Raw genomic sequence first — 72,089 nt, forward strand, 5'->3', positions numbered from 1 at the left:
CACCAGGATTTGTTCCTACTGCTTTTACTGGCTTTTTTGAACCTATTTTCGTTGGATGGATACCTTGCTCAACCCAGCTATAGTAGGGAAGGTTTTGGACCTTCCCCAAAGCATTGTGGCTTGCACTTTCTGAGGAGTTGATGTGGGAGGTGGAGGGAATGGGAGGAGGGGAGGGAATGGGAACTGGAATTGGTGTGTAAAATGAAAAAAAGATAGTTTGTTTTCTTTTTTTTAAATAAAAAAGAAAATCTTTTTTATAACTATTTCTTATTATTCTTTTAAAACACTGACTGTAATAAAACTGAAACACTTCCTACAGAAAGATATTTTTGAGTGATTCATTCAACATCACAAAGATAACCTTTTGCTTTCTACTTCTTTAGGAGAAATTATGGGATAATGCAGACATTGTGCTAGTAATAAGAATTGCAAACGATGATGCCATTTCAACTTCAACGCATTGTCATCACCAAGGGAAGCAGTTCCCTCCTTGATTTCCTTTTTAAAAATTTATTTATTTTTGTTTTATGTGCATTGATGTTTTGCCCACATGTATGTCTGTGTGAGGTGTAAGACCTTGGAGTTACAGACATTTGTGAGCTGCCATGTGGGTGCTGGAAATTGAACCTGTGTCCTTTAGAGGAGCAGCCAGTGCTCTTAATCACTGAGCATTCTCTCTAGCCCTGCAGTTTCTTTCTTTCTTTCCTCTTTTTCTTCTTTTCTGGAGGGTGAGAATAGATAGAGAGGAAGCAAGAACGTAGGGAAGTAAGGGATAGGTTTCTGGCGTTCTTTCTTCTTTGCTTCTTTGACTTTTCTTTCTATTCTACCAATCATACCCTCCCTCCCTCCCTCCCTCCCTCCCTCCCTCTCTCCCCTTCCTTCCTTTTTTCCTTTCTTTCTTTCTTTTTTTCCAGAGAGGGTTTCTCTGTAGCTTTGGAATCTGTCCTGGAACTAACTCTTGTAGACCAGGTTGACCTCAAACTCACAGAGATCTGCCTGTTTCTGCCTTCCAAGTGCTGAGATTAAAGGCACCACCACCACCGCCTGGCACTTCCCCTTTTCTAAGAAGAAGTCATATTCTGGACTGGCAAGAAGGCTCAGCATGTAGAAGCATTTATTCAGCAACTGTGATAATATAATGCTTCCATGGTCTACAGCTGAAGGAGATAATTGATGCTCAAAAATTTTCTTTTGACGTGTGCCATAGTATCTACATATCCATAAACATACACACACATATCATTCACACAATAATAAGTATTTTTTAAGATGTTTTATTAGTATAACAAGTTCTTTGTTGTGATTACAGTTAGCTTTTAAGTTGTTATGATGATTCAGGCTTTGTTGTTTTGTTTTGTTTAGTTTGGCAAGGAGTGGAAAGATCTTCACAATAATTTGAAAGTCAAGGAATTTTGTGGTTCTAATGAAATATAGAAGATGGTCAGAAGGTGTGACACACACATTCAATTTATGGAAACAAGGTAGATGCTCATTTGGGATGTCTCTAGTTTGTAAAGCCCTGTAAAGAAGGAAATAACGTTCTTGGAGAAGCACTTCAGAGAGTCTGTTGTTTGCAGTTGAACAGCTAGGCTGAGAACATATCTTAAGAAAGTATCTGGTTTCTATTTATCAAAAAGGGCACTTGAGCTTTGTGAAGTGTAGGAACCTTCTGGATTCATGCATGATTAATAAATACACAGAGAGGTGGGGCTGCTACTTGGGACTGTGTTGAATTTGTTTGACATTGTCTAAGGGTTTCAAATGCTGCAATGAAACACCATGACCAAAAAGTAAGTTTGGGAGAAAAGGGTTTATTTGGCTTACACTTCTGCATTGTACTTCACCATTGAAGGAAGCCAGAACAAGAATTCAAGAGGAATCTTGAACCAGGAGCTGATGCAGAGGTCATGTAGAAGTGCTACTTACTGGCTTGCCTGCCATGGTTCACTCAGCCTGCTTTCTCATAGAACTCAGGACCGCCAACCCAGGGAGGGTATTTCCTACCATGGGCCCTCCCCCATCAACCATTAATTAAGAAAATGCTCTACAACCAGATTTTATGGAGGCATTTTCACAATTGTTTTTTTTTTCTTTTCAAGTAACTCTAGCTTGTATCAAGTTGACACAAATCTATCCAGTACAGGCACAATATTATGTTACTCCCTTCAGCCTTTAATGAATCTTATACTGATGTGAGAAGAAATTTTCTTTGTATGGATTTATTGTTAAACTATTACTACATTGTTCTTACAGTTTTATAGGGTGGAAATTGATTGACTTAAGAAAGATTAAGGAGTTAGTTAAACTCTCAAAATACTAGCTGTACTTGTAATTTAAAGAAACAAGCAGGCTTGTTGAGGACCCTTTCTCTAGCATAGTTCACCGGAATCCCAGGCAGCTCTCTTTAAGAAAGCAGGTGGAGGCTGCTCCATCAGGCTGTGCGTGGTGTTTTTCTTCTCGGTAAACTCAGGAGATTGGCATTACTCCGCAGTAGTGACACAGCCCGCAGTCATTTAATGCCTCTTCTTGTGAGGCCAGGATTCCACGCCCAAGTGCATTTAGTAGGTCAGTACAGTAATTTTAAATGTCTTTCTTTCAATCTTTTGCCATCTTCAATTATACCTTTCCACCCTACTATTTGTGTAATTTTCTTCTGTCTGAAGTCTCTTTACTGTTGTTCTCTATTGCACAGCATGACAAATTACCCATCAAGCCATATCTTTTCAGCCCAGAAATGCGCAGTAACACGGAGTCATGGCATTATCGCATGTTGTGCACTTTATTTCCTCACAGTTCATTCAAGTGTGTCACTTTATTTTCCTGGCTTCCTTTTGTCATCATGGAGATTAACCATTTTATCCTTCCTAAACTTTCGAAACAATTAGAATTTCATTAGAGTGGGAGCCGGGAGTGAATGCTTGCTCAGTCATAGACGGAGTATACTTTCACATTATCAGTGGCAAAATTAAAGCCATGAATCCTGCACCCCTTTTGAAGGAGAGATTTTAGAGGTTATTATACAGCTGAGTAACCCTGGCTCTGGACATAAGAATTATTTGAGATTGTGGCCACCAAACACATTAAGTATAAGAAACCATTTAATCTGACATTGAGTACCTGATTCCTATGTTCTCCTGGGAAAAAGGAAACTCTCAGGCACTCATGTGTTCTGTACACAAAGTCTCTTTTTGCTCTTAGCTTTGGCTAAATACCAATAGTGTACAGTGAGCAATGAGATACAATAGAGATCGCAAGTGCGAGTTAGAAAATCAATTGGTATTGATGTTCTAATCAGCTGCTCTGCAGCTGGGATGTAGACACACCATTGGAAATGGTGATTAAGATTGTATTCAAAAGCATTTTAAAAACCCCATGACATTTTAGATTCTTTTCAAATAGATTGCTGTTTTGCGAAGATAGTGATTTGGGTAGCCAGTGATACATCTAGATTCTGTTAGATTAATCTGCGAGATACTTTATGGCAATATATTTTGCATGCATTTTATCTTTTCTTTTAAATTATGTCAGTATTCATTATATGTAAAGTATAAATTGTGTGTCAGGTATATAGAAGAGTTGTTTTGCCACAATCACTGACAGCCATACAGTGACTACAAGGAGAATATGGGAGAAAAGGCAGGCAGATGGAAGGAGTAGACAGATCAGCTTAGGTTGAAAGCTTCTTTGGTTAAGAGGTGGAGGGGGCAAGAGCAAGGACGAGATGGAAAGAAAAGGGGCGGCTAAGAATAATCAAAAAGAAAATAAGGCAGTAAAAATCATTGTATGGAAAAGAGGATTTCCAGTTTGAAGAAACACGGTTGTAGAGTTAGAATTTCCTACCCATTAGTAAGTAATTTGCTGAAAGTATTGGCAAAAAAATCATTTTAGGAAAAATTGGGAATGAAAAGAAGCTTAGGCAGTTGTGTTCACAAGATTATTTTCCAGTTGAGATCCACCTACCCACCATGAGCACATTTAAAATTGTGCTGGAAATATACCTTCTGAACGTTAGACCATATACATGTGTTACCAGCTTTGGCTATTTTTTTTTTTTTTTTTTTTTTTTTTTTTTTTTTTGGTTTTTCGAGACAGGGTTTCTCTGCAGCTTTTTTAGAGCCTGTCCTGGACCTAGCTCTTGTAGACCAGGCTGGCCTCGAACTCACAGAGATCCGCCTGCCTCTGCCTCCCGAGTGCTGGGATTAAAGGCGTGCGCCACCACCGCCCGGCAGCTTTGGCTATTTTTATAAATAAGTCAAATGTTTAAATCAGGGTACAGAGAGCTCGCTTTTTCATTTCTATGTATCCTTTAAACACAAGTATACATTAGTCTTGTGATAGTCAACTACAGGAACTGAGTTTCTTCAGAAACAGACTAGCAAAGAAAAGGCAAGCTGTTGATATCCTGTGTAGAATTTATGAAGGTAAATTGCCACGCAGAAAAAGAAAAGACTGTAAGCACTCCACAGCTTTTTAAAAGGGTTTCTATGTGCATCCCTGGCTTAGCCCGAACTCACTGTTTGAGCAGGCCAGTCTCGAACTCAGAGATCCATCTGCCTGTGCCTCAGGAGTACTGGGATTAAAGATGGGCATCAACCACCTGACTTTACAGTAGTTTTTTAAGTCATTAAATACATCATGCTTTGCTACACATAGTTCTAACAAACTTTGAAGACTTTAATCTTTTAAGACACGTGGAAAGTATAGGAATTTTGGAGAAGGGGAACTAGGAACAAAAGTTTAAACTTCAGAGAATATCCTGCTTCAAACAAATTCTAAATGTGTTTTTCCATATGATACAAGCTGCAGTTCCAATGGGACAGAAACGGTTTAAATACTTGTATTAGGGAAAACAAGTCTTCCATGTAGACAAAGTGTCTTGGAGTTATGATTCCTTGTACTCTAATGTTCAGTCTCTCAGAAACTGGTCACACGGGGCTATTGAGTGCTGGAAATGCTCCTAGTCATATTTGAGATGTGCTGCAAGTGTGAAAACGACACCAGTTTTCAAAGATAAAATGTACACAAAAAGGGATGCAAAATATGTCATTACTAAATTTTAATACTAATTACATTATGGATATGTTGGGTTAAATAAAATACTTTGCAGAAATTAATTTCATCTGCTTGCATTTGCTTTTTAACATGGTTAACAGGAAAATTAAAATGACTTTCGTGTTTTGCATTTAGAGTTTGCATTTTATTTCTGTAGCTACACTGAGCATGTCAGTCATTATTCCCCAGAAAACAAATACATAAAAAAGAACAAAGGGATATCTGGGTACTACAAGGTTTGAAGCAAAGTGTTTGAACTTCCGTTGTAAGGGTCTATATCAATTTTATCTCTCACGCCCAATTCCATTAATAAAACATCAAATCCCCACCAAATACTAATAATAGTATTTACGAAGGTGGTTCTATGGGTTATATGGAACTGAGGATTGAAGTCCATAGCCAGAGAATTCTCTCACTAGTTGTGCATGGGGAGAAGCATGAAGACATAAGTCTTCTCAATTGACTTTGGCAAATCTGCCTGAGGAACCACAGTTAGTGTGGATGAGAACCTGAGATTTTCTTGGTTGAGGTCGTGTCTAGTGTCAAGCATTCAAAGACCTTTTGTCATAAGTACAGAGGGGGAGTATTTGTGGTCCGCAATACAAACATGTCCAGGATTACTCCACCCATAAAGGGAAGACCTCGGCTGAGGGCATAGGAACACAGCACATTAAAGAACAGTTGTGTGAGAGAAGTACCCTGTAGCTGGAAGTAGGACACAACGAAAAAGCCATGGTCAAGAATATCTGTGTTTCTCTTTGAAAGAAAAATTGCTCAATAACATTGCTCATGTGCAGTAGCTTAGATATAGCATACTAAAGCCAACTTTCATGAGCTTTATGGAAATGCAGGCTGATTCTTGAGGAAATGATTGAACCCGCTACTGCCACCAAGAACCCCACTCATTACTACTATATATTCATCTCAGGAAATATTAATATTTCTACAATAACGCTTTTGAAATTTAAAAAGCAACAAAGGAAAATCGAAAGATTATTTTAATTTTTCAAGCTCTGAGCCAAAAGATGGGGGCACACACTTGTGTGGTGTATGAAATGAATTTTCGCTTGAAAAAAATTCTAGTTCTAGTTGAAATGTGTCAGTTTGAAATTAATAACTGTTTCCCTTCAGTGCAGGCTGTGAAAGGAAGCCACTCTACTTCTGCACAGACTCCCTTCCTTCCCAGATACATGGAAATTCACTACTGTTGCTGACAAACAAAATGCCACAAGATTTGTCATACAAATCACATCATAAGAGGTTCCAAAATCTTGACAACGTTGACAGTTGTTTTCAGCAAATGGCTGCTTTCCTCTGTACTGTCAATGTTGATGTCCTTCTGCACATGTAAAAGAGCAATGTGATTAAGGCAAGCTTGTCCACGCTCTATCTGAGCCAAGTTTCCCGTCTCCGCACGGCACTGAGAGATTGCTCAGCTGTTGTAGATAAGGCAGGAATAGCTAGCAGATTTCTGCCATTTAAAAAAAAAAAAAAAACACATTCTCTGGGCATGCATTTCTGTAGGAATTCACCAACATCTGCTGCTGACCTAAAGTTTCCTATAGAAGCAGCATATTTAATTTGTGTAAGTAATTCACAATGCTATTAGTCAAAACTCACTTCCTTGTGAAAAGGACGAAATCTGCTCACCAAGAGGAGATAGGTTGAAGCTGAACAACTATATTTTTGAAGTTGTCGTCGGAGCTCTGGATCTCAAACTTTTTGGCCCACCCTAAATTTATTTCCTGCTCACTCTCTAAATTATATTTCACAAGAGAAACTTTTTAGAAAGAAGAATAAAGAGCTAAGAGATCTTGGTGATTCCACAGAAGGCCCACACTTCACACTTATCTTTTTTTATAGGCTCCATGAAAATGTTTGATTTTTGGAAGCTAATTTATTCTGGAAGAATTTTATAGTTGAATTTCAGTGTGATTTAAAATTGTCATATGTGCTATCCTCAAAAGAACATGCAGGGTTTAGGTATTTCTTGTTGTCAAGGTAACTTTGATAATCTCTAATTTCTTTGAATTTGGACAGTGGTGTGTCTACCATTTTATTTGCCACTGCTTATTTAGAAAATTTATTCTCTGTCTCTATTCTACTATGTTTCTTTTGAAATATGAGCACTGTTCAGATAAAAATAAAGAAGTCAAGTTACTCCCAAGAAGCTGAACCTGCCTCATGGTAAAGCATTTGTAATTTGATGCATCTCTTCTCACTCTTGGTCACCTTCTAGTACAGCTGCATGCATTAACTGTCTGGCTTGTCTTTGAAAAATCTTAAGCCACATTCTTGAGAACAGTTGCTTCATGTTGGTTGAAATTCTCGTGGCACTTTTTTCCATTCACGGGAGCCAACAGCCTCCAAAGCAGACACATAGTTTCCAAGAACTCAGGCATAGTTCATGATTCCTGAATTTCAAATATTTCTCATAGGAATTGGAATACCATGTACAATGTCTGAAGCCTTTGTTACTGTGAATTATAATAAAAAGTGCACATTTCTACTGTCAAGTCAGCAGACCTAATTTTAAATATTTTCACTCCAATACCTAGCAGAGGGACACAGTTTGAAAACCCACTCATGAAAAATTAATCCAATGGCTGTGAGCAAGCAATTATTTAAAGACATTAGCCTTGGAATCTTCAGAATGAAAGGAGTTGTGAATGGAATTATTTCGTGCTCTCACAGAACAGCTCTGTGTTGTCTAATCCATATTCGCAATTTCCTGTGCACACCTTACGCTTGTACTAAAAATATAGCAATTGAAAGCTCAGATTTTAGGTCCCAAATTACTGCCTTTCAGATCCATTGAGACATCTAAAAATGGGTCAAGGTAACAATGCATAATTGGTAAGATAACAAAAAGAAGCTAATGAAAATGAAGTGAGAGTCAACATAATTGTGACCACCTTTAGCACCTGTCTGTTCCCACTGTCAACCATCCCTTTAAGAAGCAAAAATCCTTGTGGAATATTCGCAACAGCTAGCATTTTTATTTTTCTATATTAGTCAAGAAGAAAGGAGAGATTTCACATGCAGTGTTCAGGTCTTCTGATTAAGCAACTGGTTTTGAAAAATGCATAGCTTCTAAAAAAGAAGACTTCAAATAAACTTGAAAAGCAAAATATACATTGGTAGAACAATCCACGGGCAGAAAAAACACAGTTGAACTCTTTTTTTTTTGCTACTAATTTTATTTCAGTAAGTTCTTTAAATTTTCATTTTGTGACATGTCATCAAGGCCATGTAGACAAGCCTTTTGTACTGGAAAATATTGAACATAAGAAGATTATTGATAGTACACAAAATTTATGAACTTTGGCCTTAATATTTTTCTTGATATTGGCTTTGTTTTCAATTCCTGAGTTGCAAAGTCAGCCTGGGACTCAGATCCTCTGTCAGGATCTCCAGTCCTTGTTTCATAATTTATGTCATTGATATCCAAAAGTATAAGAAAAACAAACCATTATTCATATATTTAATTTTAGAGAAATTCCTGTCTCTCAGTGTATGCTCACAACAACTAAATTGTTCAATAAACATTTTGAATTTATTTCCTAACACAGTTACTGTTTAGAAATAAGAATACTTCAGGTGTCCTTCATGGAGTTTTTTTTTTTTTTGAATAACAGAAATATTATCTTGGAAATAGTTCAAAAATAGTGTTTCTCATTGTGTCATATTTTTCATCTCCAGAATACTCCACTTTATTAGTGAATAGATTTACTAGAGGGTATAAAGTCTTCTCATTTGCTTTTGGAGTTTCTCACAATGCTGAGACTTTCATGAGACAAAGGGGATGTTATCAGCACAATGTAAATTCTTACATGAAAGCGTTCTTTTTTATGAGATGAGGAAAATGAAATTCTTTTTAGCTAATTTTTTTAGAGAATCAAGAACTATTTCACTAGTTGTCTGGTTTTTATGTCGTTTGTGTGTTCTGCAAAATGGTGGTCAGGTTTGGGAATAAAACTGAATATGTTCCCATTTGAATACATGAGCATAGCTATCTACAGAACCCAATCCCCCTTTGATTTCAGGTTTATTGCCACTCTGACCATGTTTCTGGAGATGTTACTATATAAGCACTTGGAAGAGAAGTGAGGATAATAAATAGCTTAGAACTCCTAAAATTTGTATATTTTAATATTTCTACCAGGTTGCCATGAATAATTCACAATAGTATGATGTCCGTAAAAGATGTGGTCTAGTTGCTTTATGTGACACAAATTTTACACACTATCACTTTGCTTCACATTGTGCTTTACACACTATATATTTCATACTCTTTGACACAGCTACTTTCAGAATCCAGCAATGATGAGTTATCAGATATTAGCCATACTTTGCTCATAGCTGGAATGTCCTATGACAGGAAAGCATTTCAGGGTTATGTCCCCCAGTAACAAGTACTTACTCTTTACCCATAGACATCCGGCTGGCATCTTCTAAGATAACCCCCAAAAGTCTAATGAAGTTGCTCTGATCCTGTATGTTTATGTACATGCTATCACATGATATAGTACTTGAGAATAAGTTTGCTTCCCAACCAGGCTCAAGAGACCATATAGAGATTCTATCTTAGTCATTTCGGATTCCTTCGACTTTGTATGTGTCTGGCTTCTGGTAGATACTACATAAATATTTGCTGAAGGAGATGAGTCTATTTGTAATAACTCTGACCTAGGTTTGGCTTGTTAGCAAGAGTCTAATTTTTAGCTGACTCTCGTGCTAGGTATGCTAAGGAATACGTCTGTAATCAAAATACTTTCCATTTATATCATTGACATTCAAGAGTCCTTACAAGCTTCATTTTACAAGCTTTACATAGTGTGTTTGCTTTCATGTGAAGTTCAGTTTGGGAGACACCATCATTGCTTAGTGTATCACACTTCATAACGGAGGGCTAATTCAAGTGTATCACAACTCACAAAGAAGTAAAATGCCACATGTCACCGTTTTCTTTAAAAACTGAAGATGGAAGGGGAAATGAAGAATACGTTAGGAAATACTGAACCCGCACATGGCAAATAGCCACTGTCTCAAACTTTGAGACCATATGAGGAAACCAAGAAAGAACCCAAACTACCATGAAATGTAGACGATGAAGGTGCATAGTGTCAATAATGGTAAACAGACCTTTCTTCCTTGGGTGCAGGCTCAACTCTGTTTTTGTTTTACATATAGTTACAGCAAAAAATTAATTATTTACTTATTATCGGAAGATTAAAAATTGCTTAAAATTGTAGTTACAGGACTTGTAGAAAATTAAATAAAAATAAGAAAATAGTTTACGATTCTAGCATTCTAGAAAAAAACATTATTTATGTGAGGATTACTTGTTTGTGTTATTTTTAAGTTTTGTCCTAGCTGATTTAACTGTACCTTTGATGTAAGTACCCGTCCAACCAGGTCTATGGAATCTCCAGAATATCACTAGCTTTAGAAGTTCTTAAGAGTATCCAAAACTGCCACAGAAATTACACAATTTTTATAGCAAATTTGTCTTCTGTGGACTACATAGACAAATTTTCCCCATCTGACAAATGACTTTCCCTTTAAGAAATGCTGTGCTGTGACTTCCAGGATTTGTCTCAGACTGTCATAATCTTCCACAAGCAGAAGTCTTCAGTGTGAAATGCATTCTGCCACCCCAGTGAGAATGATCCCTGAGGCTTTAGCTGGTGTGGCATAGTTTTGATGACTACGGATTTTAAAGCGCTATCATTACTACTCCCATATAGTGACACTTTACTATTCTAATCCATGGTTTTACCTTAGATCAAGCTCTTACAGTATGGTTTAGGCACTTTTATGTCCTTCCTTCCTGCTTAGATAAAATTACAGCACACTGCTTAATTAGTAAGATGCGTACGTTTATTGGGGAAGGCACAGTTCCCACCTTTTCTTCCCCCTTTTCCCAGAAAGTTACATTGTGAATGTTGCTTTGGAAAGTAATGGCGCCTTTCTCCAAGTATTATTTATTATCATTTAACAACTCCACAATGTATGCAATTAAAGACTGATCCATCCTAATGGAACTTGGTTGTTTTCAGTTCCAAGGGCCATCTTGAAGATCTAGTCTTTTCTGCTGACGGGGCTAGAGCTCCACAACTGAAACTCTATGGAAACTAAATATTACTCTCATTATTTGTGAACTATCTGACATTCTTATAGCTGTTGTTTAGGGTTTTAGGTGCTTTACGTTTTCAACGATGCTGTATGACTTTCTTGAGGAGGTGTGAACACACATCTATTCACTCTGGTTGGGTCCTGGTTACAGGCCTAAATTTGTTTGTAAGAGCCAGGTGACTCTAAGGCAGTTCTGTCACTGGGAAATTTGCCTCAACATGGTGATGACCAACAGAACCTCAGTCCTGAGGATCTCTGTACAAGTTGCAGGAAGCTTAGCTAGTGAGGGAATATCTTTCTTGCCAGTGGATGTTCATTGTGTTCATAGGCTTAGAGAAGGATGTAGCAAATCTTGCAATTTTCTGAACCTTAAAGGTGTCGTGAGTTCCCTGAGCCTTGAGGTTTCTAGTATTTCCTGAGTCTTATGAGTCTCCCTCCAGGAAGAAGTGCTTTAATTTGAGGGGAATAATTGCACAACATCCCACCTTTTCCTCCTACTCTTATATTCTTCCGGTATCCTGAAAATTTCCTGGAGCCGTGAAAGGGGTGGTACAGAAGTTTAATTATTTTCTTCCTTCTGTGACTGAGTGTCTAAGCATTGAACCCCGGTGCCTCAGCTATAGCCACTTTTTATCGCAAATGTGGCCATTGTATGAATCTCTGTGGTAATACTGCCCTTTGAAAAAAGAATTATGCTTTTAAGACTGGCCAAGACTAACAACAAAGAAATGCATGGTCATAAAAATGTTTAGAAGATAATGTGATGTTCATACCATACAAACCTATTTGACAAAATACCATAGGTGGCCTGACCACTGGGGTGTATGACCATTCAAGTCACTGGCTTTTGTCCTGGCTCATAGTATTAGATATGAGTTAACTCCTGTGTAGTTTGCTCTAAAGTCAGCTAAAAAATAGTTGGATGCACCTATAGCACCCATGGTGCGATTGTGAACACATTTTGCCCATCGTGTTTGCAGCATAATACACTCAGTTCCATATATGAGCGGAACCGATGGAGAAAATATCCTTCAGCAGCCTTCATGGTAACGTCTGGCATCACAAAAGAAGGGAGGGAGCTTCCAACTCAGGCCCAGTTTGATTTCTCCATGTTCTGTAACCAAAGAACATTGTTTCTCCAGCAAAAGGGACTTTACTGTCTATTCCAGGCATGCTACCAATGACAATGACAATAGCCTGATTGTTGGACGACCTCAGTGTTCTCACTGGGAGAACTCACCTCTGCTATTGGAATTTTCAACCAACCATCTTATGGCTCCTAGGTGTGCCCTTTCATCTGCAGAGTGCCTTCCTTGAAACATCTTCCATATGCTCTAAAACACTCAACAGCCAGCACTGTATAAAGAAACCTTTTAACAGAGACTGGCGGGATCTTAGAAGTTCACTACTGGCCTCTGCCAGCAAGTGTCTGTTGGTCTTGGATGGCCAAAGGGCTACTGCAAGAGGAAATAACAAGATCCAAGACAACATGAAAAGATCCTATAATTTGTTTGAACTGTCTCATCAAGAGTAATGCTGGCCATGTCAACATGGATGGGAGATGTTGTAATATGTAGTCCTTCATAATCCGTGTTGATTTTTTGGTGGGAATCATCCAGCCTTAGCCTGGGTTGCTGCTGCTCTCAGGTTGATGGAGCTTGTGTTGCTTGGCCTGGATTGGGCTCGGGGGAGGAAGACCCTGTTATAGAATATTGTAACCATTGATAGTTCTGACAGTCTCTGGTCAACACTATAGCTCTTGTCTTTCTGGAAGTCCTTTTTGATTACTTAATGGCCTGTAGTCAATGTGTACAACCTCTACCTCAAATATAGTTTCTTGCAGGAGAGAAATGAAGAGCACATCCTTGAGGGAATGACTGTGCTCTCAGATGAAGCTTAAGCTTCTTCACCCGTACTGTTTTATCATTCATGTTTTCCATGACCATTGTTCAGACACTTCTAGAGTCTTCTAGAAACTTACTAGCATAGCATATGGCTTTCCCTAGAACCGTTAGTTCAACACAAGTCTTGCCAAATTGCTTTGCAGTGACTCAGGCAGATCTGTTCTGTCATCTTCTTGTCCTCTCTGGATGGGTTTTTGCCCTTTATGAACATACATTGTATGTCATTCAAAGTTATTCAGGTGTGACAGAGTCTCTCCTATTTCACATAGATCATGCTCACCAGGGGTTAATTAAAGTCACTAAGACATAACACCCGTCTCACAGTTCCTGTTCAATCAACCTCTTAGTCTCTTGTGAAGATAGTTTTTTTTATTACTTTATAAATAATAGGAATCAAAATTTCCACTTGTCCCCTTCCCCCACTTCCCTCATGTTCCCCCCTTTACCTCCTCCTTCTTCCTCCCCCTCCAGTCCTAAGAGAGAGCAAGGTACCTTGCCCTGTAGGAAGTCCAAGGCCCTCTCCCCTCCATCCAGGCTTAGGAAGGTGCGCATCCAAATAGAATAGGATATCTACTCCAGCAAACTGGGGATTGCATACCACCTCTCATGCTCAGTCACTCCAGTAAAGCTTCTCCTCTGTTGTCTTCTAGTCCCTGATACTCATGGGAAACTCAGCTGGTAAGGATTATGCATGCTTAGTGGCTCATGTGAGCCAGTACATCAGAGATTGGTTTCCCTTGTATTATAGATTTTATCTCAAGAAAGGACGAACAGTTCTGTGATTAGTCTCTCTTCTTTCACAGAACCCAAACTGATCTCAAAGACTCCCAGGTCCCAGACCACATCACAAGCTAGTCTATGAGATGTCTTTTCATTACCTGCTTAAAACATGTCCTCAATTCAAGCACTTTGGATACAGATTATCTACTCGCTGTTATCAGTTTTGTATTCTTAGCCATTACTAAGGCTCCTATCTACATGACGAATGACAGAATCTCCTTTATTCTGCACTGAGGCTGGACCTGCCTATCATGTCTATCTCTTTCTTTCCCCTTTCTCATGGGTTCCAGATTTTTGTATCCTAGGAAGGACCTACTAGTGTAGCTGTAATTTGCACTCTTTCCTTACATCCTGTCAACAGTAAGAAAGCAAGACCCCAACTCCATCTCGTCCTCCTCCTTCCTGGCGGGTCCTGTGAAATCTGGGGCTAAGACAGTAGGCAGTGCCGTCATGCTTTCTTCTTGTCTTGTCATTCTTCCATAAATGGGTCCGTTATTTCTGGACAAATGGTCAAGCCTCAGTTGCATCTCTCATTGACCTTAACAAAGGTATGCAGCTGATGCCAAGCCTTGTTCACAGTCCTGATGCAATTTCTTCAGAGACTGCCACAAATTCTCTAGTTCTTCTGTGGTTTTGGAGACATTTCTGTATGTTATGATGGGTCGTATTTGCCTAGGAGGTATGTCACCCCATGCAAAGTATAAGACAGTGGATAACTTGGATTCCACTGAAGACAAACTACTCTCAGAAGACTTGGTAATGGTGGTATGACATCTTATTCATTATAAGGAACATTCATCCACACTGCATCAAGCAGACATAGGGAAAGGTCACCACACAAATATTGCCATTTCATTCTGATTAGCCTTTGTTCCTCGTCTTAGCATCCATTGCCTGGGTCTTACAACCACTCCTCCACAACTCACCATTAGCTCTGTCTGTGCTTTTTCAGGTAGCAATTGTGCTCTGTGACTTCATGGGAAGGTGCAAGCAAATGTCTACTCACTTCAGGTAGGGATATTGATGACTAAGGAAATTATGCCACCAAGTCTAATGTAATGATCCACTGAGTTTACTAGTGTTACTTACAAGAGCAAAGGTGAGGGGTTACTGACAGGAGCATAGATGACTCAAAGGTAGTTAAGCCATGTAAAGCTCAGCCTAGAACAAGGGATGGTTTATAAGTTGAGCATCCCCAGATGGTCCCTGAACAAGCTGAAGGCAGCTCAGCTACTCAGAAAGACTCCTTTCCTTGATCGTCATTTACTACTTTTGCAACCTTGGTGGGGGTGTCCTATAATCGATTAACTTGCTCCACGAGACTTGTAGCATTATTTATGTTTTGATTCATATGAGCTTCTTTACTTCCCCCATGCAGAAATTGTTCACACTGGAGGAAATAGCTGCACAACACACAGAAGCACCTGCTTCAGAGATAGCATGCTACACTGTTACCGTGAGAGCCTTAAATAGGGCCAAGCAGGCTTGATAAAACAAGATGTGAAGTCATTGGTTAGAAATGGCAGCAACATGTAGAAAACATAATTAAAAAAAGGCCATCACTTGATGCTTTACAGTTCATTATCAAAATTACAAGAATATCTAAAACCCAATTTTATGGTTAATTTGATTTTGAGTAGAGAGAATTTTAATTTTAAAGTGATGGGAAGATCAACAATGCGTTTGTTTATAATCAGAAAAAATATCATTCCCATCAAGACAGAATTCAGAGCATGTGGATTGATTGCAGTGTTACACTCGATGTTGAAGGTGTAACTGATACCAATTCTTAAACCGTTTGAAAAACTTGAAACCTTCATCTCTAAAAAACTTTGACAGCAACAACACCAAAAGCTACCTCAGAAAAATCAAATGCACAAAAGCAGTGGATTTCAAGACATGGAACATTATACACGAAGGAATGACAGTCATTCAGGAGGGGTGAGAACATAGATTGTGAATCCTGTGGCCACACAGCACACAGCAACAATGACAAACTGAAGGGAGGCAAAGGCCTTAAGCTGAGGGGATAGAAAATAAAAGGCATGGAAGAAGGTAGTGGTCACATTTTGCTGAACACCCAAGAAGACAAGGCAATGCACAGAAAATGGTCCCTGAGATCTACAGATCACTCAGAAATTTAGCAGCACTAACTTGGGCAAATGTTTGAGGAAAACACAAGGTTGGGAAAGGAGCATTTGAAGGGATTATGGAGAGATGGTACCTGGGACTGTTGTAGGCTTAGAGATAGCTCTCTACTTGTCAAACAGAATGGATTTTTGTTCTAACTTATATGTAGTGTAGCTGAAAATAATTCAGTCTAGATTCCATGTTACTCTGATAATTCCTAACATTATTGCTCATTTGTTTTCTTGTAGAGCTTTTGTTATTTTTTGAGATAGGGTCTCACAGTAAAGATGATGCTTACTCAGAAATTGCGATGCAGGATGAAGGGTGAAATCATCACTCTCCTTCCTTGTGATATCATGTCCATATTCTTCTAACTAGGATTTTAATCCCTATAATCCAGATTAAAAAGAGACAAAGGTATCTAATGCATTCTATGATATTTACAAAATATAAAGCAAAGGTGTAGCAGAAAAGGGAATCATTGTCAATATCACTGATGAACATAGAAGCAAAAGCCTTCAATAAAATGTTAGCAAACTAAATGTAACATTTGAGAAGTGCAAGGTGAAAGTTGTCTATATAAGAGATATTATACACAGATGAAAGAAATTTAAAAAAAAAAAACTTAAAACGTAGAATGAGAGCTAAAAAACGTGACTCAGTGGTTAAAGGACTGTTGTTCTTTTGGGAGACCTAAGTTTGGTTCCCAGGATCTGTGCTGGATGGTCCACAACCAGTGGATTGGACATCTTCTTTTGACCTCCATGGGAACTTGTATGCATGTTCACCCCACACACTTATAATTTTAAAAGTCTTTAAAATAAAATTTGCAATTGTCTCTGTGTTCTTGAATTGCAAGAATCAATATTATTAGAATTTTTTAAACTACTCAGATTAATCTACAGATTCAGTGCAGTCTCTGTTAAAATACCAGTGACATTATTCAGAGACATAAAAAACTTAAAATTTGTATAGATCAAAGAAAAAAATCCCTAACAGCCAAAGTAATCTTGAACAACAACAACAATGAACATGCAAGAGGCATTATACTTGATTTCACTTAACACTACAAAACTGTAATCAAGAAACATGAAACCTGACATAAAAAACAGAGAAAGCCTAAAACTGAACCCATATAGACCACTGACTGATTTCTTACAAAGATGCTAAGAACACAGTAGAGAAAGGATAGCTTTCATTAATTTTTTCTGGGAAAACTGAAAAGAAAGTTGCAGAAGAATGAAATCAGCAATTAAACACACACATAGTGAAATACTGTTCTGTCACATACCGAATGACAGAAGTATAGATAGAAGCTATAAGTGATGAGAAAGGCTCAGGAATACAAATAGGGCATGATCTCACTCACCCATCGAATTTAAAATATTGTTTGTATGGAAGTCACAGCGGTACCAGAGAATGTGGTAGAGGAGAGAGATAGATGAGAATAGGGTGAGGTTGTTCAAAGGGTTCTAGACTATTCTTAGAGGGATTAAGAATTTCTAATGTTGCCATACAGTAGGATGACCACAGATTCCAATGCACTGCACACTCACTCCAAAGAACTAGGAGAAAGAGTGTTGTGTGTTTTCAGGGTAAGAGATGAACAATGTTTAACAAAATAAATGCATCTAACCTGAATGAAGCATTACATAAATAAAGCATATATGTATGAAATACACAGGGCTACCAATAAATAGGATACATTTATTTTACTTTGTATCAGTTAAAATAGTTACTTAAAAATTTTAAAGATACACTGATACTTGCAAGATGATTCTATGGATAAAGGTCTTAGTCCCCAAGTCTGACAAGCTGAGCTTTCTCTCTGGACCTGCAGGATGAAGAGTAAGGTCCCTCAAGTTCTCCTCCGACTTCCACTTGCTTGCCATGTCACACCTCACCCCCGCCAAATAAATAAATATACTAAATTTGATACCATAGGTTTCTAATTCCTTTATTCCTCAGAAGTAGGTGACTTCATCACCAGCGTTTTTCTCATGCTGCTTTCGGCCCTAAATCTTTCAGCTGCTATCTGCATTTCTTTCTTAGAAACTGTCTTGGGACGGCTGCTGTGTCTCATTAGAATGGTGGTACTGAAGTGACAGCTTATCTTTGAGGCTGGTGGTGTGGTCGCCTCAATCAGAGGTGCCGATCCCACCCAGATAACCCTGTAGCACTCTGCTTTCTCATTGCAGCAGGAGTATAAGATTTAAATATATTTGTCTAAGCATGTGGCATCATCTGTAAGTTCTCTTGCCTTTGCCTCTATTGTATTTCTAAGATTTTAAAGATGATTATATTCATTTCTTAAATTCTGTGTCCAAAAATATACTTCCTAGAACTAAGTAGACCAGAGTCTTGATTTTAAATAGCAGTATATGTACCTCTATGTTCTTTCTTTGCTTTCATGGAAGAGTCACTTTCTGTTTCTAATAACTGTGAAATCACTAAAAACATTGAGAACATTAGAATTTCAATAAAGAAAAGTGTAAAATTTATAACCAAATAAGTTAATTTTATAATTATGGTAAATTTCACTGATATAAAGTATATATTTAAAAGTGGATATTTTTGCTATGTTTTTATACTAGAAAAGATTCAGTTTAAGAAATTAACTATTGAACTTGAGTACTTTGCTTGTAGAGATCATAGAATCCTAAACCTTGTAGCTCTCAACAATTTAGTATCTGCAATAGAATGTAGAAACTAAAGTGCTAAGTGGGTATATTATGTATAAATCAGCTAAAAAGACAGATTCTAATCAATAACATTTTTATTTATGAAAATTCATTATGAAATAAATCTCTAACAAAGAATAATTGCTAAGCAGTTAAAGAATTGGCTCAGTCAGTTTGACTACTTAATTTTAAAGGCCACTGTAAGCCACATAGAATTCAAACACTATATTTTTGGAATATATGCTTTGAATAAGTCATAGGAATCAGATTTTCTATTTTGCACAAATGAAATAAAAAACAAACAACCAAAAGCGAAAAGCTCATGGAACTCATAACTGAGATTACAAATGTTTTGAACAATTTTTCTTCCGATGGGTCTATCAATAGGTCTAACTTCACACACAACTGAATTACATCCAAGCATTTACACTAAACAGAACTTCTTTGGATCTTGTCTTGTGCACGACATGAAGTCTGGCTCTGTGCTCTCCATCAGATGTCAGTGAGGTGGTTCCCTCGATGGAAGACATTATGTTTTCAAAGAAGGTAGCCTTTGCTGCAGTGGCTTGCATGACTCATTCATGTTGCAGGGCATCATTTCCCTGCAAGCATTGAGAGTTTTGTTATTTTCCTTTCGGGAGAAAGAGGGGTTTATTTTAGGTCCTAGGCAAAGGGATCATTAGTGGGAATTTGGCAAGAAAACTACCCAAGATGTGACCTGGACAGGAATCATTCATATTCTTTAGATGCTACTTCAAAATATAATTACCCTTGAAATCTCAGAGCTCCTTTACTCTTCTCTTTTCTCTTTTTCTTTGCGGGTGAAGGAAACACTTAAAATAATGACTAGGGACAGTAGTATTTATAGGCTGGATTGTCTGGCGGTCCTTCTTTTCATCTTAAAATAAACAGATGACCATATGTAAAGTCACCATTGAGATGCTCAGAACAATTTAGATCTTTTATGTTTAGAATGCTTCTACCGTCATCCAAAAACCCAGTGCTACCCCTTGCAAGCTCCTGCATGAGTCCGTGAAAGGTACCCGAAAAACCTAGGTTGCATCATGTATTCCTTCCTGTTTTCCAGGCAAAAAAACTTACCTTTGAGTGTGTACACAGGGAGCTGCAGGCTGTTTGGTGCCAAGATTGCACATAAACTGCTTGAGATCATTTGGACCTTAACAGACATCTCCGAACATTCCTAGGTTTACAGCCCCCTGAATAGCTCTGACCTGTTGTTGAGAGTCAGGCTCCATATCAAAAAGGAGTCTCGCTTTTACAGGTCTGTTATGTCTCCTTTCCTACAACCACGTTTCAGTCTGGGCTTTGCCCTCTCACACCGATGCACTTGCAGCTGGCTAGGACACTGCTTTATTGCCCGTTGTGGAATGCATGCCGAATACAAACCATCATGATTTGAAATAGGCAATCCTGTATGTGTATTAGGCTACTCAGATGTTGAAACACGCATAACCAGGCATCAATATAGGAAATTCTCCTTTAAGCTGTTAGCCTATTACAGTTTGTGACTTTTCAACTCAGAGAACGATCCTTATTTCTCTCTCTGTCCCATTCAGACCGACTTCTCCTTTATTGCATTTAGAATGGTGTTACTGAAAGGCAATAAGGAAAGGCAATATCATAGAGTGGTTCACATTACACTGTGTTTTATTGTAGTCTGACATTGGGAGTGAACCTTCGGAATCTTTGAAAGCAGCATAAAGGCAGAGCCTGCTTTTTAACGGACTGGAGAAAAATATTCGGACATAGTGATAAAAAGTGAGGCGACTTCGAGAAATCATGACTTGGAAACACTTTCTGAACGAGTGCTATTTCTGTTGTCCCAGTTCACAGAGTGATATTAAAACACCCTGCCATGGGCCAGAGCTCCTAAATCCCACCTCCTAAGGACAGGGATTCATTTTACAAGAAATGCTGTGATCTGTAACTTCACCGAATTCCAGAGGAAAACACTTCCATTTCCCTCCAGTTCTCCCAGTTATCTCCAAGCTATTACCAACTCAGTGCTGCTACAATCCTCGCTTTCATCTGTTCAATTCCCGACTGTAAAATGAACACACAAATGGCTTTATAATCTGTGATTTATCTTTATTTTCACAAACAACGTATCTCCTTAAGTTATGCATAATTTTCTGTCTCAGATATGCTTATAGAGTTCTATGTTTTTAAAAAAATATTTTTAAAAGCATGGATGTACATGCATTTTTAAGCTCCTATGAGAATTTCAGGTTGAATAATGTCCCTCAGATTATGATGGGTTAAATTAGAAAGGAACATATTTAAAATGAATGAGCACTCTTGTTAAATTAGTACAAAACAAAGTGTTCTCCCCTCTTTTCTGTCTTCTTGGCTTCTTCTGTGGCCTCTTCTACTTGTTTCCCCAGCTAACCTCTTCTGTTGTCCTGCCTGGCACACAGTAGGTCCAAGTCAATATTTGTGTAGTGAACGAATGAACAAAAGACTCTCAGGCTATAAGGGCTTCTCAGTTCACCTAAGTCCCCTGGCTCCTAGCAGCTTTCAGTGTATAAACTGGATGTGTTGTTGACAACTTTCTTCCCTCTTTGTATGCATAAGCTAAGAATAAACAGCACTGAGGGGAAGGAGTGCTTCACTTGCTGGGTGAGTTACACCACGATAGTCACCAGAGTCTACCACACAGAGCCAGTGATCACAGAAGGCCGGCAGCCCAGGCCCTGTCATTAAATATAGAAGCCTGTCTTCACTGTTTTTGACCAAACAGACTCTATGTATTTTGGAAATTTCCACCACACTTCCTTCTGAGTTGCTCCTTTACTTAGGATACTAGGACGAGTGTTTCATAAGAGAGAACATGCTCAGGAAGCCAGCAAAGTGATGCCTGTACATTTCTTCACCTGAGGACTACATAGGGCTAATGTTTCTCTGTCACATCTATATGTCCCTCCTTAACCTTTGTGTTTTTTGTTTGAAACCTTTAGGGTGTTAATGTTATGAAAGGCTGTCTATCCTGGGTGAAAGTACCAAGGGCAAGAGCCTGCTCATCAGGTTGTCATAACAGCTGGGACAAAATTGCAACTCTCCTTTTCTTTTCTTTTCTTTCTTTTTTTTTTTTTTTCTAGAATTGAGGTCAACAGCAACTAGAGATTCATAATGTGGATTATATGAAATGTTTCACCCTCAAATTCCTGTTACTTTTATTGGTGGATCACCCTATATGCATGTGAGTGAGAATTTCTTTTAGATTATTTAATGTATGAGACAACGTATATAGTCCTGAAAATTTTTATTATTTTTATATCTTAGCATTCAGTAAGTAGATGTTGAAGCCATAACAAAGGCAGAAACATTCTGAGTTGCAATAGGAAAAGCTGTTTGTCATAATTTAGTAGTCCAAACAATCTCTCAATCTTTGAGTAATATTTAATGTTTAAGGAGTTTGTTGTAAGGCTGATGTTATTTCTGATTCCCCTATAATAGTGTATAATAACTTATACTGGAAGAAATAAACTTTTGTTCATTGTTACCTGAAGGAGCTAAGTGTATTTTGGTTATAAAGGAAAAATGAAAAATAGCAGGTCTATGTGGAAGTTATTTGACCTTTGTAAAATAAAATTTAATGATGCACAGATCCACAGCAAAGCACTGGGCTGAGCTCCCAATGTCCAGTTGACAGGAGGGAGGAGAAATAATATGAGCAAAGGGGTCAAGACCATGATGGGGATACTCACTGAAACAGCTGACCTGAGCTAGTGGGGGCTTACTAACTCTGAACTGACAGTGGGAGAATCAGTATAGGACCAAACTAGGCCCTCTGAATGTGGATGACAGTATGGCTGGGGCATTCTGTGGGGCCATCGCCAGTGGGACCAGGATTTTTTTTTTCTCATTTTTTTTTATTAAAGATTTCCATCTCCTCCCCTCCTCCTCCCCCTTCCCTCCCCTCCCTTCCACCCATACCCCCACTCCACCCCTTTCCAAGACAAAGAGCCATCAGGGTTCCCTTCACTATGTTAAGTCCAAGGTCCTCCCAGCTCCCCCTAAGTCCAGGAAGATGAGCAACCAAACTGACAAGGCTCATAGTGAGCCCGTCCATGCTGTAGATTTCATGTTCATTGCCATTGTCCTTGGTTTCTCAGTCCTCCTCCACCGTCAGCCACATTCAGAGAGTCCAGTTTGGTCCCCTGTTCCATCAGTCCCATTCCAACTGGACTTGGTGGTCTCCTGTTAGCTCTGTCCCACCATCTCAATGGGTAAACACACTCCTCATGGTCCTGACTTCCTTGCTCATGATCTCCCTCCTTTTGCTCCTCATCAGGACCTTGGGAGCTCAGTCCGGTGCTCCTATGTGGGGCTCTGTCATTTTCTCCATCCAACGCCAGGTGAAGGTTCTATGGTGATATGCAAGATATTCATGAGTATGGCAATAGGATCTGGACATTTCTGGCACCCTCTCCTCAGCTGCCCAAGGACCTAGCTGGGGGTGTCTTCCTGGACACCTGGGAACCCCTCTAGAGTCAAGTCTCTGCCAACCCTAGAATGGCTTCCTTAACTAAGATATATAATTCCTTGTTCCCATATCCACCCTTCCTATATCCCAACCATCCTATTCCCCCAAGCTCTTCCCATCCTCCACTTCACACTTTTCTTGCCCCCTCCCCCCTCCCCCATCCCACCCCACCCCTATGTTCCCATTTTTTGTCCGGCAATCTTGTCTACTTCCAGTATCCAGGAGGATAACTATATGTTTTTCTTTGGGTTCACCTTCTTATATAGCTTCTCTAGGATTTTTACGAATTACAGGCTCGATGTCCTTTATTTATGGCTAGAACCCAATTATGAGTGAGTACATCCCATGTTCATCTTTTTGGGCCTGGGTTACCTCACTCAGGATGGTGTTTTCTATTTCCATCCATTTGCATGCAAAATTCAAGATGTCATTGTTTTTTACCGCCGAGTAGTACTCTAATATGTATATATTCCACACTTTCTTCATCCATTCTTCTACTGAAGGGCATCTAGGTTGTTTCCAGGTTCTGGCTATTACAAATAATGCTGCTATAAACATAGTTGAACAAATGCTTTTGTAATATGATTGGGCATCTCTTGGGTAAATTCCCAAGAGTGGGATTGCTGGGTCCTGGGGTAGGTTGATCCCAAATTTCCTGAGAAACCTCCACACTGCTTTCCAAAGCGGTTGCACAAGTTTGCATTCCCACCAGCAATGGATGAGTGTACCCCTTACTCCACATCCTCTCCAGCAAAGGCTATCATTGGTGTTTTTGATTTTAGCCATTCTGACAGGTGTAAGATGGTATCTCAACGTTGTTTTGATTTGCATTTCCCTGATTGCTAAGGAGGTTGAGCATGCCCTTAAGTGTTTTTTGGCCATTTGAACTTCTTCTGTTGAGAATTCTCTGTTCAGTTCAGTGCCCCATTTTTTAATTGGGTCCATTAGCATTTTAAAGTCTAGTCTCTTGAGTTCCTTATATATTTTGGAGATCAGACCTTTGTCTGTTGCGGGGTTGGTGAAGATCTTTCCCCAGTCAGTAGGCTGCCTTTTTTGTCTTAGTGGCAGTGTCCTTTGCTTTACAGAAGCTGCTCAGCTTCAGGAGGTCCCATTTATTCAATGTTGCCCTTAAAGTCTGTGCTGCTGGGGCTATACGTAGGAAGCGGTCTCCTGTGCCCAAATGTTGTAGAGTACTTCCCACTTTCTCCTCTAACAGGTTCAGTGTGTTCAGATTGACATTGAGGTCTTTAATCCATTTGGACTTGAGTTTTGTGCATGGTGATAGACACGGGTTTATCCCTAGTGCTTGAACTGACTTTTTGGACCACATTCTCTTTGGAGGGATACCTTGCTCAGCCTAGATAAAGTGGGTAGGGCTTTAGTCCTGCTGGTCTTGCTTCAAAGTGATGTGACAGACTTTGTTGACTCCCCAAAGGAATGGAGGGAGAGTGGGGTAGGGAGAAGGTAGGAGTAGGAGGAAGAAGGAGAGGATGTAGTGGGAACTGGGATTGGTATGCAAAATGAGAAAAGACTGATTTTTTTAAAAAAATAAATAAATTAAAAAAGATTAAATTTTAGTTGTTGAAGATAAAAACTTGTGTCTAAATTGAAATGCTTTCAAGGGAAATTTATTTGGTGGTCAGCTTGAATTTCTGTTTCAATACATATTCTTTGAGTTTTTTAAACAGTGTAGAGGTGGTGAGGCCTTGTACTTTGTACTAACCCCCTTACTTGCCTGAACACTAAAGTTCTGAATTGAAATTCTCTGGCAGAAAATGTACTGGGGGACATAAATAGCTGTTTCCAGCCAGAATCGTATCGATCGCTGTTAGCATAAACTCTTTACAGACTTAGATCTCCTTTTCTATATCAGATTGAAGGAAAAAATGTGAAATACCAGTAGACACGGGCACAGCAATAGCAAATCTCAGCTGAGAACCCAGCATAGAAAGAGAATGTAGGTAAGCGAGGTGCAGACATGTGACATGGCAGTGGATATGCACAGTAAGGTCACGGTATACACACATGTGACATGGCAGTGGATATGCACAGTAATGTCATGGCATACAGACATGAGAGAGCAGTGGATATCCACAGAAATGTCATGGTAGAAAAGGTTGGTTTACCTTCTAAAATTTATTTTTGTAGAGATAGGGACAGAAACATCTTAGGAACTAGCAGAATTGCTTAAACTAAATCTCTTTATTAGTTTATGTATCCAATAAATACTGCCAGGGTCCGAAGCCCCAACATAAAAACTACTTTTCCCTAACTGGACCAATATGGAGACACAGGAAATAATGAGACACAGTTCACACAGAAATATAGGAAGGGCATCTCAGGCTTCATTCATTCCTGAAGATCACCCGCATTTATTATCCAAACACCTTTATTCCCCCAGGTAAATCAAGGTGAAAACTCATTAATATTCTCTTTCCTGGGGATGTGGAAGTACCTTCACACCTGCAGCTCAGTAGCCAGCTTGGAATCCACACCTCTTCCCAGGCAATCTACATAATAACAAAGAGAAGGAGCAGTCCAACCTGAGCCCTTTGTTAGGTAGCCACAGGTGGTCTGGCAGGTTAGCAGCTACCCTTGAAAACTAAACGTGGCCGGAGAACCTGGCTGCAAATATCTCCTACGAAATATGGGCCTACAAAATACTTAATTTGAAAATTCATGTCTGAGTATAGATCACTAAAACAGTGGTTCTGTGTTTAGAATTGAAGGCTGTGTTTAGCCATTCTTTTAAAAGATGACCTTTATTTCTTTATGCCATAGGGTCTATGGCCTTTCTAGATTTAATCCTAAGAGGTTTTTAATATATAAACAAAAATCATTTTTGGTAGTTTGCAATATATTAAAACACCAACTGCACAAGGATTTACATATGGAACAATACATAAAAAGTAGACAATAAGCACAAGATTAAACACACATTGCTATTATAGTCACTATGATAATGATAACATAATATAGGTAAAATTCTATTAAAATAATTAAACATGAAAGCATAGCTTCTAAAGAGAGAGTTTAGAGGCTTTTTAGATAGAGTTAAAATCAGGATTTTGATGTTTCATTGATAGAAGTTACTAAATAAATAATGTTATAATATATGGTTCATTTTATTCTTTTCACACGACAACTGTCCTCTATTAAAAGAATTACAGACCAATCTCACTCTTGAACATTGATGCAAAAATAATAAGAATACTGACAAACTGAATTCAAGAACACATCAGAAAAATTATCCATCATGATCAAGTTGGCTTCATCCCAGAGATGCAGAGATGGCTCAACATACAAAAGTCTGTCAATGAAATCCACCATATAAACAAACTGGAAAACAAAAAGCTACATGATCATCTCATTAGATGCTGAAAAATCTTTTGACAAAACACAACATTCCTTCATGTTAAAGGTCTTGGAGAGAGGAGGGATACAAGGAACATACCTAAACATAATAAAGGCAATATACAGCAAGCTAACAGCCTACATCAAACTAAATGAAGAGAAACTTGAGCAACCCCACTGAAATCAGGAAAAAGACAAGGTTGTCCAATCTCTCCATATCTATTCAATGTAGTTCTTGAGGTTCTAGCTAGAGCAATAAGACACCAAAGGAGATCAATGGTATACAAATCAGAAAAAAAGAAGTCAAACTCTCTTTATTTGCTGATAACATAATAGCTTACGTAAGTGACCCCCAAAATTCTACCAAGGAACTTCTACAACTTATAAACACCTTCAGTAATGTAGCAGGATACAAGAGTAATCAAAAAAAAATCAGTATCCCTTCTTTATACAGATGATAAATGGGCTGAGAAAGAAATCAGATAAATATAACCTTTTACAATAGCCATAAATAACATAATATATCTTGGAGTAAATAAGTGGAAGACCTGTATGAAAAGAACTTTAAGTCTTTGAAGAAAAAAATTGAAAAAAAAAAAAAAAACAGAAAATGGGAAGCTCTTTCATGCTTTTGGGTAGTTAGAACTAAAATAGTAAAATGACAATCTTACCAAAAGCAGTCTACAGATTCAATGCAAAGTCCATCAAAATCCCAGCAAAATTCTTCACAGACTTCAAAAGAACAATACTCAATTTCATATGGAAAAGCAGAAAATCCAGGATAGCCAAAAACAATCTTGTACAATAAAGGAACATCTAGAGGCAACACAATTCCTGACATCAAACTCTTATTACAGAGCTACAGGACTGAAACTGCCTGTTATTGGCATAAAAACAGACAGAAGGTCACTGTTTAAAACGTTATAAAGGATAAAACAATAGATTTGAGCTATTTTATTTCTGCTTCTTGACAGAGAATTTGTTTAATATGAATAGTAAAATGACTTGTATATAGAAAAATTTGGGTAACCTATAAATAGTATCATGAGAAAAAGTACCAATGATTCTAAAAATATTCATCTTTGCACATGAGTCATCAATTTGGTCATCTTTATAGGTGTTTCACAGTGTCAAAACACTAATCTGATGGACTGTACAGAAATTGCCCATTAAGATGTTTTCCTAGAGCAAAGCTACGATGTCATTCTATATTATCCAGTTTGTGCTTGAATTCAATGTTGAAGATCATGTCATCTTAAAAGACAACTGAGTACTAAGCTACCCTCCCAGTGTGACCCCATCTATAGGTTTTTATTGCCTGAACTGGCACCAAAGAAACTTCTTGAAAATAACATACTCCTTGTCCATTCAGTGGTTAATGATGCTTAAAAAAAATCACAGTTTGTGACTGTGACCTAAATTATGCCAGAAGCTATAAAGTCATGGTTTTCTTTAAATTCAAGTATGACCCACATGGTTTACAGTACTACACTGACCCTGTAATATTGTTGATGAGTACAAGTGCACACACACGCACACACACACACACACACACACACACTCACACACACACACACACACTCACTCATTCACTCACTCACTCATGAGGGACATTAAATGACTTGATAAAAAGAAATGGTATTTTTCAGACTTCCACATTAAAGAAAAGGCTCATGAAAGCCATGTAAGTGAACTTTAAGCCAAGCATTTGTTTGGCTTTGCTGCAGGAATGTAAACTTTTTTTTTCAATGACTTCAGCTCCTAATTTGAAAGCTAGGATTTTTAGGAGTGAGCAAGAGACTATATTTGGCCAAAAAATTCTGCTGGCTTCACTTAGCCAATCTGCACATTCAAAACAATACTTCTTTATCAAAAAAACAATAGTCTGTTTTATTCACAGCACATGTAGAAGTTGGAACATCGACCAAATTCCACTTTCTTCTCTTGCAGTGTGTCTGTAACCAGCTAATGAGCTGCAACAGAGCCTGGCCTTCATTTTCAGCAAATTAAGTTCATCCCCACAGGAATTGTGGTCTGGCTGTGGCACCAGTCCTAGGTATGGGTGGGATTTGTTTCTTCTACCAGTTGTGGGTTAGCCACATGGGTACGTGCTGTCGCACCACGCAACACAATTTTCTCTATAATAACCAGTCTAAGTAGCCCTCTACCCCACAAAAGCAGATCCCTTTTAATTTACTTTGTGTTTATAGCACTCCCTCTCAAACCGCATCATTGGCACAGCCTGATATTTATACAACTTTTTATTTTAAACTATTTATTTAGAGTCAAGGCCTCAGTAGCAATCCCTGTCAGATCCACTGAGCATGCTCAACTTCAGAATTCTGAATGCAAGTTGGGAAGAGTGATGTGTGTCTTTGGGATTTTCTTCTCAGGTGCACATAGACTGACTACATAATGGTTAAAAGGGCAAAGGAAGCTCTCACATGTGCAGTAGAACTTGCAAGGCAAACTGCTGCGAGGAAATCTAACACTCATGAATGGCAAACACTGTCTGCTTGTTGGGACTCCACATGCTTTGACAAAAAGATTTTAAAATCATTTTTGAAACGTTGAAACTTAAATTCTGAGCTGGAAGAAGTGTTGCTGGGGGACCTTTCACACACAATGATCACTCAGTTGTTGTAATGGAAGTTTGTACTCAAATAGGCGCTTGCTAACGTATACTAGAAGAGTACGTTTTATTTTGTACCTGACTTTTGTTTTGGGACTATGTTTTCCTTAATCATTCAGTGTCCTTAACTTTAAGCATGAGAGAAATAATATGGAATTTAAATAGGTTTTCAGCTTATACTTTATGGCTGTTAGCTTGGTGTTTTTGTGGGACTCCTAACAGTAGGAGCTGGTGTATCTCTTGACTCATTTTACCTGCTCTGAGATACTTCTCCTCCTATTGAGTTGCCTTGTCCACCCTCAATATGAGGACTTTTGTCTTGTCCCTTTGTATATATCTTCTTTCTGCTTGGCCGTTCTCTCTTGGGGGGTCTTCTTATTTTCTGAAGAAGAAACAGAGGAGGAATGGATCTGATTGAGTTGGGAGGTGGGAGGAGAGCTGGGAGGGATGGGGGAGAGGAAATTATGATCAGGATTTATTGCATGAGAGGGGAATCTACTTTCAATAAAAAGTCTTATATCTATATAAATAGAACATCATTTAGTTTGTCTACCTGTGGGCACATCATTACATAAATGGCATTGAACCTTCACATTCTGTGACTTTCTATGAAAGGCTGCTATGTTAATGTTTTATAGCAAAGCCTCTCTCAAATCTTTGAACCCCCTTTATTGTCTTATTTTGATGAACATCTACATGTTTTCAAGATTGGGTTCATATGATACCTTTTTAAGGATATTTTCTTCCATTTCCAAAGATGAACCCAGCTTACACAGTGACGTGGTCTCCGGAGACATGAACTGACATTTTTGTGCCTCTGTTTCCCATAACCACCGCTCTTTCTCTGTATTCAGGAAGCTGGCCCAATTCAAGGCATGGCAACAAAGAAGACAATGACAGTAAAGAGATGACTGCTTGTTGATAACTCAAGACCTGAAGTTTTGAAAAAATAAAGTGGTGTTTCCATCTTACCCTTCTCAATCTAGGTTTGATAAAATGTCATTAGTCCAGCAAATGCCAGATGGCCAGGAAAGAAGATAATGCAGATGCTTGCAGCTGTTTGACCATGAGTCCAAGTGATGCCGGGAATGGTGAGACAGAGGAGAAGAGTCTGAAATGCTGAAACCATATGTGGGAGTACAGGACTCGGAGAAACCCACTTCACAACCAAGAAGGACCCATGGGGATGAGTAAACAAGGGGTGCAGGGTGCTGGCAGGATATTGATGAAGAGGCCAGAATTCCTTCTCCGCTCATCTAGTCCAGACCCCTAGTACTTTAAGTCCTTGGAAGTTATAGGCAACCTATTGGAAAGTAGGTAAAAGGAGGACTTATTTCTGCTATTATGTGAATGGGGACTTCAAATAAACACACTGTGATGTAGAAAAAAAAGTATAATTACCTATATATTGGACATCTGTGTCTGATGGCATTTTTTTTTTTTTGTGCATCAAAGACAGAATTGTACCTTCTTTTTTGGATTCCAGTGTCAGACTATGAAACATAGTAGGTATGCACCAAAGAGCTGTTCACAGAAGAAATCAATATTGTAGAACAGGCGTTTCATGCTAACTCCTCCAGATCTTTGATCTGGTTTTTCTGTTGGGTCACATTAAAAACGTCCTGCCTTTCTGTTGCCTGCTGCATGCCAGCGTGGTCTGTTTACCCCTGTGGTTTCCCACATTCCCAAACAGTGCGGCATTGCTTGAAATCATGCTTCAGCATTTTCTGGGGTGTTTCTTCTGCCCACCCTTCTTGCAGTGACTCCAGTTCAGTTCCCTGTATGCCAGCTGCTGCAATAGTTTGCTGTCACTAAGCCTCGACATGCGTCCACCCCAGAGGAGTTAAGTGAGACCACATCAATGCTGGGGAACTGGCTGTCTTCCAGAACTGCACTGTGGGCCTTTCTATCTTGTGCTTTGGTGAAGTCTATTTTTCCCATTGCCTTTCAGTGGAGAAGGGGGGCTAAGATGGGGTACAGGATACAAAACAGAAACAGAAAGTCCAATGTATGGGTAGAAAACTCCCCCTTTCCTCTTGAGCACAGGAGACCTGTTCAGAGCATGTTCCACTTACAGATTCCCCTCTGGATTGATTTCTTCTCCCAGTTTTTTGGTGCTGACACCTGTAAACCAGATGGGCTAGCCACTGTCACACTAAGATGTATAGGACAAGAGGGTGGGTGATTGTTTCTCCTCCAACCATTGAAAAGACATCTGCTATTGTGTGCGACTGAGACCTCAGAATCTACTCCTTGCAGGTTGTATTTGGTATTTCTGAGATCCAAAAGGTCTCGTGTATTTTTAACCTTAACCAATTGAAATACCAACACCATTTCAATGACTTTGCACTACGACTGAAACATGCAAGTGTAAACAGCTCCTGCTCTTGCTTTTGTGTGCTCCCATATATCAGTTCATATATTTTGCTTGCAAATAAGAAAAATTATAACTCAAGCTGGCTTAGCTTATGTGGCAATGCCTCTTGAGTGGCAGATGGTAAGAGTACAGGTAGCTTACGTCAGAAATGGATGCTTGATTCATGTTCTCTCCCTCCTCCACCTTTCAGAGCTTCCATCAAAGTCACAAAAGGTGGTGAACAACCTACACCTGTTTGCTATGGATCTTGTCCATGTTTTGCAGATACATGGTAGCCACTAAGGATCTTTATACCCAGAAGTCCCGAGCAATCTGCTCAAACTTTTCTCTTAGAAAAAAAATCTTAACTCAGAAATACGTAATTCATGTGTACTATGTAACCCCTTTCTCCCTTTATCACTTCCTCTGTCTATTTGCTTATAGTAGATAATGAGGACAATATAATATATCAAAATGGGTCTCATGATACTGCAGGGAAGAACATACTTTGGTGACACAGGCTGCAGCTGCTTGTAATTAATTACTTTCAGTTAGTCAATCAATTGAATCTAATTAGAGCCGTGATGAGAGACTGGAGAAACTGCGTTCAAGCTCTGGCTTTGCTGTTTGTTAGATATGTAATCCATGACTATTTAGTTAACCCCACAGAAACTTAGTTTTCTTCTTAGAGCTCAGAATGCCAGGCAATCAGACTGTTGTCTTACATAAGATGAGATCAGTCTTCCTTATTGGAGTCACTTTCAGGTCTACAGTTAGAGGTTTTGCCCTATGCCAGGGTCTTTCTTTAATTAAAAATACTGTTTGCGACATTCTTAGGACTGGGGTGTGACTTGATGATATAGTACTTGCTTGCTATAAACAGAGTCCTGGGGTCCATCCACAGCAGCACCACACACACACACACACACACACACACACACACACACACACACACACACACACAAAACCATCCTAAGAAAGAGTAGAAAAGGCAATGGAAAAGATGAACATGAGAAAAGTACAGTAATATATATGTATAAAATGTCATTAGGAAATTCATTATTTGTGTGCTAATAACAGCATGACGTTATACTTCTACTTTATACGTGTATGGAAAAGCAAAAAAGAAAGTTAACCATTTGGCCTGTTAGTTAGCATAGTCATCACATACAGAGAATATGAATCACAAAAGCTCCTCCTATTTATAACCGAATGCCATGCAGTGGTCTTGTAGGTGAGTAAGATATACTTGGGGGGTGGGCATCTTCACTGCAGAAACTTTATTCATTGTGTTGGTTACAGAACATTGATTTCATGAACACAACAACTTGGATGTTCCTGGAAAACAGTTCGATTATTTTGTCTATAACTATTCTGGTTCTTTTATAAATTTAGAGTTCTGTGCATTTTAAAATTCTTTCCAATCCAATAATTAAAGCCATCCTTTTAGGTAATGCTGTCTGTTTAGGAAAACATGCTTAGTCTCCCAGATTTTTCAGCCTTCTGTCCACTTCTGGGCTCTCCTTCAAGTTAGTGTCTGGTGCTTTTACAGCCTTAAGAGTGGTAAGGAAGAGCTGGCATTATTGGGTGCTGGGTTTTACTGATCCTCTTGGTTCCATGATGAGGTCCCTTGTCTCTTGGGCTTGCAGGTACTACAGATGATGTGGGGACCGCTTATTTTGGCTTGGTCTGCTCGCCAGCAAATTGGCTTGACTTGGGTTTACAAGAGCTCGTTCTCTGTTTTATTTCACTGCAACTCCTTGGAGCAAGCCCAGATTGGGTCTCTCCTACAGAGGTCCTTCCTTTGCCAAGTTTCAACACTGCTGCCTCCTCGGCTATCCTTGGGTTTGAGAGTGGGGTGCTATGGGAACTCCTTGTTTATACCTATTCACATTGAAACCAAGAGGAGTTTAGGGGAGCCACTGTTACTAGATGAGTACACTTGAGCTTGCTGTATAGCTAGCTCTGGCCAATTGCCTTCTGGATTCAGGTGTCAAAGTTGAATTTGCCTGTTTTTGAGCCTTTCTTCACTCAACAACCAAGGAGAGAGAAAACTGAAAGGGAAACTGAGATGCAGTCTCACAGTGGCAAGGCTCCCCTGTCTCTGTACATAGCCCTCCCATCATGTTAGAACAATCACATGGTCTAGGGAACTCATAGGTAGAAGGAACTCTACTTTCATAATGAGGGATGTATAATGAAGTTTCCAGGTTAAATTTCTATAATATCATGCAGGTTCTAGAAGCATTTAGTAAATTTGTGTGTATACTCCCATTTGAGTCAAATGCTTATCTTTTCCTGATCTGGGGCAGTAATATTTCTGGGTCACCCTTAAAAGAAATGTGATTTAGGGGGTGTTTTGAGATACATTGGCTTAGTATCCACAAAATACATTACCGGTATAGGTCAAAGCCTTCAAATGTGTTGCTGAAGGAACTCTATATCCTGGCGAAGTTAATATTAGAATCACTTCTAATACATTTTGTCTAGCGAGTAGCCAAAGTGGAGGTAGGGTTTGCTTGGAACTAAAAATGAATAGAAACTAGTAGAATATATTTAGTATAAAGACTGTAAAAAGGGAAAAATAATTACAGACAAAAATCGTAAAACACTTCTTTTGTCAATACATGATGAACAAGGGCGAAGTCTACAGCTCAGTGTTCCTCCACAGTTTAATCTGTCATTTTTTAAAAACAATGTCACCTAAGTGTGTTGTCAAAGAAAAAAAAAGAATTAGTAAATCTTATTTTATGAATGCTATGGTGTTCCTGTTTTATGTATTAGCAAAATGAAATTTCCTCCTTTATATTTCTTTTCCAATTAGATTTCAGAATCTGTAGCAGGCCTTTTCAAATAGAAATGAAATCAAGCTATCATAAAATGGGAACCGTGTGTAGAAAATAATGCAAAAATTGACAAAACTCTGTATTTTCACTGTGTGAAAGAATATTGCGTTCATGGTGCAAACGGATAATTAGAAGTACAGAGTTAGACCTCAGTTTAAAATGGATCGCTCATTCGAAGATTGTACTATCATCTCCAGCACTCACAAAGTCTTGCCGTTCTTTTTAAATTTTGTGCCGACATTTCTCCTAAATCTAAAATTCATGATAAAAAGGAGTGCACATAATGACCACACTTCCTAAAATAGTCTCTGAAATCATGGGCACATGTCATCATGCTAGTGAAAAGTGCATGTTTGGGTTTCGAGGCTGGATCAATGGCTGCTTTCCGAACTGTTCTACTTCAGGTCAGTTTGTAATACACAGAGAACCCCCCCCCCCCCCCCCCTCCCTTGCTCTCAGTGTCACACGCCACGCTCACAAACCTTTCTCTTTAGTGTGCTCTCGAATTTTCCATACCTAAGAATGGATTATAAACTTATAGGCAATTTATAGAAAACAACAAGCCTGTTTGGACCCCATCTTCAGTATTTACATTGTATCACTCATTCACCGAAAATTAAGAGGTGACTAAGTTTTTAGTCATGTTTTGTGAAAATTAAAAGTTTCTCTTTCTGCTTAAAAACTTAGAAATTCAGATGTGATAAAATATTAAAAGATATTGTAGACATTTTCTGTTTTTTTTCTTAATCACAGACAACACTAAATAAAGTGAAAATTGAAATAGAATTTTAAAACTTCCTTCTTCCCGCAGACTCTGAGACAATGCTTCTGGAAAGTAGACCCGAATTGAGGAACTGGGCATCATTTTGAACAGTGGACAGAGGTATATTTAAATTATATTCAACGTGAGGGAGTACTTTTAATTTCAGAAATATACTTTGTAATAATTCCTGAAATTTTTACTTCTTTTACTTTTGGAAAATAGAATTGTGTTGATTTGTGTATACTAAAATATTAATGTTTTCAATGGAAAATAAAGTTTATACTGAGATTTCTAATCACCATATCAGGACATTAATGATGCCCTCTGTCTTTCCCTGTCTCTGAGACAGAATAAACAACTTACATATTATGGCAACATTTTTCTTAGTACATAAAAGTATAGCTTCTAACAGCCATGCTTTTATTGTTAATATTCCTGCATGAAACCATCACTAAAGGGAAAATGAAGGTCTCCATTCTTAGGCACTGTCCTTCAAAGGCAAGGCTGAACTTAGGTAAAATAATTTGTAATTTGTCTCTAGGATGGTGGAAAGAAACTGGCTTTGTAAAATGTACACATTTGAACACCATGCAGGAATAAATATCTTCCTCTCAGAATTTAAATTGTATCTAGTAATGCTATTTTTATGCCTCTTACTAGGAAACAAAATACCTCTAAATTTAGTGCTTTGGAATTTTGTTTCCGCTAGAATTTTCTTCAGATATGTGAGCACCATAGTAACAGTACTGTGAGCTGATTCTTCATTACAATTTCCCGATAAGAGCTCCACTCAAGACAGCTCCTGTGGGATGACTGAAACTAAAAATTGATTCTTTTAACGTTAGAACAAATTTAAAGACAAAAAAGAAAGAAAACATTAGGGAAAGCGTGTGTGCTACAGACAAACATGGCTTACCTTTCAGCGAGCTTTTGCTTTATTATTTTGTTTTAGATTAAAGGCAGAATGCATTTCTAAGCTTTTAAAATTTCTTGTGTTATTTCATAGATTGATAGGATTTCCCTCTCAAAAAAATTAATCTTTTGTAAGAAATGTGAAAAATTCAGTTGAATTTACTTAGGGCCTACATAAAGATGTTAGTATCCTTTATAATGACAGCACTGAACAGTGTAATGCTAAGTAATATGAGTGTGGAAAATAAGTTGATGGAAGTAATTTTAATGAAAAGGCAATAATCAATAAATTATTTTCAAGGAAGTAATTGCATTCAAAATAAAAAAAACAATGTAGTCCACAAACTGAGCTCTATCATCTGAGAGAGAAGCTGTCAGAATAAATCAGGTTGCTAACTGATTAGCAGAGCCTGTAGACTGTCATTTTTAAATATGTGCCCAATTTCTTCACATAAATCTTACCTTTAAAATCTTCAAAGGGAAAATTTATTTTGGGCACATTGGCCATGAGTATCAGTTGACATTTATACAGTGCACAGAATTTATACTGCGGGTTAGGATGTTGGCCATAATTCCAGGCTGATAGTTTGTAAAGGGAAGATTCCATTTTGTACTGTTTATAAAATGTTACTCTGCAGTCCCAGGCTCCAAGACTAACAACGTCTATCCAAGTATACTCAAGCACTGCAGTTTAACTTACTGCATTCATTAAACTCGGCTAAGATTGTCCTAATTATATGTTATCAACAATTAAGAAATGGATCACATGCTACAGACCGGCTAAAACATTCTGTATCCTTGGCTGGTTGCCAACGGAGGTGTCACGTTCCATTCTACCTTGTCATCAACCGCATGCCTGCTTCTGCAGAACAAGTAGCAGCTGCGCTAGACAAAATAACCTGAGTTCTCACATGTGCTTTGCCTTTAGGAAAGTACGCCCAGGAACTGCACTTATGCCGTGAAAAGTACTGCACCTGAGTAAGTTTGCGTTGAGAATACATTTTATTCAAATAGATTTTTTTCACTGATATAATCTTTCATGGCTTTCAAATGCTTTTGTCCCATCAAAATAGTGGTCTTACTTTTCATGCTGAAATTATTACCAAATGGATTCTGTGGGCAGCTAAGCCCTCTTTGCTTGGTCAGCAATGATTTTCCTATACCTCAAATTATATAACTTTATAGGTGCTCTGTTTCAAAGGAAAACAATCTTTATTGATCCAAGCAGTCAGAATTAATTGTGAATCTCTGATCTCAAAACTCCTGGCAGAGTCCTTTTATGCAGAACACCCATATGCCAGACATTGAGCACTTCACAAATCCTTGTGGGAATGATGGCTTTTAGAACACCCTGATTGTTCAATCTATTGCAGCTTCTGAAAGCGAAGGTTCAACAAGGAGTGTGCCTGAACAGAAACAGGAACAGCCAACTTTATGAAAAGCTAGATTTGACCTGACTTTTGCTTCAGTTGTCATCTTTGTTTCCAATAAAGTAAAAATGGGTTTTAGAAGTTGCTCTCCTTTTCCTGCATTTGACCAAGAGACCTGGGAGCAGCAGGTGTTTGGTGATGCTGTCAGGTGACAGCACTGAGTCAATAAATCCCAGCAGCCAAAGGCTATTTGTTCTTCAAATAGTTTCTGCAATAGATGATCATGGAAAACTAGTTCTCATCGGAAGAAATGACTTTAAACTTCTCCACGGAGTTTGGATACATGAGAACACATGTTTTCAGTTATCAGCTGACTTGGATCTTGAAAGTTTTACTGTCTCCTGGACAAATCAAGATGGAGGTTGCACAGGCTCCTTAATTAAAGGATAGCAAAGGGATTTGAGGGACACAAACAAAATCTCTAGCACGCATGTAAACCCTTCTAGGCCATTGTGTGCTGAGACTTTTTGGGGGAGGCAGTAGGTTCTCAAATCTTGCTTCACAGGAGGTTACCCTTGCTGCTGTCACAGAAATATTCAAGATATTCCTTCTCTCAAACAAATCTTTTGGAATGACTATGACCACTGATTTTGTCGGGAAACCCTGTGGATTTCTCTTCTTAATAAACATCTTTAGAGATTCTGGCAAATTTTATGTAGGGACTGTCTCCTCTGTAGTAGATAGCAATATCAACACCGCAGCTGAAGAACCAGCCATGGGATGCAGTGTCTCTCACATATTTTGTCTTCTTCCCCTGATGTTCCTTCTTCTTTCCCCCTGTCTTCTTCCACCTTTTTCACCTTCTGGTCTTACACTCTATCTTCCTCTCTGCTTTTGGTTTAATACAGCACACCAGTTACTGTAAAGTACTCAATTCTAGATTATCAGTTCCTCTGGCCATAATTCCACCTAGTCATTGTGCAGCAATGCATTGGCGGTGGGTTTGACAGTATGAGTCACTACTTTTGCTGACACTTGGATCAGTATCTGTCCCCAATAGATTCTTGGTGATGAAGGACACTTATTTGGCTTTCTTTTCACATAACCTGATTACTAAAGAGTAAAAGATGTATCTTTTACTTTTTTTAAACATCCAGGACACTTTTCAAAAAGATATTCAACAGGTTTTGATTTTTACAATTTTTTCTTTATCAATTTTGTCTAATATTGTTCTTATTAAAAATAACTCCTCACCATATATCTTTTTTGACCTGCAGCTGATTTTCGTATATATTGAGAATAGTTGTTGCTTTCCCTTGCCAGCTTTGTTCTCTCTTTTTGTATTATTTTATATTACAACTTAAGTTCAGTCTAAGTTTCTGGGGCAAATGTTTTTTTTGTTTGTTTGTTTGTTTTGTTTTGGCCTCCTCTCCACTTTGCTGACCATATCTCTGGCTGCCCAGGGTCTTTCAAGAGACTTGACTGCAGTGGAAACACTGGAATACCATTGTTGAGCTGCAATTTGTGATCAGAAATAAGAGGATGCTAGAAAGTTTAAAGAGTTGGTGGCACTTTCATCATATCACTGAAAGTTCTTAAAATTCTCAACCTTGAAATCAATTGTCCCATATTAGAATTAAATGTAAATATGTGATTCTAACAGCATTTATTTTTTCTGTTTGTTTTAAAATACACTGGACCAGTACCAAAGCAGAGTCCATTAGTGCTGAAAACACGTGTAAATCTGACTCAAGAGCCCAAGACATCCACTTTTCCACTTGTATCCATGTCCATTTCATTAGCAACTTTCTCCTGCTACTACACAGTAAAACTGTTTGCAGGTAGTGTCTGCTGCTTCCATGGGACATGCCTGACAGCTAAGAGCAAGTGTATGGGAACTAGGGAGGCCCCTTTACACTCTGTAGCCAGTAGGACAAATCACTGAAATCCTCTTAGATATTAAAGGGGAATGTCCTGAGCTATTCTGAAGTCTCAGAAGGACTAACAAAGTTCATTCCATTTGTCATTGAAATTTGACAGTGATGTAGAACAAAACCTCTCCGCAGTGGGGACTGGCTGCACTGAAATCCTTTTGCAACAAGGAAATTAGGTCAGCAGAAATTTAGGTCAACACCTTACAGAAATGTCCTCATGCCTGAAAGAAGCCAAGAGAATGCAAAATGTAACATACAAAAAGATTATTGTTTTGTATTTAATTCTAAAGGTGGTACATTCCAAAATGTAGTGTGGTATAAATTCAGTTATGATTCAGCAAAGACAATAGCGTTTTGCATCACTAGCATGGCTCCTGATAAATCTAAAACACTGAAGTACTTCTAGCTGAGGTGGACTGACCCAGTTTAGTCATGCAGTTCAAGAAGTATTTATCAAGCCTACATTATGTGCAATGAGCCTATTAGATAATGAAATGTTATGACGATTAATAAGCCTTCACCTTCCACCCCTCCATTTGATGACTAAGAAATTTATTTACACAGGACTAGGAGACTGGGGGTAAATAAAACTGCAGTATCACCCAAAGTCACTGATCACACAATGAATGAACTCCTACTATGTGCAACAGATTAAGAGAATCAATATACAAGACGTAAGTCAATGTGACTGTTGCATGGAGAGAAGAAAGAGATCAGGTCAGTTTGGGGTGGGCAAGAAGGAAACTTTTCTCGAGAGGGGTAGGTTAACTGAATTTAAAAGGAATATAATTTCACCAGATGGTGATCTATAACAGGTCCCTGAGTGGAAGTGGTGGGAAGAAAGACACAGTTGGTACCTAGAGGCAGGAAGCAAGTAGAAGCAGCTCTGCTCCAGAACTTTAGGGTGAGAAAATGACATATGCAAAGACAAAAAAGGCAGGCAAGATTGTATTGTGTTTGGAGATGAGTACATGATCCATCTGACAATAAATATTAAGCACAGAGACAAAAGTTGAAGTATTGATATTCCTTGATTTAAAATGGGATTATCTCCCAATACAGTGGTTGGTATGTTTTGTTAGTTTTTGACAATTAGTTGAAAATGTATTTAATATACTAACCCACTGCACATTGTACCCTACTTAGCAACAGTGCTTTGTAGAGTAGAGGCTCTTTGCACCCATGCGCACATGGCTGACTAAGAGGGCAGTTTTGCTGCTGCTGCCTGGAATCTATGAGGAGTATCATATCTCATACCTCACAGCCTGAACGGCGAAGCTGGGAAATTGTAAATTCAACCATTAAAATTTGGAACCATCTGTAGTCAGAATATTCAGAATTTTATTTAGATATTCCATGAATGCTGGATTTAGGGCTGTGTTAGGCCTTGCGGAAGGGACACTGGTGATTTTGGAATGCTCCCTCGGGAGAAATGAATAAAGCATAAAAGTGTGAAGTGTTAAACCGTGTCTGTTGCTCCAGAATGCCTCTAGATGGAAAGGGATTTGACTGACATCTATATGTTTGCAATGTCTTTTCTAAAAGGAACACGAAATGTTACTACATATTCTTTTTAAAGTAGTCTAACTGAAGTTTAACTTGATGTTTGGCCTTTGTAGACAAAACTTGAATGAGAAATAGAAAAAAAATTAAGTATTTTCTTCATTCATTATGAGACCACCATCTCACTACATACATCAGCTAGCAGAGTCTGCTTTCAGCAGTGGAAATTTCATTATCACATCTCATTCTGGTTTGGTAGCACATTAAACTTTCAAGCAGTTAATGACTCTGGTTTTCTTTCTGTTCTGCTTTACCCTTCATAAAAGCACCGGCAAGCGGAAAGAAATGACAGTAAGACTGAATTATGAACTTTAAAAAGTTGAGAACAAGTAACTACTTGTACTGTGAAAGCTGGTCTCTCTGCTCTTGATTAACTGTCTGCAATAGGTCATTGGTGAGTACCGTGTACCCTGGCGACGATTATTGTAACAGACAGGCGGAGTAAATCACCAAGGGTGGCTGGGGAACTCATAGGGAGAAATTCCTCTTAGGCTTCTATTAAATACATAGATTACCCAAATTGCCTTTGTAAAATGATTCAGTTCCTAGATATATTTCCATTAGATTTTGCGTATGATAATTTTGACGAAAAGTAAAGTAGCATTTTCTGTGAAAAACAGGTGAGGTTCCTAGCTTTTCTCACATAGAAGTGCTTTGGAAATTTTAATAGAGACTTTCTGAATGAGGTCTCGATAGTAGAAAAAGAAAAAGAAAACAGGTGTGTGTGTGTGTGTGTGTGTGTGTGTGTGTGCTTGTTGGAGAAAACTTGTGTATATATTTGCATTATATACATACATACACATATATGCATGCTTTTATGTTTGTCCTAGAACATCAACACAGAATTCAAGCGTTGACAGAAATAGTACTAAGAGGCTACCATTTCCTGATTGACCATTTCTTCAGCTAGGTATATGCTTATATTCTCCCCTTTTAGATGAAATTGAGGCTCAGAGAGGATAAGTTATTCATAGGACAGACATATCCAAAGTGATTTTTTTTTCCAAAGTGAGATTTTAAAAAGCTAGGAACTAATAAAATCTTAGGATAGATCTCATTGTGCCCTGTTCTAATTGGCACTGTGATAAACACAATGACCCAAACAACTTAGGAAGCAAAGAATTTGTTTCGTCTTTCAACTCTCAGGTCAATTCATTATTGAGGGAAGTCAGAGTAAGAAGCTTGGATAGGAACTATGGAGGAACGGTACATTCTGTTGTGTTCCTGCCTTGTGCTCAACCACCTTGTTAAACAAACAAAATCAAGCAGCCCACAAGTGACACCACCCACAGTGGGCCGTCACATCAATTGGCAATGAAAACAATTCCCCACAGACATGGCCACTGGCTAATTTGACCTGAATAATTGCTCAATTTAGATTTCCCCTTCCAGCAACTCTTGATAGTATCAAGTAGGCGGTAAAGACTAGTAAGTGAGTCTTCCAAGGTCCAGAGCACAGAATTGACTTGCTCTTTTTCCTTCACACCTATATTCTACTCTTCCACCAACTTGTCTATCATAGTCAAATGTTTCACACAAGAAATAAAACAAAACTGTAGTAAGGAGGCCTGCTGCTTGTTTCCCGGCCAACTGGCACTCAGACCTGAAATAACCACACAGAAATTATATTATTTAATCACTGCCTGGCCCATTAGCTCTAGCTTCTTATTGGCTAACTCTTACATCTTAATTTAACCCATTTCTAGTAATCTGTGTATCTCTGTGTGGCTGTGGTTTACAAGGTGAAGTTCTGTGAGGCTTTGGTGGGGCTACATGGCTTCTCATCTGACTCTGCTTCCTTCTCCCAGCATTCAGTTTAATTTTCCCCACCTAGCTCTGTTCTACCCTATCGAGCCGAGCCAATTTTCTTTATTCATGAATGGCAGCCACAACATATAGAGGGGAATCCTACATCACAAAATGAACAAAAATGATTTTGGCATATTTATAAAGATACCATGTAGTCAAAATGAAGACCAAGGTAAGTAGAAATATAAGTCCAGAGGTGAATTCAATAACAATGTTGAATAATTTCTTAGCGGCACTGCTAAGAAAAGACAATTTAGAATTTCGAGTTGGCCAGCCAGCAATCTAACAATTACGCCCAGAGAAGAATATTAAAGTTTCATCCAGTGTGTTTCATTCAACGGCCTTTGTGAGCACATGCGGTGCAGTTTTCTGATGGTCTGCCTTAATTTCTAAATAAGTTTTCTAAGTGTTTAACTTCTAAAGTGGCTTTGCTATTTTACTTTATGTATAAGTCTCTGGCGTATGTATATGATGGAGGAGTGTCTATGTGTTACTTTCATTATTAATAAAGATACTGCCTTGGCCCTTTAAGAGACAGAAAATTAGGTAGGCAGAGTAGACAGAACAGAATTGTGGGAAAAAGGAAGCAGAGTTGGGGAGACGCTTCAGGCAGTCGCCATATGCAGTCACCATGCTTCTCCTCTCCGAGATGGACCCAGGTTAAGATCTCTCCTGGTAAGCGATCCACCTCATGGTGTTACACAGACTACTAAATATGGGTTAAAGCAAGATATGAGAATCAACCAATAAGAAGCTACAGATAACGGGCCAGGCAGTATTTTAAATGAATACAGTTTCCATGTAATTATTTTGGGTAAAGCTAGCCGGGTTGTGGGACACGGCCCCGCCGCTTCCTTCTACATGTATATGCAGACACCTCAGAATGAACATAACCTTGAAGATCAGAATGAATATTTACTCTCTCTGGAGAGGTGGTTTTTCTTCTCTGACTCAGTGCTGTCACCTGAGGGGACTAATCTAACTGCTCTACGGAGAGAGTTTGCACTGAAATTGTGTCATGGGCACATAGACATTGTGCCAGGATGCCCCTGCATATGAGTGTCTCATAGAATCTAGTTTTCTGTCTTTAGGTTTGGCCATCATCATTTGTTTATTTTTCTCATCATTGTCCATGAAAAAATTCTGAATACCTGTAAACTGTAACCGCTTTACAATTCATAATTGCTTTCACTCAGGCCTTCATATATCCTACAAATGGGATCTGTGCAGCCGGGACACTTTTCATCACACATGAATGCTGTGTCATGTCTTGGTTACTTGAGGTGACTCACAGTGACTGGTCATTAGGGAAGAGTTTGCAATCAAAGTTTACTATAGGAAAGAGAAACTCAGGGTACAAATCCCTTCATGCACTACCTAAAAGAGCTCAGACTTGCTTCTGGTCTGCACAGTAACGTCTGCTTCGTTTGCTTCAGTTGGATGCAGTAGCAGTGTAGCAGAATTTAAGACAGCTTTTGCTCCTGTCTTCTATGATATAAATACTCTATAGGAAATCATAATTATAGGGAAAACTGCTTTTCTTCTTTATTAAAGCTAATTTAATATATACTTGCTGTTAAGAAAACCATATCTACAATGAGTTTGGCTAGTGTGATTTGTTTTTAAAGAAATATTGTCAATTTAGCAAAAGAGAGGAGGTATCAACATAGTCTCACATCCATTCTAAATCTAACATTCTCCTGTAAATTAGAGAATCAGGCTCCATAAGAACTCTAAGAAAACTAGGTCAGAGATAACAAGGTGGAAATTAAAATGACTGTATCAATTATTTCTTTAAGTTATTTTCTAATATTTCACACTGTAGGATCTTTTATATAAGACCTCAAATTTATGTTATTATGCAAAGAAAACTGTATTTTAGCATAAAAACTATTTTAGAACACTTTAAAAGATGATGAACGGAAAAGAAACCATTTAGAAGAAGAAGTAGGGGAAATATTAGAAATCTCCCATTTAGAATTATCTAAAACTAAAATTGCCAAATGGTAGTTGATCTTAAAAAGAACATTAGTATGTGAAAGAATACCAATGGGGCATTGGGGTTTGCTCTCTCTCTGCTCTGGGCAACCTTACAGTGGTGTGTTTCCAGTGGCTGCATCATTGCTGTTTCCATTGTTATACCCTCCTTTGTTAATCATAGATTAACCTATTAATTTCAAAATCCATATCTACTACCATGTGCCAGGAAACCAATCCTAAGCAACCAGAGATTTGTATAAATGATATGACCCAGGTCACTCTGCAAGCTTAGCTGCCCTTATGTGCTCCTTAGACCTGAAACTTTGTCCCCTTTGGAATGATAAAATCATGTCTTTTGAATGTTCTACTGCACCTTAAAATGGGCTATTCATTTTTTCTAGAGCTCATAACTCTTTTCATGGCTTTTTGGATCTAGTTGCCCCGAGATTATTAAAATCTGCTCGACAAAATCAGTAAGACGATGGTGAGGAACCTCCTTGAGTCAATGGCCTTTGAGAGGCTGGACCAGGTTGTGCATGGCCTTGGATACCAAAAAGGTGCACACCTGGCTGCTTGTTCTCTCTCTCTGCTTTCACACCTGGATGTTGGATTCCGTTCCTGTTCCCCATTTGTGCTGAGGGCTGTGATCTGTGAGTTTTCCTAAATAAAGAACCCCTTCATTATACCCAATTCTGAGCTAGTATGGGATTTACTTTAATCGCATTTGACTTCAGCAAGAGGATTCAAAATACAGTAGAGAACTAACTAAAATCCCAGACTCAAGTTCTATCCATGGTGCACTAAGGTTCGTTGGTGTATAGGTTCTAAGCAGTAAGTGTCAGGCAAGGATATTTTCCCAGAGCTCACATTGCACAATGACTCTTGCCCTGTCTGGACTATTAGTCAGGGTTCTCTAGTCACAGAAATCATGGAATGACTCCCTCTATGTATAAATTAAGAGGGAATTTATTGGTATGACTTTCAGGTTTTAGTTCAAGTAATCCAACAATGGCTACCTGTGAACAGAAAGCCCAAGAGTCTGGTACCTGCTTAGTCCCACAAGGCTGGGTGTATCAGTGTTTCTTCAGTATATGCTGGAATCCCAAAGAAGTAGGCTCCAGTGCCAGGAAAGGAAGAAATGTGCTAGCAAGGCGAGGGTTAGCAGACAAATAATGAAATCGTCCTCCTTCCATGTCCTTATATAGGCCTCCAATAGAAAGTTTAGCACAAATTGAAGGTGTGTCTTCCCACGTCACCATCTGGATTAAAGGCATGTGTTATCCTGCCTCAAAATCCAGAACAAAAGTGTGCCTTTCTGCCTCAAAGGTCCAGACTAAAAGTGGATTCACCCTCCATTTCTGGATTGTAGTTCATTCTTGATAGAGTCCTTTTGACAATCACAAACTGCCATCACATCTAGTTTAAGAGTGATGGACTGGGTTCTTACAGTGTAGATACAGGGAAGGAGAGCAGGTCCTCACGGTGCCAAGGATGGGCATGCTGAGAGCAAGGCAAAGTCAGGGCAGCTTTCTGGATGAGTCTGTAGCTGAGTCTTGGCTCATACCTCTCAGGTTTGGTAGGTTAAATGGGGAAGAAGGAATGTATTCTAGACAAGGCATTCTTGAGGTAAGTATAAAGGCAGAAGCCAAGCAAATGCTACAAAGCCTGTTCTTCCTCTTCTCTGTGAAGCTGTATAGTTTAGGAAGGAATCTTGAATCCTCCAAACTACTTCTGCCTTTTCTTTGTCAATCCTATTGCAACAGGAGATCTGGGGCTAGAGGATCATCAAAGTTTGCTTAGTGCTCTGATTGCATATGATTTATATATTTAATTAACATGAAAGATAAAAATTTTATAGTGTTTGCTATTAAAATAGATGCTATCCTTAGAAAAATAAATTTTCTTTCAAACTTACTTATAATCAGAATCGTGTAGAACTATACCATTTCCACTTTGTGTAAAGTGACTGAAACTGATGTTACAAAGATTTTTTCAAACAGGAATTTCCAAGGCATGTACTTTTTACAAACCATGCAGAAGCATTGGTTCTACAGTCACATCCAGAATTTGGGATCTTTTTGCAATCACGAGTAGACAATTCAAATTATCTTACAACTGGTGAATCATAAATCCTTTTTTGCATATTGTCTGTTGTTCTACTTTTGAACTGTGGGAGAAATTAATGAATCATTAGCTGTTTGCTTCAGTATCAAAGTATTTCAGAAAGGGTTGCAACTAGAATCCACCAAGCAAGGAAAGCATAATGTTCTAGGCTGGTATGATATTTACTAAATGCCACTCCATGTTTCAGGGTCTTCTCTATTTCTGCTCACAGTAATAATGGGTGGAATTCTGAGTAAATCATGTTCAAAATAGGCAGAACAAATAAGGAGAAGGAAGTGGCCAATGTACATGCTAGATGCCCCTATGCCAACCGTGGCTGCTTACATTTCATTGGTAGACTGCAGTCATTGGGTGATCAAGTTTCAAGGAGGCTGAGAAACACAGTTTGAAGTCCAACACATTGAAACTCTATACTAAATTGGTTTCTGCTGGCAAGGCAGAAAGAATAAAAGAAAAATCATGGAGGCAAGAAACCATCTCTGTTACAAGTCTTATAGCAAATAAATCCTTCTCAGAGTTTCAAATAAAACAGCTAAAGCCCATGCCCAAAAGACAATGCCTAGCTGTATAATGCCGTGATGGCCCCTTACTTATTTATTGGCTAACTACATTTGAACTAGTATGAGGTAGCTAAATAAAACCCTGAACAGGTTAAAAGGAGGTTCTACTCTCAAACCTGCTGTTATGACCTGTAGTAACTTTATCTGCATTTCAGACTGACTCTATTAGAAAGTTGTAATCCCCCCAAGCCCTTGCCCCCCAAGCTGTGAGGCTGTCTGTTCAAGGGGATGGTATTGTATGATACTCAACACTGATAGACTAAAAATCGTCACAAGTGAATGTGGCAATGGTTGCTCTGAAGGCTTGATGCATTCAAAGACATTCTGAGGGTTTCCCTGACTGTGATGGTCCATGCATCATCATTACAGCCAAGACAGAACCCTAATTGTTCTAAGAAACCATGTGGCGTCACTTATGCTTCTAGTCTCTGCTGTAGCTATATATGAAGCAGACTTTCAAAACATTGTTCTTTTTTGATTTACCACTTCTTTATTATTGTTTATTTGCACAAGTCTTTTGTTTCTTACATTCTTTTCAAAATACAGAAATGGTGTGAGGCTCTTGCGAAATTCTCAGACATTTATCATTTTAATTTTTGCATTTTTCTCCTAATGTTTTTGGCTTACGATGTGGGTGTATTGTTTTTTAAAAATCTACCTAATGCTTAAATCATTTTTGTAATACCACACATAGACCACATGAGTAGTAATAATGTTTGCTTCAAAGATCATAATAACAGGATATCAGTGAAATATTAAACATGACTTGAACAACACCAGAGAGACGCCCATGATCAGGCAGTTGGACTGTGCACTAGGTGGGTGTTTGATGCCAGCCAGATATCCAGCAGCAGGGCAGCGGTGTGACAGACCAGAAATCCCCACTTTACTAAGAAACCAGTTTTGTTTTATTTGATTCTAAAGAAAGAATTCCATTTCTTGTCTTGTCTTATCTTGACTTCTACTTAGGGAGGGTTTTATGAGGACAGAAAGAGCATTTGCATTTGGGGGTTTTGAACCTAAAGCAATACTTACAAACTCAGCCCTTTAATGGCACACCAAGTAAAGTCACCAAAGATGATTTTTAATTTTAGTATAATGTTTATAAAAATGGAGAAAACATTGAAAATAAAAGTTTGGTTTCCTTAGCTAATTCTTAATATTCTGAGAAGTTAGGCTTACAAAATTTTCTCACTTCAAATTTACTTGATAAATCAAAGCTTAATGAAATATTTCCTTTTTCGAAATTACAAGCTTTGGAGTTCATCATACTTTAAACATTTTAAAGTTTTCAAATTTACTTCAATTTTATGCCCATTTAAATAAATAAGTATATTGAAGAAGTTTGGTTTTATATTATTGAATAAAAGCCCAGTATGCTTGCTTGGTTATTTAGTCCCTTATTTGGAATGTCTGGCATTCATATCAATTTGTGTATTTTAGCCATCTAATTTTTTGAGTTTTTATTTATTATTACTTTATGCATGCGAGTGTCTGCCTCAGTGTATGTCTGTGCACCATGTGCATGCATTGCCAGCAGATACTAGAAGAGGGCACCAGATCTCTGTGACTAGATTTGCAATGCAGTTTCAGCCACTATGCAGGTGCTAGGAATTGAACCATGGTCCTCTGGAAGAGCAGTCAGTGCCCTTAACCACTGAGACATCTTTCAAGCTGCTGGTCATTCATTTCTGAAATGGAGAAAGAAGGAGCTGTGAAGTTGGACAGTTGGAAAAAATAGCTTGCAAATATTTGTTAAATATCCAGTACACACAACAAAGTCAGGAGTGGTAGTATCTGTCGGTACTGTAGTCACAGTGTTGCTGAAAGAGGCAGAAGGATCCCAGGGCCCAGGGGCTTGTTGTCTAGGTGGTCTAACTGAGTTAGTGAGCTCCAGACTCACTAGCAGACCCTGTCCCCCCCCACCCTCCCCATGGGGAAAACACTTGACATTGATCGTTGGTCTCTACATATTTATACATATACGGTCACACATATGCACATAGTACACACATATACAACATTTAAATGTGGCGTTTCTTTAACATGAGTGAAGAGTAAAGATGAAAAGACATTCATTACTTTGTTGTTTGAGATATAGTGAAACAGTTCTGGTAATAGCTTGGATCTTCCTTTCAGTTTGCAGAAACATGGAGTGTAATGCTGTGACATATTACTAATAGGATAAGTACTTAAAATATAAAAGTTTTTTTTCTCTAAGAGAGAATGACAAAGGACTTTATAACATCATTTTCAAAACCCGGTAGTTACCTGTGAATTTTCCTAAGATTAGCAGACCAAAAAAACACCATGGACCATAGCGATTAGCTCCTGTTGCTCTTGTCCTACCTTCTCCTGCTCTGAGGGATGCTGGCCAATGAACACACAGCCCTGGGGGAAGGGCAGGCGTGGCTTTCTTAGTGTCTTCCCCTCCAAATTTCCCAGTAAGCAGACAGTTGGAGTATTTGTTAGAACAGTTTTGTTTTCTTCTCATTTATTGCTTTGCTTTCTAAAAATTTATTTTTATTTGTATTGTTTGAGATTTTTAACTATGCATTTTGAACGTATTTTCCTAGTCCATCCTCTTCCCTACCCACCAAAGTCTGTGTCCAATTTTAAAAATTCTATCATGTAGTTTATGTTGCTTATTCTCCGGGATGCATGACTTCACTGGAGAGTGATTTACCCAACAGGGGTCACACTTTTAAAAGCTAGACTCTGTCTTTCCCAGCAGTAATCCTCTGCTCCTTAGCCAAGGGTAGACTTCATGCTCACACCCCTTCTGGAATTCTGGCTGGTCTTGTGCATCCTGTCATAACCACTGTGAACACACTGTGCAACTGCCTAGCTGTGTCCAGAACACAGTGTCCTAGCAGTCATCACTATGGCTAGTACAGTCTTTCTGCCCCCTTGTTCACCATGATTCCTGAGCCATAGGTGGTGAGGTATGATATAGATGTCTTATACAGATGAGCATTCTGAAGTCTCTTGGTTTCTGTATCCTTATCAATTGTAGGTTTCTGTGTTAGCCAACATCTACTGAAATAAAAGGCTTTTTCTGATGAGGGTCTGTAGTGATTAGAGCAGCTGGCCACGTTCCCGCCGCCCCGCTCCCGGCTGCCTGGCTAGCTTATGCCCGGAAATAACAACACACAAACTGTATTCATTTAAACACTGCCTGGCCCATTAGTTTCAGGCTCTTATTAGCTAATTCTCACATCTTGCTTTAACCCATATTTAGTAATATGTGTAGCACCACGAGGTGATGTCTTACCGAGAAAGATTCAGCATGTCTGACTTGGTGGCTGGCTCTATGGCATCTGTCTCACTGAGGAGAAGCATGGCATCTGACTAACTTCCCAGCATTCTTTTCTGTCTACTCCACCTATCTAAATCCTTCCCTATCATAAAGCCAAGGCAGTTTCTTTATTAACCAATGAGAGTCCTCTATCAAGGGTCGACACATGTGTGTGTTTGTATGCATGTATACATACATATGTGCATATTTTGTGAAGGTTCCACAGTAGTATATTTCCATTTTTTTTTTGTAACTCAAGGCTAAATCAAAAGCAATTGAAAATTTAAAAGCAAACTTTACTCTGTGGATAGTTCATGCATAAAACCAGCTCTATTATCCAGGTTTATAATGAAAAGCTATACAGAATCTGGAGTTAGGAATAGCTTAGGTTACTGCTGGTTATTTATTATTTCTGTGACCATATGATGAGAATATACAATGTAAAGAAAAAAAATGTAGTTGGTTTTCCAAGGCCTAGGAGGAAAATATTTATAACCATTTAAGTAAGAAGTGTGTTTTAGTCAATTTTTCAAAACAATTTCAACGTGGCCCAAACTGACCCCATCATTTCCTTTCCCAAACAGATTCATTTCCATTGTTCTTTATCTCACCTTTAATTACAATGGCCCATTAGCTGATCCTCCCAACTCCTTTGAACTTAAGCCTAAATGATTTTTCTGAAACATCAATCTGATCAAGACTCTCAGTTCCTAAAATTTCTGAAGTTCTTCCTCATCACCTCCAGGGTGAAAATTTAAACAGTGCACATGTGGCTGTAGACCAGCAAGGCCTCATACGCACCCAGGCCCCAGTTATCTCACACCTGGCATTTTAAAACACTTTGTATTTCATGCTTCAGCGTTTGTGGTTCTTGTGGATGGTGTTGCAGAAAAAGTGATTCAAGTGTTTCCTATTTCATCTTATTCAGAGGAAATAAAAAATATGAGAAAAATCTAAGTCTTCTTTTTTTTTTTAAATGATTGAATGAGAAACAAAAAAATACAGGTAATCTTTTTTGGGGATTGACCGAAAATTCTTACTTAATATCATTTTCCTTTCCATTTCCTCCATTCAGATACTCTTATATACCCCACTTTGCTCTTTTTCAACTTTATGACCTCTTTTTTCATTAATTGCTGCTACATACATATATGTTATTTAAAATTTACATACACATATATGGTCTGAATTTTCTGTAAGTCAAAGCAGTCATTATTATTTGCACAATAGTTTTATTATAAGTTTTCTATACCTGATTATGACTTTAGGGAAGATGGCATCTGGAAATAGAATTTAAGTATTACGAAAGTTCAAATAAAAGTCCTGCCATAGGGCTTCTTGTATGGGTCTCAGTGGCGTCATCTAATCACCTTTCAGCCCTCAGTTCCTGTTATGACCATGAACCTAAAAGTCTGGCAGAACTCCCCAGTTCCTATCTATCATGTACACGCTGATATTAATTTACAGAAACTTCCATCCAAGTTGCCTCACTATTTTCTCAAGTCAGTAAAGGAGCTATGTAGCAACCTTTTAATTTCAGTCCTGAAAAATCCAGGTTCATTAAACCTCTAGAATCACTGTGCTGGACGCTAATTATGGTCAGTAAGGACCATTATGCAATGCATGCAAGTTAATCTTGGTTAGAGCATTTCATTTATGCAGTCTGAAAGGTTTCAGTGACAATGCTAGCCAACTAATCACTTAGTGAGTGGTGAAGATAAGTGTTCTAAATTCTTTTAGAGCACTGTTCTGAGTGCCATTGTGGAAGCACGGCTCAAAACAGCTTCAAGAATGAGGACAGGGAAAGGGAGAGAGCTTACAGAAGCTCTGAGCCTCCTGAGCAGTCATTCAAGGAACAATCTGAAATCTTGCAAAACGATGAGAGAAGGTGGGATTCCAGAGAGAAAAGGAATCACAGCTTAGGGTTTGAGTGGGACGTGATGAACTACAGTTGACTTTATGGTCCCAGTGGGACATGATACACTGTAGTTGAAATCCAGCAGCGTACAGTTCAAATGAAGGCAGTATTTTGAAGGGAGAACAGAGAAGAAAGCAGAAGGAAAATCATATTTGCTCCTAAATTATTTAACTGAACATTACTTTATTAGAATCCAGTTCAGCATTCACTATCATAGGTTTTATGACAGACAGTTTTAGTGTGAAGGATGCATTAGAAGGGTACACATCCAGAGGCATCAAGTGCTACTGGGTGACACTTGTTAGCCCTGTGTGCTCTGACAAAGGCTGCCATTAGTCCAGCGCAAAACATCATTTTGTTTTATCTTTCCTGTATACTTTTAAATAACTTACTAAAAGCAAATGTATGACCATTTTTTATATTTCTTTCCCTATTGCTTTGAATCTCACCTCACATATAGAAAATAGGTGCAACAGATAAAACATTTTCTTCAAGTATGTTTGTAAGCTTTCCAAGCAAATCTGAGAACCTGAGTTCATCTCCCCCAATCAACATAAAATATTAGGTATATTATATATGCAAGTGATATTATATGGGCTCAACAGGTTATATTTATGAATATATATGTACACACACACACACACACACACACACACACACACACACACATATATATATATATATATACATGCAGTAACAACTAAGAACAAGGAGGTAGGTATGTGGGAGGGTTTGGAGGAAGGAATTAGAAGGAGGAAATGTTCTAATTAAGTCATAATCTCTGAAATGAAAAACATGACCAGAATGTCAAAGCTACCTGTAGTGGTGTGTGTCCATATTCCAGAATTAAGAGGCAGACATAACGGGTCTTTCAGACATAGTTACCAAACTACCTAGTTTTTTGGTGAAAATTAGACCTAAGAGATTCTGTCTTAAAAAACAATGTGGATGGCTCCCGAGAACTGTGCATGTACACCCTCATGCATATGTGACCTTACAGGAACACATACCACCTGCACATCATTTATGAAAATAGTTTTTGTGTCTGTGTGTTTTAATTGTTAAAGTGATTTAATTGGGAGTCTCCATGAAGAAATTTAGAGAATACTTTCTATCTGCAAAAACAGTTTTTATTTTATCTGTAAAAATATTTATTGTTCAAGTTTATTTATGCTATTTGACATGTATATTCATGTAAATAATATGTACATAGATGATGAAGCAGGGAAGTTTACTCAAGGCTTTATCTTCAAGATAAATGACCCAGTGTTTCTCTCTGACTCAAGTGTGCAGTAAAAGTTTTTATTTCCTCTACAGTAATAAAAAATTTATAAAAATAAATGTGCATTCTCATCCCATTCCTGTTGTGTAAAATATCACACACAACTAAGTTTTTTGACAAACTAGAGCATAATAAACTCAGGTCCTCCTTATAGATAAGATCATTATCTATTTTGAGTAGCAATCTTAAGTGAATTCTCCACTATTCACTTTTTGGATGATGAAAAGAGTGTTCTGATTCCTTAAGTAACCCTATTTCAGTCACCAAAGTGACTGGTGTCCATGCGGTACCCAGTAGTCCTAACTGCCCACCAAGTTAGTGTTTATCAGCCCTCATGTTGGTTCTGATGCAGATGAAAAGAATTTACTGGCACCTCTCTAATTACAGCTGTGTGTTGGTGTGTGTGTGTGTGGTGAAAATACACATTCATGTGAATATGATTGAATGAACATGCATGTGGTGGTGCCAGGCTGACATTAGATGCATTAGATGTCTATTTTGTTGCTCTCTATCTTATTATTTATTTATTTACTTACTTACTTTTGGCACAACATTTTCCACTGTGCCCAGAGATCTTTGATTCAACTGGACTGACTATCTAATGAGACCCAGCAATCCTCCTAACTCTGTTCTCTAGTTTTAGAGCTACAGATGCACGCTTTCATAGCCAACTTTTGCATATATTCTGAGAATATACACTCAGGTCATGATGCTTGTGTTGCAGGAACTTTATCAACTGTTGTGGGATGTTTGTGTGAAGATAATATTACTGTGATTGGTATAATAAAAAGCTAGGCAGGAGGTATAGGTGGGACTTCTGGGAGAGGGAGGAAGCAGAAGGCACAGGGGAGATTCCAGTATACAAGGAGAAGAAACATGAGGTGTAAAATGGAAGGGAGATACTGCCACATGATAGAACATAATATAAATAGGTTAATGCTGTGGGACAATGGTCTTTTACCCTGTAATATTTGTTACTTGTACTGATTTAATAAAATGCTGATTGGCCAGTAACTAGGCAGGAAGTATAGGTGGAGTGACCAGAATAGGAGAATTCTGGGAAGAGGAAAAGTTCAGTCTGTAGTTGTCACTGGAATGCAAAGGTAGCAAGATGAGAATGCCTCACTGATAAAAGGTACCAAACCACGTGGCTAACACAGACAAGAATTGTGAATTATTTAAAGTTGTAAGAGTTAGTTAATAAGAAATCTAATAGGCCAAGCAGTATTGTAGTTAATATATTTTCTAGGTCATTATTCGGGTCTGGGAGGCTGGGAAATGAACAAGTAGCCTCTGCCTACAGGTTAATTCAAGTTATAAGAGCTAGTTAAAAACAAGCTAAAGCCAAAGGCCAAGCTTTCATAATTAGTAACAAGTCCTTGTGTCGGTTTTGTGAGCTGGTGGCCCACAGAAAAATTTGACTACAACAATCTGGCTGAGTCATCTCCCCAGACTGTTCCAGTAACTTTGGTGAAGAAGGAGGGCAGAATGAGGGGAAGGTGGACATGTGACATGTGCTGGCTTGTGTGCATAGATCAGACAAATGGGTCACTTCTGGACCTCCATTTGAGATTCTCTCATCAGAGCCACCATTCTCCTGAGGATTTGTTGTGGTGAAGTTCTTCAGCTTCTTCAGCACAGTCTATATTGTCTTGGTGCTCAGGTAGCCAATCCTCTAAAGCAGATAAGAAAATTATTTACAAAGAACCTTAGAGCAGGCCCCTTTGTAATAGTTTCCCATTTAGTCTATGAACACATAGGCTTCTGTTGGATTGTCAATGGGAGCAAAGCTCCCAAGAAGGAGACTTATGTTCAAGGATATATGAAGTCCTTCGCTCATCTCTCCTCCATACATTATAGAATAATAATCAAACCTCATGAGAAATGCTTTTAAAGCCTCTCTTAAAGTTGAGGGTGATGACAACGTCATCTAAATGTCCCGTTTTTGAATACGGGATAATTTCACGCATTAAAAATCAAGGGTCAGTTAGGCATGGTGACATACACCTTTAATCCCAGTAATCGAGAGACAAAGGTAAGTGGATCTCTGTGTGTTTGAGGCCAGCCTGGTCTACAAAGAGAGTTTCAGGACAGCCTGAGATAATAAACAACTCAGAACTGCTTAGAGACATAAAGTTGTGGGTTGTGAAAGAAAAGGGCAGTTTTAGAAGAGCACCTTCTTTAGCATTAGTTCTAACTCTTGCCCTGGAGAAGGAAACTGGTGTGGTTTGAAATGACATTTGAACTGTCCTTCAAATAATAATAATTCAGCGTATCTCCAATCACTATAAATTATAACACAATTAATAAAAACCCAGAGACAGATATTGGGGTTCAACCTGAAGGTCAGAAAAGCAAAACAGCCAGCTACTGTCTTTTACTTCTACCTCAGTCTGATATGGTGATCCTGCCTCCAGGAATCTTCAGAATGAGACTAGAGCTGTCTCCTCCCATCTTACATTCGTCTCTATGACTGGGATTCAAGTGCATACCACTACCACCCATTTCTATGACAAACTAGGTGGTTACTGGGGTTAAAGGTGTGTATCACCACTGCCTGGTATGTAAGGCTGACCAGTGGGGCTGTTTTACTCTCTGATCTAGGTCAGCTTTATGTATTAAAATACAAATGAAATATTACTACAATAAGTGATTTGGAAAATTACTTCATCTACATGAAGATTTCTCACATTCTGTCATTCTTTATATTTTGCTGTATAGAATCCTGATGTTAGTCCAATTCGTTTTGAAACACAAAATTGGCTAAGTCAGTTATGAGTTGAGTGTGGAGTTCTTGCCTACCTTGTCTTTTTCCAGAAGCATAATAATCTTCCCTTAGGTTTTTCAGTATAGGTTATGAGTACTCTAGTTTTTACTCATATTGCAACTAATGCAAATAGTATATTTTCCATTTGAGTAGTCTTAGTACAGTACAATGTATATTTTCACAAATTTTCTGTATTTGTAAATGTCTTGTCAATATCTCAGTTGGGTGAATATTTCTTTGAAATACTCTTGGCTTTTTAAAAATTTTCAACCTTCATGTAATGGTAAATTTTCTACATTCTAAAATTGCAATAATTCTTTAAATTAATTATAAAGTGAAATTTAACAAAAACAAAATATATCTTCCATTGTTAAAACTAACAGTAAATAAAATATATTTGGAACCTGCAAACAACCTAGATGTCTCTCACTGAAGAATAGATAAAGAAAACCTGGTACATTTATACAATGGAATATTACACAGCTGCTATAAACAATGATATAAGGAAATGTGAAGGCTGATGGATGGAAATAGAAAATTATCTTCCTGAGAGAGGTAACCCAGACCCAGGAAGACAAACATGGTTGTACTCACTCATAAATGGATATTAGCTGTAAAGAAAATCAGGCTACCATCCACAGCCCCAGTGAGGATATGTAACAAAGAGGGTTCAAGGGTGATGCATGGATTTTCCTGGGAAGAGGAAACAGAAGAGAACTCCTGGGTAGACTGGGGGCAGGTGAGGGATCAGGTTGAGGGGAAGATGGAGAGGAGAGTAACGATGGGGGGACTTTTGGTGTCAGGTAGTAACCTGATGAAAGGGAAACACCAAGGAATCTACAAGGGTGACCCCAGCTGAGACTCCTAGCAATAGTTAATTGGCAACCTGAATTGGCTATCTCTTGTACTCAGATTGATAACTACTCCAATTGTCATTAGAGAGCATTTGCCTAGTAACTAATGAAAACAGAACCAGAGATTCACAGCCTAGCACTGGGCTGGTGGGGGTGGATCCCATTGAGGAAAGGGAGGAAGGATTTTCTGAGCCAGGGAACTCAAGGTCATTACAAGGGAACCCACAGAAGCAACTGGCCTATTCATGCAAGGTCACAGACTATGGACCAAAGGCTAGGGAGACTGCATGGGACAAACCTAGGCCCACTGTGTATGTCTGATGGCTGTCTGTCTTGGTCTCCTTCTGGGACTCCTGGGAGTCGGAGCGGGACCTGTTCGTAATGCTTTGACTAGCTTTTGCAAACTTGTTCCTAATGTTGGATTGCCTTGCCCAAACTTAATACAAGGAAAGGAGCTTAGTCCCACCTCAGCTTGTTATGCTATGTTTTGTTGGCACCAATGGAAGACCTGCACTTTTCTAAACAGAGGTAGAGGAAGGGTGGATTGGGGAGGAGAGCAGAGGGAAGGTGGAAAAAGAAAAGGGGAGGATGGGGGAAAGAAAACTGTGATTGGGATATAAAATAATTGAAATAATTTAATTAATAAATTAAAAAATTGTTCAAAAAGTCCTTTCCTCCTCCCTTCCTTTCCCTCTTTCTTTCTCCCTTCCCTTTCCCTCCCTACCTTCCTCTACCCTTCCTTTACAAAAGAAGGCAAGATGCCTATCCAATGAGGTGTGAACTATGGACAAGCCAGAAAGAAAGCCTTCATCTAGAACCAAATCCAGGTAATGACCTGGTAGGTGGCTTTTCTAGTCCTCAGAACTATAAAATAATAATAAAAATAAATGATGTCTGTTATTCAGCCCACCCAGTCTATGCTCTTATTAAGTAGTACAAGATAAATCAGCTAGAAAGTAGAATGCCTTTATCATAGAACGCATCCATTTTCCATCAGGAGTTTAACTACATATTACCAATTTATTCCTCTAAATGGCTCTTTCTGTACTAAGGATGCTTATTGTTTGATACTGTTTTCATCAAAAGAGGTATAAAATGGTATTCCATTATTGTTTAAATTTTCTTTCTTGATTGTGGTTCGATATACAAATATATAATAGTTAAAACATAAAGTCTTGACCTGGATTAATAAAATATGATAAAGCAAGAATTGGAATTCACCAGAGAATGAATCTACAATGTTGGCATTTATTTCCAAAACATTAAAAATATTTCAATGTGCTAGATAATGTATGATGAAGTGAAGTTGTCTAGTCAGGATTTATTAGAGCTCACATATTTCAGAGTACAAGTTGGTGAGAAAAACTTGTATTTAAGGCAAAAGATTATTTTGGTATGAAATAATAAAATTATAATCAATTTGAAAAGCAAATGAGAGAAGGTAAAATATGGGTCTCAAGTGGTAACTGAGCACATCCGCATGAAGTCTCTGTTTCTTACCACGTGAAAAACTACAACGGAGTGCAGAAAATACCCATTAGCGAAAGAACATCCACAATTGTGTCAGCTCACATCTAAGCGGGATCCTTGGAAGGGAGGAAACAGGTGCAATCTGAAATGGCATTTGAACAGCCCTTTAAATAATAATTAAGTTCATCTTAAATGAAACTTATGTTTTAAGAAGGAAATATGCTCTAATGAAACAAAAAAACCTGGAAAAATAATAATAATTCAAGGGTGGCCATATAAAATAACGGATTGCTGAAACTCTAAGTTAGATCTTTTTTTTTGTTCTTGTTTCCATGAAAACTGCAGGTTTTTAAAAAGTTATTTCCAAAAATAGAATAATTATTTCATTTATTGTTGCATGGTAGAGTCTGGTGATTTTTGGTTGACTTTATACTTTAGAAAATCTTCATGACACAGAAAGAAAAAAGGAAAGATGGAAGACAAAAGGAAGGAAGTGTGCTATTTTAACACTGGAATGAATGATTTCAGACTGTGATCACATCATTAATTTCTTTCATTAAATTTCTTAAGTAGCATGAGTTTTGCTGCATATATTTGGGAAATACTAGCCAACACAAAATGAACTTAATGCTATTTTGTAGATTTTTGATTTCTTTTTTATTGTATTTGTCTTTTGCATATTTTTATTTCTATTTTTGTGAGGTATGTATGTGTGTGTTCTTTGTTTTCTTTCTTTTTAAAAATTCATTTGTTTGTATTTCAAAAAGAGAGAGAAATAGAAATGGCAGAGTGGCCACAGCACCTTTCTTTGCAACCTAATAGAGTTGACCCTGTGTTGGCTTCTTTGAGCCTCCAATTCCCAAGCTTCTTGAGCCTCTGTATTCACCTAGTCATTGCTAGGCCTCCTTATTCCCCAGGGAAAGGTGAGAGCACTATCCGCCCATTCTGCAGCCCCATGAGGCAGGACAATCAGACGAGAGATAAGGAATCAAGTCAAGCAGAAAACTCAGTTTATTACTTGAGCATCAGCTTATATAGCTTAAGTGACATAGTGTGATGTAGGAGTACCTCCATCCAATGAGAGGCAGCCAAACCCTCTGACTGGAGGGGCATCTACCTTATTTCTGTGTCTTATTCTCACTCAAACTTGAGCCAGGTTTTTTTCTGTCCTACAGGCCTGGAAGTACTCGAGCCAGGATATTTCTGTCCTACAGGCCTCGAGGTACAGGCCCTGAGATAATTTTGGCCCCACAATCCTGGTGGTGTAAGTGTGGGTGATCAGGCCTTCTGAAAGCAGGAGAACTGCCCTGCCCTTTGCTCCTTGCTGTATAGGGTGAACAAGCCTGAGAAGTGCTAGAGAGCTCACCTTGGTGTTAAGGATAAGGGATAGCTTGCAGGCTGACTAATCCAGCTACCACCCAGGCCCAGATCCTGGGTATGCATTGGTCCACCCCAACATCCACCTCATCTATGAACTGTTGGAACATGTGAAGGAATTGATCCTATAGATTCAAAGTTTCAGGATCTTTATAACACAGGACACCAACTGAATATCCAAGAGGAGTCCCAGTGAGGGCCAAGTATTGATTGTGTAGCAGAAAACAGATGCTTTAAACCAGACAAAACCTCATTTCAATATTTACAAGTAAAGATGTATAGAAAGAGCCCGGCGGTGGTGGTGCATGCCTTTAATCCCAGCACTCGGGAGGCAGAGGCAGGCGGATCTCTGAGTTCGAGGCCAGCCTGGTCTACAAGAGCTAGTTCCAGGACAGGCTCTAGAAACTACAGGGAAACCCTGTCTCGAAAAAACCAAAAAAAAAAATTAAAATAAAATAAAGATGTATAGAAAGTATATACTTTGTAATTCTTTTGGCTGTCTCTTTAAGAGACAAGCCACGCCCACTCCTGCTCCCTTTGACCTCTTGTCGCCATCTTAGTTCTTTCTCTTCTTGCTATCCTCTCTCTTGGCGTGTGCACATCTGCCTCTCTGTCTCTCTGTCTCTCTCTCTGTCTTTCTGTCTCTCTCTGTCTCTGTCTCTGTCTGTCTGTCTGTCTGTCTGTCTGTCTTTCTCTCTCCCCCCTCTCTCTCTCTCTCTCTCTCTCTCTCTCTCTCTCTCTTTTTCTCTCTCTCTCTGTCTCTCTCTCTCCCTCTCTCCTTTAATAAATGTTTAGCTTTATGCCTATTTTCTGTGTCTATGTGCTATGTGTCTTACCCGCAGCCTGTTTACACCCACCCGCTTGGCTCTCCCAACCCGCTGCGGGCTGGCTCTCCCTGCGCATTGCGGGACCAGCCCACCGCCCTGGATGAGTACCCACACCGCCACCTGCCATGCCGCTAGCTGCTCTGCGAACCGCCCTGGGGAATAGGAACACGGGGATTTTAGAAAAGAAACAACACTGTGTGACTCGTGACTCGCATGGCAAACTATAACTTCCCCAATGAGAAATTTGTGCTTTTACTTTTCTTTTAACTCTTACTTCCTTTTGTCTTGGGCAATGGTTGAAAAGGCAGAGGGCAGATGAGAATGGACAGAGGGATGAGTGAGATCAAGATGCATGATGTGAAATCTACAAAGAATCAAAAAATTAAGTTAGGCAAAAAAGAGACGCAAGAGATAAAAAACATAAAGTTGGGTTGCTACAGAGATGGGGGATCTGTGACAAGTTGGGGGAGGGAAAGCAATCAAAATGCATTTTATAAAAAATTTCTTTTTCCATTGCAAAAAGAGAAGCTAGAGATATGAAGATTAAGTTGGAGGAATCTATGGGGTCAAGTTTTTAAAATATTTTTAAATATTTAAAACACTATTGTATGACAATGGGAATAATTTGAGGATATAACAGATGGTATAGGCATTAGAGGGGGAAATAGTGCCTTATCTAGGCATGACTCTTATAATTAAGAAAGAACAATACAGTATAAAAGTGGCTTCATCAACGGACTGAGCTACCAAGGTCCAGTTGAAGAGCAGAAGGAGGGAGAAGATGAGAAAGGAAGTCTGGACCGCGTGGGGTTGGTCCACCCACTGAGACAGTGTGCCTGAACTAATATGGAAGCTCACCAAATCCAGCTGCATTGGGACTGAATGAGCATGCGATCAAACCGGACTCTGAATGTGGCTGACAATTGGGGCTGACTGAGAAGCCATTGATAATGGCTCTGGGGCTTGTTTCTACTGCATGTACTGGCTTTTGGGGACCCTAGTCTATTTGGATGCACACCTTCCTAGGCCTGGATGTAGGGGGGAGGGCCTTGGGCTTCCCACAGGGCAGGGTTCCCTGCCCTCTCTTAAGGAGGGAGGGGAAGGAGGAGGAGAGGAAGTGTAAATTTTTGAATGGGAAAAAAACATACCTTCAAAAAAAAAGTGGCTTCATTGGCGTTAGATGGGAATTCATACTGATAGTCACTGTGTAGATGGAAGACAGGGTGTAACAATACAGGAAGGTGAAGCGATGTAGTTTAGTCAAAGAAAGCATCCATTTATTGATATAACAGGTATCTATTAAGTGTTAATATTCTTGGCACTTTTTCTAAGAATTAATGAGTAATTTGAACCACCACAGTACTTGACTGATTTCTGTATTTTGTTTCTATTGAGAGGTGCGAGCGAAGAGAGAAACAGAACTTATACACTATGACATATTATGATTGAAGTGAATACAATCTGCATTTAAAACTTTAGGAATAATTCATAGACGTATATTTCAGTCTAAGTTCTATAATTTTTAGATTATCAAATTATTTACAGAGAAAAATGTGGTAAGTATACGTCATTCAAAATATTTCCTAGACTACATTAGAGTACCCAAGAGTTGTACTTACGGAGGGCATTCATTATCCTGTACTTACCCCAAGGTACTCCTGCAATCCTAGAGATGAACAGGAGACACATCTCTTCAGCTCAGAAATGAAATGTAAGAAGAATTGGAGAAAAGTAGAAACAATTTGGGAGAACTAGGGACAAAGTTTAAAAATAACAGATGTAAGGTATATTTGACCTGACGAGCTGTTTGACATATTTTTCCTCTTCACATGCCTGGATCAAATAAAGATATGTTTGGGTTAAAAAATGAAAATAACTCTGTACATTAGTAAGGTTAGAATTCTCAACAAAAATAAAGCATGTTGACAATCCTGAATATTGGAATAGCAATAGCTGGCAGTTGGAAGCTGGGGTCATGGAGTCTATGCTTGATTCTGTTATAGCTCTGTTTAAGATAGCACCAGTATCCCAAGTTCATCGAGTGTTGATTTCCTTCCTTGCAGAATATGGCTAAAACATATGCGTTCTATAGCTCAAAAAGCTATTAACTTAAACCACAAAGATTAATATGCTATAGACATGGGAAAACTGATGAGCAGTTTTCGTCAGACCGTTTATCGACGAGCTTATAAGACACAACGTTGAGGCCAATTCTGAACCCAGGCCTCTCTCGTTCTAAAGCCCTAGCAATGAATACACTTTTCAAAGAACAGTGGGTAAGGGCTGTCAGCTATGGCGAAGGAGAGGAAATAGCCTGGGAAGCAACTTTCTCTCAAGTCATCTTCAGCTTCAGCATATGCCTTAACCCTGTTTTCAGAGGAGAGCTGGAAAAAAAATCTTCAAACAATGTAAGCCTAGGACCTACGCTTTAGTCTCTTCTGAAATTTGTCTTGCTTGAATTGCTTCATATGCCTTTACAGGTCACATACAGCAGGGACAAACATCCTAGTGGCTCATCGCCAATTTCGGGTAAGGGAAACGGAGAAGCTGAGTAATGAGACCCCCTCTTCACTAATATTCAAACATCTGCCTTCAGAAGGGTGTAAGCTGGAGCACAGCAGTGCACTTAGGCTTACAAATGTGCATTTACAAACGAACTTGCTGACAAAACTGCTTATATTTGTAAAATATCTAATGCTTCTCTCTTCAGCACCTATATTATGGATGAACTTGAAACACAGAACAAGTACTTTAATGCTGATACGCCACATAATGTCTTTGCTAAACAAGCAGCCTTTCAGGAGGAAGGATGTTTGTAATGACATAATTTAGAAGCATCCACAGTGATGGAAACCTTTTGAGCTGCATTAGATAAATGGCAGAACGTCTACAATGTTTTATCTACAGCAATGCATTATAATGGGGAAAAATGCCTGAGCCGCAGGGAGCCTTTAATAGAGAACTCCACAGGCCACTTAAATAGTGGAATCTGAGTTTCAAGTGGAGCATTCTACAGAAAGTGTATGAACCTTGCTTTGGGGCTTCAGAGAATTGCCATGATACGGAGGCCAGAGCTCTGCTCGGGGTCCACCTGCGTTGAAGCGCTCACACAGATCTTCTACAAAGCCAGGTGGGATCATTTTTCTAGGAAACATCAATTACCTCTGCTTTGGGTCAGAAATGCTACAGTTATTTTTAGATGTATTTTCCACCGGTCTACAAAGTATTACAATTGCCATAACATATTGGATAGTGTTATAATGGGACAAGAATCCCAGAGCGAAATAAACTCTCCCTATGATTCTGCCATATGCATGTTTGCAAACCAGGAGAGTTAAAGGCCATATAACGTTTAATACAGTTACCTGCATTAGCACCAATGGGGAATGAGTTACTTGGATTTCTGTAGATTTCAAATATAATTAAATTCGGGAGGTCCCAATCTCCCCTGAGGTCAGCATTAGCTTCTGGTGTTTAAGTTTTGAAGCAGTCTTAACTGAACATAATGAGTCAAGTTCTTCTAGGGACTAACCAACTCACCGATAGGGAGTCACCTTTGGAAGTTGCATTAATGCAGTAAAAGCTTAATAAATTACACTCTACTAATATGACTTCAACCGGTACTTAATTTACATTTGGAAATGACATTGATATATCGGGAATCTAGCTTATCACTATCTGGTTACTTGTTCTGATACATTACAAATATTTAGTCAGGCCGGGCAGTGGTGGCGCACACCTTTAACCCCAGCACTCGGGAGGCAAAGGCAGGCGGATCTCTGTGAGTTCGAGGCCAACCTGGGCTACAAGAGCTAGTTCCGGGACATGCTCCAAAGCTACAGAGAAACCCTGTCTCGAAAAACAAAACAAAACAAAACAAAACAAAAAAACAAAACAAAACAAAAAACCAAATATTTAGTCAGTACATTTGAAACAGTGAATTTTTAATAAATATAAACTAAAATTTTGTAAAAATAAAGCTTTTATTTTGATTTATAGTGGTGGAGATAGAGCCTAAGGTCTTATGTATGCAAGGTAAATGATCCATGCCCCCAGTTTGCTTTAACCTTTTTATCTTTTAATTTTGTGACTGGCATTATGTTCATTAAGTTGCCCAGGCTAGGTCTGTTTTCCTGCTCCTGTTATTATCATAGAAACTTTTATTAAAGAATTTTTACAATGTCTAGGAGACTGGGATATGTGTGTGTGTTTGTGTGTGTGTGTTTATTCCATATATGAAACAACATATGCTTAAGGGTAAAGGGAGCACTCCTTCTTTGCTGGTGGGAGTGCAAACTGGTAGAGCCCCTTTGGATATTAGTATGGTGATTTCTCAGAAAATTAGGACACAACCTTCCTCAAGACCCAGGAATACCACTTTTAGTAGGTATATATCCAAAGGATGTTAAATCGTACCACAAGGGCATGTGCTCAGCTATGTTCACAGCAGCGTTGTTTGTCACAGCCAGAACCTAGAAAAAATATAAATGCCCTTTGACCAAAAAATGGATAAGGAAAATGTGGTACATTTACACAATAGAGTACTACACAGCAAATAAATAAATAAATAAATAAATAAATAAATAAATAAATGACATCTTGAAATTTGTGGGCAAATGAATGGAATTAAAAGACATCATACTGAGTGAGGTAACCCAGGTCCAGAAAGAAAAATTTCACATATACTCACTCATAAGTGGCTTTTAGACATAATGCAAAGAAAAATCATCCTGCAAATCACAATCCCAGAGAACCTAGTCGACAATGAGGACACTAAGAGAGACTACATAGCTCTAATCTACATGGATAGTAGAAAAAGACAAGATCTCCTGAGTAAATTCTGAGTGTGGGGACCACGGGAGAGGGTAGAAGGGGAAGAAGGAGGGAGGGAGGGGAGCAGTGAAAATATGTAGCTCAATAAACCAATAAAATATTTAAAAAGTTAATTCTTTAAATATTTTGAGATTATAATATGTCCCCTCTCTTTCTTTTCTCTGAACCCTCCCATATACCCTACTTCCTCTCTTTCAAATTCATGACTTCTTTTTTATTAACTGTTGTTACACACACACACACACACACACACACACCTATACACATACAAATATATATGTTATACATATGTATTTCTATATCACAAGTACAACCTGCTCAGCCTATATGTTACTTGCTTTAAGGACTGACATTTAGTATTGGATACCCAGTTGCTGTGCTCTTCCCTGAGGAAAGCTGTGTCCCCCACTCTCAGCACTCCTTAGAGGCCCATAGTTCCTTGTGGACCTTCTCCCTTTCAGTTTGGAGTGCCTGTTGATTCCTCGAGGACTTTCTCCCTTTTAGTTTGGAATGCCTGTTGGTTTGTTCGGCTTTAGGCTGTCATCTTGGTGAGACTTTATGGTGTAGCTTCTGATAGTCCTAGGACGAACAATCTCACTACAAACTCCTCGATCCTCTGGCTCTTAGAATCTTGCTGCTCTTTCTTTTCCAGTGTCCACTGAGCCATTTGGACTGGGCTCCAGAACTCAGCATTTTGATTGGTTGTTGCATTCGGTTATGGCCTTGGTCTGCTGCAAAAAGAAGTTTCCTTAATGAGGGGAAGGATTACAGCTATCTGTGGGAATAAGGACACATATTTAGAGTATCGTTGGGGATTATGTTGGTTTAGTAAGAAGCTGGTTGTGAGTTCTCCTCCAAGGACTTCTCTAGTCCTGGGGATTTGATTGCCAGCTCCCCAGGTTTCTAGTACCAAGCTTGATTTCCTTATTGAGCGTGTCTGAAGTTCAATGGTAACTTTTTAAAATCTCTTTAAATCTTATGCTCAAATCAATGTTAAAACAAAAAAATGTATTTTTATGTAGTAATCTTGAGGAAAATATCTGCAGTTATTCTTTCTGTTATTGTCTTTCATCCACTGAGCCGTCTTATCAGCCTAGAGTCCCCATTTTTAGTAGGAAATTCTACTGTAAGAGATGAAAATTTTGGAGATTCTAATTCTCCAAGCAAATTAAGATAATTAAATGTGTGCATATAACTATCTCAGTTAGGGCTTTTAATTGCTGTGAAGAGACATCATGACCATGACAATTCTTATAAAATAAAATTTGTAACTGAGGAGGCAGTCAGAGTTTCAGAGGTTCAGTCCGTTTATCCTCATGGCGGGGAGTATGGCGGCATGCAGGGAGATGCAGTGCTGGAGCAAGAGCTGAGTGCCCTACATCTTGCAGGCAACAGGAAGTTGACTGACTGTCACCCTGAGGGAGGCAAAAGAGGCCTCAAAGCCCACCCCCACTGTGACATATTTCCTCTAAAAGAGCCACATCCAAAGCATCACTCCTTTTGGGGGTCATTTTCTTTCAAACCACCACAATAACTTATCAAATAAGTGTGCTTAGCTTAATTCAACATGGCAGAGGATTTTTAGGTATTTTTAGTTTAAGTATATCAGGACACATCAGTTAAAGTTCTAAATCTATGATTTTTAAGATGACACCAGGGAGAAGCAAGTATTGGCGGCAATCTTTCTTTAATTCCTTGAGACTGTTTTTTTTTTCTTAGCTGCTGAGGACTGCATATGTTTACAAGTGGGTCTGGCTTAGACCCTTCAAGAAATGTTCTTTACCATTGTAAGGATTTGAAATATTTCAGGTCTCAGGTTACAGAGTAACATTTGACTATTGTTATCTCATACAAAAGATAAGATGAAAAAAAATGATTGTATCTCTTCTATCCATGAGATGTGATCATTTTAATGGATCATTAATAAAATTGTTCCTCATTCTCTTGTACCAAATTTTAGTATGTCAGAAACTCTTACATCTTTTTAACACAGCTTTTTACTTGGGGGGGGGGGTGTGACAAACTTTGTAATTTGATTATCATTTAATCAGATACTATAATAGCTAATATATCATGTATTCTTGACAGGTCTAGAATCCAGCACACAAACCTTTGTGTATGCCTATGACGAATGTCCCTGTGTGTGCCTGGGAGAGACCGCTGGACAATTTTAGTTAAGGTGGTGAGACGGTCTTCACTTTGGGTGGTACCATAGGCTTTGTATTCTGTACTGAATCGAAGGAGAAATAAGCTATGTATCAGAATGCACCACTTGCTTCCTGACTGTGGCAGCAATGTGACCATTTGACTCAAGGTCCTGCTACCACAACTTTCTCACCGTGACAGGATGCTTCCTGGAACTGTCAGACAAAGCAAACCATTCCTCTCCTAAGTCACTCCTTGTCTGGTATTTTCTTTCACCAATAAGAAAAGCACTAATATGAATACTAAATGAGAGTCATGGAAGTATCTCTATGTTTTGAAATAAACACAATTACACAAAAGTGCGAAGGTGGCACGGCAGCTGGTGGAGTGGGCAGTGGCACTCTGGTCTCACGTGTAGCTTTCGTTTCAGTGGGTGTAAGATTCTAGGACACCCTTCTGGAAGCCGAATAGTTTTCCAGAGGAGTAATACCTTAAACATTTTATGTCAACGATTGGAACTCCTTAAGGATGCTGATCTTTTTCTTTTATCTGTTCACTTTCAAACCCTGGTAATTTTGACTTTTGGTAACTCTCTAATAGTAATGAAGACTTATATTTTTGGAAGGTTTATGAAATTCTTATATATAATTTTTGAAAAATTAGGCAGTTAAAACATGCTTATTTGCATGCTTTCTGCTTGACGGCTAGCCCCTAAACTGCTATTTCTTCTGAGAGCAAAGACTTATGATTTTTTTTCTTTTTCTTGAAACCTGGAACATACTTTTGTTTTAAGCAGAAAGCATTTAAAGTAACAGGCAGCCCAAGTACATGAAAGTGAATTTGTGCCAGAGTCCTCAGGGACACAGATGTCATGCACGCTGTATGTCCCTCAATTGTCTGAAAGCCAGCATCATTGTTCCTTCCATCTGTTTCCTGAGTAAATGAAACAATGGGAAACATACATAATTCTTTCTATATTCGTGTTTAAGAAACATTACCACTGGAGAAGTTCAGAGTTTGCATTTCCTAAATTAAGAGCTAAAGAACTTAAAATTAGAAAAATCAGATTTGGAAATATGTATATTCTCTTGTGTTATTCCATAATTCTATTTTCTCACTAACTTTCACCATCTATGATAAAAGTTCATAAGTCCTTTCAATGAGATTATTCATTTAATGCATTTGAGATAGTATACTTAATGCCAAAGATCAGAAATAATAAAATTTATATTTTTTTTAGTATGAGCTATTATTTGCCATGATTTTGAGAAAGTGTCCCACTTACAGCTCATAGAGACTTGGAACTAACTGTGTAGACCAAGCTCGACTTGGATTGCAGATTTTTTTTTCTGCGTCATGCTCCAAAGTGCTGAAATTACAGGCATAAACCACTGTATGGCTGATTTTTCATGTTTTAAGGCTTGATAGCATTAAATTTCTATCAATAAAAAGCCTAAATTGGAGAAAAATCATTGGTAGTGGATTAATAAAAAAGTACATGACTGTGGTTGTATACTTGCATGTTGTTGATGCGTGGGATAAATAACACTGAAAGGTAGTTTTTGAGTTCTTTAGCTTTATCTCACATTAGTTATTGCAAACCTGTGCTTTCTAGGCACATGTCTGTGCAGGATAAAGCCGGTAAGAACTAAAATTGGAAGAGAAATGTGAGTCACCTCTACATCAGAACAGGGATTTAGCGCTAGCTTTTGCATCCTGAAACTGTTATGCACATGGGCAGGTTCGTGTGTGAAGAAGCTGAACTGTAGCTATCTCTCACTGGAGTGTGTTCTTTCCATCGCAAACCACTGCTGGCCTGGAGGCTGGCCTCCTGGATGCTTTCTCTGCAGTTCCTCTGCCAGTCCTGCCTGCTACTGAGCCTGGGCTCCCTCAGACAGCTCTGTCCCTCTTGCAAATAAACAGCAGCACAGAATGTAGCAGCTATTGCAGCTCCCTCCTAAATATACCATTTGAATTCCATGGAGGATAAATCTATCTTTAGGCTAATTTTCTAGCCTTGTTTTACCTGTTCCCAAAAGACATTATTTTTCATATTAGCCCACCTTTGAGATCTCAGCATGGCTGTAGCACAGATACCACAGGTATGACAAAACCCAAAGTGAACAGAACACCTTACATACATTTTGATTTTCGTAGTAATTTTTTTAAACTAGAATAGTTTGGATCCTTATTTAAGTCATTGTTCTACCTGTCAAAGTGCTGATGAGAAAGCCATAATTTTACTTCACTATATGAGCACCAATAGGATTAGAAAAGAATTTTTCCACAAATAGAAAGGAAAGAAAGCAAATAGCAAGTATTTCAGGATACCACATCCTTAATTGAAACAGTGGCCATTTTAACAAGTTTTTGCTTCATTCTTCTATCAAGATAAGTAAGGTGTTATCTGAAATACCTAGAACAGTGTATCTTTTATATATCTCTTATCTGGACAAAGACCAATGAAATAGATATTTTCCAATATTGACCTGCTTATACTATATCAGATATTTTCCATTATTAACCCGCTTATACTATAGCAGAAGCACCCATTTTAGGCTGGCAGTAATACTTCATCCTTACAAATGTCCTAGTTAAGTATATAAATGAAAGAATGAATTATCTGAGCGTTATAAAGTCACTGCCTCGTCAGTTTGGGGGTAACCAACTCATTTATTTTAGTGGAGACACACCTCTTTCACTGTAAGTGTTATGATATTATATGCAAAAATAAAAAAATATGTTATACAATGATAAAAACAGAAGATGATACTATAAAATCCTTAGGTGGGTCTTTAAAAAATTAACATGGTAGGGTTGGTTGTTCAGCAGCAAGCACATGTCTAGCAGTCATGGATCCCTTGGATTGGAGCATAACACTACAAAACAGAAAATAAAAATAAAAACACACACTAATTTGGTGCTTGATTGAGGGATAACACTTTCACATCTGTGAAATTCAGTTAGCTTTTGGAAACAAAGCTGTAAGATAATCATTGCTTTAATTTTGGTTCATGTATTTGGCATCACTAATAAATACTGGATAATTCTGCAGTTATTTCAATGAGCACTGACAAAAACGGTTGTGCAAGTTTTTGCAAGATTTTAGAAATTTATCAATGACCTGGGGGAATGGGAGTATGTGCATATTAAAACAATTGCTTTACTAAATAGAAGAAGAAAATAGAATCAGGGCACATAGGTACCCAGAGACTAATTCTTTATAATTTGAGTGTTGACCTTAGCTTGAAACATCCCATAATATTTATGCTTTCTTCATCTTTTCTATCTTTCACCAGAGTTTAACATTGGAACTTTCTTATAACTTTGTATATGTGTTTCCCTGTATTGGAGTCTGATTATTTACTGTGGAGAGATGCAGTTTATGGATTCTCCTAGTATTTCAGTGGTTTTCAGTTCTTACCGATGATTCATGAGTTTCACATTTCATTATGCTGTCTTTAAATTCTGCCACTCCTTTTTTTTTTTTTTTTTTTTTTTTTTTTTTTTTTTTTTTTTTTTTTTTTTTTTTTTTTTTGGTTTTTCGAGACAGGGTTTCACTGTAGTTTTAGAGCCTGTCCTGGAACTAGCTCTTGTAGACCAGTCTGGCCTCGAACTCACAGAGAGCAGAGATCCGCCTGCCTCTGCCTCCCGAGTGCTGGGATTAAAGGCGTGCGCCACCACCGCCCGGCAATTCTGCCACTCTTTATGGGGATGTTGCTAGAGAGTAGGGTACAGAATGTAATGTGTGACTCACTAGCCTGTCCTTTCTCTCCTGGTATGACTGGGATGAGAGAGGAAACATTAATTTAGTGAACATAGTGGACTGCTTTCATTCTCCTGATTGCCCACATCCCAACTCCTATCCCCAACCACCAAAGAGGAACAGGGGTAAACAAAGCAGAGATGAATCTGAGAAACGT

The sequence above is a fragment of the Arvicola amphibius genome, chromosome 3 (assembly GCF_903992535.2).
Source record: "Arvicola amphibius chromosome 3, mArvAmp1.2, whole genome shotgun sequence".
In the NCBI taxonomy this organism is placed as follows: domain Eukaryota; kingdom Metazoa; phylum Chordata; class Mammalia; order Rodentia; family Cricetidae; genus Arvicola; species Arvicola amphibius.